At 34.9% G+C, this 72,089-nt stretch overlaps 4 protein-coding genes across 5 annotated transcripts in view; 2 read left to right on the top strand and 2 right to left on the bottom strand.

The window, feature by feature from the left end:
- Positions 1-3,307: 3,307 nt before the first annotated feature.
- Positions 3,308-4,715, bottom strand: LOC126732810 (protein IRX15-LIKE-like). The gene has a single exon (XM_050435839.1). The coding sequence runs from the start codon at positions 4,448-4,450 to the stop codon at positions 3,524-3,526; it is 927 nt and encodes a 308-aa protein (XP_050291796.1). The 5' UTR covers positions 4,451-4,715; the 3' UTR covers positions 3,308-3,523.
- An 18,116-nt stretch (positions 4,716-22,831) lies between these two features.
- Positions 22,832-29,128, top strand: LOC126732809 (probable inactive receptor kinase At5g67200). Its single transcript, XM_050435838.1, has 2 exons — positions 22,832-24,555; positions 28,331-29,128. The coding sequence occupies exons 1-2, from the start codon at positions 23,067-23,069 to the stop codon at positions 28,885-28,887; spliced, it is 2,046 nt and encodes a 681-aa protein (XP_050291795.1). The 5' UTR covers positions 22,832-23,066; the 3' UTR covers positions 28,888-29,128.
- Positions 29,129-30,947: 1,819 nt separating this feature from the next.
- On the bottom strand, positions 30,948-45,437 carry LOC126732807 (kinesin-like protein KIN-4A). Of its 2 annotated transcripts, none has more exons than XM_050435836.1 (26): positions 44,737-45,437; positions 43,296-43,392; positions 43,042-43,191; positions 42,419-42,672; positions 41,714-41,901; positions 41,499-41,623; positions 40,856-40,892; positions 40,180-40,271; positions 39,893-40,003; positions 39,656-39,769; positions 39,340-39,433; positions 38,640-38,752; positions 37,769-37,867; positions 37,541-37,654; positions 37,284-37,400; positions 37,098-37,178; positions 36,122-36,193; positions 35,174-35,267; positions 35,071-35,102; positions 34,585-34,682; positions 34,393-34,491; positions 33,989-34,210; positions 32,749-32,911; positions 32,293-32,448; positions 31,916-32,218; positions 30,948-31,310 (listed from the first exon to the last, which is right to left on the bottom strand). In XM_050435836.1, the coding sequence occupies exons 1-25, from the start codon at positions 44,790-44,792 to the stop codon at positions 32,012-32,014; spliced, it is 2,985 nt and encodes a 994-aa protein (XP_050291793.1). In that variant the 5' UTR covers positions 44,793-45,437; the 3' UTR covers positions 30,948-31,310; positions 31,916-32,011. The 2 variants fall into 2 exon arrangements, with proteins under 2 accessions (XP_050291793.1, XP_050291792.1); XM_050435835.1 differs by having other exon boundaries at positions 43,296-43,442; positions 44,737-45,436.
- Positions 45,438-68,361: 22,924 nt separating this feature from the next.
- The window catches only part of LOC126732806 (SUMO-conjugating enzyme SCE1), a 4,263-nt gene continuing 535 nt past the window's right edge, over positions 68,362-72,089 (top strand). Inside the window, exons 1-4 of the mRNA XM_050435834.1 lie at positions 68,362-68,644; positions 68,758-68,841; positions 71,635-71,787; positions 71,902-72,015. Of these exons, the coding sequence (XP_050291791.1) occupies positions 68,576-68,644; positions 68,758-68,841; positions 71,635-71,787; positions 71,902-72,015 (420 nt within the window). The 5' untranslated portion in view covers positions 68,362-68,575. The remainder of the gene's footprint in view (positions 68,645-68,757; positions 68,842-71,634; positions 71,788-71,901; positions 72,016-72,089) is intronic.

Here is a 72,089-nt window from a genome sequence, read left to right as displayed (position 1 = left end):
TGTAAATTTTCGTTATTTTTACTATCTGCAATCTGCATGCATATTTTACTGAACAAACAACAAGGACAAGGTAAGGGAGTGAGCACTGTCGTATGAACTATATATGATGTAGTTGGCGTGATAAAACCGTCGAAGAGAAAGAGATTGATCGATGTGGGAACTTCGAGTCAATTAATTCATTGTCATTTGCCATCATTTTACGATAAGGTTGGCGAAACTGTACGTGATGCAGACATAACAAAGGATTCCTTAGAAAGGAATTTAATGCATTAAATTATGACATAAAAGACAAATCGCTTCATACAAACATGAAACGACAACAATAACATTAATGAAAATCACAGACTTGTAATAAATTGTAATGGCTTAATTAACTTGTGGGGAATTTTGTTTCACCCTATCATGAGTTTCCCAACACCCCCCAAAAAAGTTATATATATATATATATATATTCTTTGCTTAAGATGATAATAATTGTGAACAGAATAAAATTTCTACAGTTTAACCTCCAAGAAAAAAATAAATAAATAACACAAGAATTTTTGAACCCACTAAGACTAGTGAGTTAAAGAAAATATTTTTCCTGTAAAGTATGTCACTGGTGGATTCATGTAAAAATGATAACAACGTGACATCTTAATAGTTATGAAAAATGTGTGAGAAAAATTGTCTTTGAATTTATTGTAATACTCAACTAGCTAGTATGTCACAATGCCCTATATTTTTTATACAAGGTATATATTTTACGGGAATTAATATTAGATTCAAACATTTAAGACTTCTTATCACTCTTTGTAATTAAAACTTATGTTCTTGTTTACATTTATGAATGACAATGGTTGGAGTCTTTCTATTGCTAGGACATGCACCGTATTTTGATAAGTTAGTGGTTAGACTCGACTTTTTAGAGTAATCGAGTCCAATACTCAAATGTCAATGGGTTGCACATTGGCCACTATCTTGTGTTTTTCCTGTAGACAATAAATTAACTATGAATGAGTGGAGTTAAACAATAACAAGAAAAAAAAATAGTGTTTTTCTCATGTGTAATTTAGGCTATAAAGCATATAAATGGAGGCGAAGAAATATGTTAGCATCTTATTAGTTAGTTGTAGATTATGTGAGCTTTAATTCAGCAACATTAATTGCGAATGATGTGAGCTTTAATTCAGCAACATTAATTGCCAATGATGTGAGTTTTATTCAACAAATCAACGGGATCCACCATGTAACTCAGCTTATTAACTGTAAACCTATCATGGACTCGCAAGCATATATTCCAACCTATTTGCAAGATACTGATTAAGCTCAAAGCAAGATGTCGAAATATCTTCTTCATATTTTCCAAGAAAATACACATGGATTTGGTCTATATATTTAAATTTCGTCTATAATTTTTTTTAATAAATATATTATTAATAGGTCATAAAACACATAAAAATGTGTTATTAACAACAATAATAGTAATAAAAATTAACCTTTACCAAGTTGAAAAGGTTGCCATCCATTTTCATTCTCCCTCCTATAAAACCAAAAAAAGAAGTAATATTTATCGTGCTGGTATCTTGTGTAACAATTACAAACATCAAACAACATCCTTCTCACATAGAGATGGATCTCATGTCTGCGGAGTCCTAGCTCATATGAGAAGAATATTGTATGCAATCGTTACTCACAAGTTAATAAATCCTATTTGTCTAGAAATGTATTTTACAAAAAATCATAAGTGATAAGTTCTTATTGGTTCTAATTTGAACTCATAACTTAAATAACTTTTTATCTGCCAATAACAACCTGTCACATTAAATTTGTTGTGAAAATGTTATGAGTATAGCATTTATTTAAGTACAAATTTAGATCTCAAAATGGATAATCTCATATTTGAAATACCTCTCTACTTTACCTCTAATTAAAATATTCTAGGTGTTTAGTTTCTTATTTAAGGGAGTTTATCGAAGTACACCCTTATCAAATACTGTAGTTATTATCTCCCGTGCCTCCTCCATGATCGTTCATCATAGTAAACCCTTGACTGAGCCTGTAAACCTTTGGATTGCGTCATTCACGAAAATTGGCCAAGGAACGTAAAATTAGTAAGAGGATGAGCAAGGTCACCTACCCATCACATATTTGAAAAAAAAATTATTTTGTCTAACTTTGTTGTATAAAATTGCAGCAATAAATAGATAAGAAATGTTATGATTACAACATTTTTATAACAATTCTTATGTGATACATTGTTACTGATTGTTATTGGTAGGAAAAAATTGAATTTAGTGATGGAGTCAAATTAGAACTAGTAACAATTTACTACTTAGGATTTATTGTGAAAGTGTCGTGAAAATGTTATAAAAAAATAAATTTAATCATTTAAAATTATTTTAACATAATTGTCTTTTTCTTTTTTGAAAAACTGATTTCTTGTATTGGTCATATTGGTCAATCAATTGCAATTTGGTATAACGAATTAAAAAGAAGAAACAGTTTGCTGTATTAGGAGTTACATGATTAATCAATCTACAAAACGAGGTGTTCAAAAGTTTATATATTTGGAAAGAGCGTAGAGGTGTTCAAAAGTTCATGTGGAGGCCATTCCAAATAATCCTACAGTTCACACTGCGCCATGTCAAAGTTTTGCAAATGCTATGTACCTGATAACAATCTTTTACCCAAACAATACACAATTAAAATGTTCATTTTCAGTAGTATAATTTATACGAGGCAGTGTTCTAGGAAAAAAATGACACTTGACCGAAATAGTTGAACTGGTTTGATAAATAAATTCTTTAAAAATAAAATATTTGTGGTCCCATTAAATTAAAAATTCTGGAAAAATTATTGTTCTTTACTTCCAATGATTAGTTTTCCAACAACCCATTATACATGGGAATTGATAAAAAAAATCCACATATATTTTAAACACAATCTATTTAATAAATTATATTATTTATTTAAATATATGATACCCAAATTATTTTATTAGTCATCACGCAATAAATTGAAGGAGATTCTTCAAATTAGTTTGGTGCAAATTTTACCCATATATTACACACCAGCCCCAAGATAAGCACCTATGATTAGTCCTCTTTAGGATAATATTAAGGCTTTTATTCATTGTATCATTATAGATGTTGTACTTGCATGTGTCCAATTCCAACCACCAACTTAATTGTTTTTTTTTTTTTTTCAACTTAATTTCTTCTTACTTCTTAGGCAGTTATGCTTGAAAATTCCATGTAATTTCAATGAAATGACCGCCGGAAGTGGCCTTTCTAATACAATTGAACAAAATGAAAGAACATTATAATTGAAAAGTAAAATTTTCAATTCAATGTAGTTGCATTTTTTTGCAAAGCCAAAAAAAATTATTTTTTACACATTCCCCATCCAAAGAAACAAGGTATGAAAGATTCAACATGATCATAAATAGCCACATTTGTTTTTACCTCTTTATGCCATTGACCCACGTACCCACTGGAACTATATGAAGACGAAGACAACAATATCAATCAAATATAGATAGCTAGGAAGATGAAGCTTTTGGTAGCGTACTGTTTTGAGTACAGAACTGGAAGCTATTCGCATCCATTCTCTCCAAAACATAATGCCCAAGTGTGTCACTTGATTCCACCAAATTCTCTTTGCACAAAAACTCTTCCCCACAAACTCTCTCTACTTCACCATAGAAATCATGCACGAACACATGAGTCTTAGCATTCCCACCCTTCTTGCTCCTCGCCAACACGCCGGAGGTGAATATCGGAGACATCCGGCCCGGCGCGTCGGGCCATTCGCCACGTGGACCATCCACCAATATAACATCCCAGTCCACTTCGTAGACATGGTTTGGAAGGTCATTAAGGCCAAGCTTGCACTCAGAAAACAATAGGTTTTGCACTGGCCTGCACTCGTTTCTTATTTGCTTTTTCGTTGAAGCTACGAGTTCATGTAGGTCGCTCAATTTAGTCGTGTACTGCACATCGTAGGCATCGATTTCTGGGTGTTTCTCTTCCATGTAAGCCGCGTAGTAGCGGTTCTCGTCGATGAACACGGTTCGGCCATTGTGGTTGAGCGCTTTCCATAAAAGGGTCTCTTGGGTGAGACCGAATACGAGGAAATTGCACGGGGACGAGCATTTTCGAAGCACGTCAGAGATTTGCTTGAGCTCTGCGTAGGCCATGTGGAATGAGTTATTGGATGTTGAAGCGTAGTGGAGGAGGGTGTTGATTACAGTTGTTGGCAATGGGGCACCGCCGAAAGTGGCGGCAGCAGCGGTGGTGGAAGTGGAGGCGGTAGGTGTGGAATATTCCCTTGTGTAGATAAGGGTTAAGAGGAAAGCGACTGTGAAGAATGAAACAAAGGCGAGGAGCCATAAGCGGTTGGAGCCTCCTTGTTTTTGAATATAGGGGTGGAGGAGAATAAGCTTTGTGTTAGTATTGTTGTTCTTCATTTTTGAAGAGAGAAAGAGAGAGTGGAGCTCTGTTTTGGATCTCTCTCCTTGACTAGTAGTATTTGATTCTGAATCCTGAGAGGGTTTGAGAGAGAGGGTTTGATTTAAAGAAGTGTTTGATGTATGAAAACAAAAACTTGAATATATGAGATACGAGGGTGACCTTACAATCACTACCCCTCTAGAAATTAATTAGTGACAATTAAGGATTTTTGTTCTCCTACTCTATGTTGTTGTGTGTGTGTGTGTGTCGGTTGAGTTGTCTCATTGCAATGACAAAGCAATTTCATGTTTTTTGTATGGAGGTAGCTATTTTAATCATAATATATTTTATAGGATAGTGCAAGCCAATCCAATTAGACTAGAGCTGGTAGAGAAAAAATGCAAGGGGTGGTTGGACCAGAGCTGGTGAAGAGAAAAGGTAAAGGGAATAGCTGTAGCGACCCAGTAACTAATTACAAGCAAGAAGTCGCTTTTCCTTCTTCCAATCAGCTTTGGTTCCTACGGAAACCCCCTTTGAATATTTGGGGATTTCTTAAGTGAGTAGTTACCTTTGAGAGAGACTAATTACCAGCAATAGATTCCAATATTGAAAACACGTCGTAGAGAAAATCATCAGACTTTTGCAAGGAGTACTTTTATTATGAAAATAATAAGATTTGGTGACTGATTATGAAGCCAACGATTTTAACTAGCAACCTAGTCAAATTGTACTGTCGTGTTAAGTGTTAGCTTTATTTACACGAGCAGTAGCAGAAGCATTTTCCTATGTTATTGTCAAAGCGTACAAATCGGGGAGAGGTTATAACTGTCGGTGGATATAGCTAATGGCAAGAGTGGGGCAGAGGATGACTTTGTATTGGTAAACTAGACCACCTAAATCCTAATCAATACCAATGATTCCTCAAAAAATATAAAAAATTTCTAATCAAAACCAATTATTCCTCAAAAAATATAAAAAATTCCTAATCAAACAATGTGTGTCTTCTTTATATATTTAATTTTGGGTAAGAGGATGATCAAGTACACTAATCAAAATTTCTTCGAGTATTTAACTATTCCTGATATACATCAAGCTATTATAGAGAGGAATTTCAAGAGGTAACTCCAAGATATTGATAAAATATTTCGAATCTAGAATCTCATGGATATTATAAAGTCTTAAAAATCACTAAATTAACCCCTTAAAGTCGGCATGGAACTTTTGATTAAGCACCAAAATGTCATCCAAATCCAAGTTTGAAATTGGACATCAAAGCCCAAAGTTGTTGAAACTATACCATGACATATCATACTGAAATTATCATGAACAGATGTATAGTTACAATTGCATCACTTTATACTGAAGTTGATAACATTTGGTTAGTCTGTCCAAATTAGCAGACCTGGATATTAAAAAATGAAAAAAAGTCCAACATGTATTCAATTTCAAAAGGTTTCTTGAGGGACCATGAAAAGGAGAACTGCAGAAAATGCAGAAAGATAATTGGGCCAGAATACCTTTGTAAGATCGAGGCATAGGACTAAAGCACCTTAAGAACATTTGCTTGATGATGGGCCTTTTATATCCGCCATCTATAAATGGAAAAGAAGGGCCGTAGATTTTAATTGGTCCAAAGAGGCCCTAAAGATTTACACTATTGTGTGTGTGTGATTTACTGATTTTAATGGGGATGAGAGTATATCCGAAGCATGCATATGTTTTCTTTTTCTTTTTCTTTTTTTGAAATGAATGCATATGTTTTCTTATTCATCATCATTTTTTATTATTGAATATTACGAAGTAGTTGGTAAGAACTAGAAGATTTATAACCAACCAACTTGTTTATAAAATGTTTGTACATGTGCTTATATTTATTGTTTCTAGCTAAACGGGTTTTCAACTATGAATATTGTTAAAACTAGATTTGGCAAATGAAACCAAAAAAATAAATAAATAAATGAAGACTTTTTAAAGGACTTTTGATTTAATGCATTTAAAGAAAAATTACTACAAAACTTAGTACATAATCAATCATGGATTATTTCTAGGATTTAAAAAAAAAATGTAGAGTTTCATTAATTTTGATAAATAATTGATTTGAAATGGATTGAGAAGCAAGTGTTTCATGTCTTTTCTTCCTTTTTATTTTTGTATTTTGTTATACTAATTTTATATTTCATATGTTAATTTAGTTTTGAATTTTAGTATTTTTTCATTCTTGAATTCTAAAATTATTTTGTTCATACTTTAGCTTCCAAAGTTAAAATTCCAGCTCCATATATGTCTCCATTGTTGACATTCAACTCATGAAGGTATTGAGTATTATAACTGTCTTAACCATTAATTATACTAGTATATAACTTCATGCATATGCATGGATATATTTAAAAAAAATCACAATTATATATGTGTGTGTATACACGAATTCAAATTAAACTTGGTGTAAGAATTACAACTTACACATTTTTTAAGCCATGAATTTCTAAAATATGTAATGATTTCTCATTATATATATGATTTAGAATCTTATTGGATCTAGATTTTTCGATTTTTGCACCCAATAATTCACTTGCAGCAAAAATTAAAAAAATTAGATGGGACACATAGCACAAAATTGAACTTCAATTAAATTAAATTTAGACTCTTTGATTTTTGCATCTAATAATTCACTTGACCATGAGATACGTGGCCCAAAATTAAACTCCAATTTAGAATTTAATTAGATTTTTTCTCAGTTTTGGCTATTAATATTGTAGTCGGGCAAATATTGGGTCTTATTATAATAGGATAAATGTTGGGACTATTTTAAGCATTGGCCCAAACGGAGGAAATGAATCCAGCATTGGCTAGCCCATTTCGATAATAAACATAGGTCCTCAGATCATTGGTCAAAACCAATGACCTTCTAGGCCCAATGCCGAGGCGTGTCTGAGCTACCAAGGTAAATCCTAGAGAATGTACACTTTTCGAGGTAGCTTTCTAAAATTTCCTGACAATTCCACAACAACTGTCGCATTAATGAAAGTCACCTACCTAACACCACTACATTTAATGCAAAAGGACAAGCCTGAATAGTAAAAAAAAAATTCAGAAGTCTCCGTTCATGATGAAATACTAAGAAATAAGAGCCCGATAAAATCAGAAGTTATTTAGGTAGATGCCTAAACAGTAAGAAAAAAAATCCTAAAAGTCTCTGTTCATGATGAAAATCAAGAAAGAAGAACTCGATAAGACCAGAAGTTATCCAATTGGACAAAGACGAAATACGATGAAGACAGAGATAGCACATATAAAAGAGAAGAAAGAAAAAAGAGGAGGGAAGACACATAGAATATATCAAAAGAAAGAGAGTATAAACATTAGGAGGGAAGATCCTTGTAAAGAAAGATACCAACTTTAATAAAGAAGAATTCATTTCCATATAGTGTGAGATCCCATAATTATGACTTATGTGTTCTTGTCCAAATTTCCCATTGTGGATCAATATTAACCCATAATATAAATTAGGTTTTTTTTTTTTTTTTTTTTTTGGAGATTATATAGACAAAAAACATAGGAAATGGGGAAGTAGAGAGTAGGAAAATAAGACTTACAACACTAGCACTTATAATATAAATTAGTTGATGCATATATCTTGCTTAGTATCCCATAATTATTGAGTGAAGGTTTATGCCACAAATATATATATATATATATATAAATTATTTGATCCAAAAGCCACTAACACCCCTTCATTCAAAAATAAATAAATAAATAAATAAAGGAGGAGGAGGGGAGAGCATGAAAAACCACATTACAAAAAGTTGTAAGAGATCCAAAAGTCACTAACACCCCTTCATTCAAAAATAAATAAATAAATAAAGGAGGGGGAGTAGACAGCATGAAAAACCACATTACAAAAAGTTGTAAGAGATCCAAAAGTCACTAACACCCCTTCATTCAAAAATAAATAAATAAAGGAGGGGGAGGGGGGAGCATGAAAAACCACATTACAAAAAGTTGTAAGAAGATTCTCCTAAATAATGGTGGCCTCACACAAGATTTATCTTACCCATATTCGTAACCTCTAAACCATTGATATCCAATTTTGTAAACTTTAGCCAAATTTTCAAGTTAAAAGCAACGTTCTCTATTTTAGTTCAAATACACTTTATACAATCTTCTTTATTCTCTTATTAGCTTACAACCTTATGCATATATATAACTATGCTTAAAAAATATACATTAAGATGTATAGTATAATTCTTATATATATAATTTAAATATTATTGATAGTCATTCTTAAAATTTTTCTTTAACTCTTTAAAAAGTATTGTAAGAATAATATTAGGTAGAAAATGTAAATTGTTCATTTTAAAAAAAAAATTATGTTCATTAATTATAGACTCTTTGATTTTTGTATGCAAATAACTTATTTGGATGGATATTTATAATGTAATCTCATATTTGACTACAAAATTAAGAAATAAAACTCTCTCTAAAAGTAAATAATTTAGAACACATAGTGCAAAATTGGACTTTAATTGTAAAATCTAATTGAATTTTCTCTAAGTTTTGCCTATTAATATATATATATATATATATATATAGATAACTTCAATTAAAGAATTCATTATATTTTTTTCAATTAAATTTAATGAGAGAGAGAGAGAGAGAGAGAGAGAGAATGGATGCCAATGCTAAATTATTCATGAACACATCTAGTTTTACAAACTTCAGCCAAATTTTAAAGTAAAAATATTTTTTCCTTCTTTTTTTGATACTTTTTAAATCACCCTGAACCTTACTCTTTATTTTCTTGTACACTCAATTTAGAGAATCGAAAGAAGGGAGAGAAAGAAAGTTTGAAATTTTTTATTAAAAAAAAAAAACAAAGTTTACAAAACGCTACATTGCTCTCCAAAATTGTTAAGCACTTTCACGTTTTACAAAAATTCTAACTGCTTAAGTTAATCCGGATATGGCAGCGCAAAATTCCAAGCCCCTACTCTGAAGGAAAAGAAAAGGAGAACAATTTGCACCTCACATTCATTAGGAATTAGTAGAAGGTGATTATCGATGGTCCAATTGGAAACATATTTGTTCAGGTGTCATTGGGGAGTTACATCTGGTGCCCTCTAGATCTTTAACATCTTGCCTGATGGCCCAGGTCATTGGTCATACTCGTGGCTCGAGACCATGTACAAAGTACAAGCTTAAACATCATTTTCGTTCAAAAAATTAACAATAAAGCAATAATATAAGACCGAATTGTCTGTCTGCTTTTGGCTAAAGAACACAAAATTTTGGGATTATAGAAAGCTTTTGTATGAATGCTTTTAACCTTAATGCCTTGTGGCCCAGTCTCACCATTATCATTTGCCAAAGAAAGTCACACTTGACATGATTTTTGTGGACTCAGTGGCCTCTTTCTAGTCAAGATTCAAGAATTGCATCGACTTTGCAAATTGAATTTGTTCAAGCACAAGGACACTTTTTTTTTTGTTATATGGATGGCACATTTTTTAAGTGTGTTTGAATTATAGAGATTGGGCAGGTGAATATGGCTTTTCGAAAAGATGACAAGATGCCATCTAAACCTAATTACCATCCACACCGCACACTATATGTGGAGAAGCCCCCTCGTCAATCATGCACCCACCACTCTAATGGCAGAGACAAAACGGAATCACACAAATCATGCAGCTATATTCAAAAGCGTTTGATGATTTGTAAGACTTTCTGCTGCGTCTCGTCCAATGCATGTTGCTCACGAGTTCGAATAAATTAATAGAATTCATGTCAGACAGGGGTCATGTCTTAAAATTTTCATGTTATACAAAAATCGTGTCTTAGGCTGCGTTTGGTTCGATATAAATCGAATTTCAAGTGTAAAATGAATGCAGGAAAAAATGAATTCCCGTAAGAAAATTAAAATCCAGACGTTTGGGTGTGCAATGGAAAATAGTCAGAAAAATGATTTTCAGTGTTTGGTAAGAGTCTGAAAATGCTATTTTCCTACAAATTTTTCAATTTTCTCAGCCATTTTCTCAACTTCCAAACAAATTTTATATCATAAAATCCACCACCACCCACAGAAAATCCACCACTATCCACACAAAACCCACCACCACACAACACAGAAACCACCAAAACGTCACCACCCACACCACCACAACAACAACAAAAAAAATCAGAGATCAAAGAGAGAAAGTAGATCGGTGACAAGATCGACCCAGAGGAGGAGATAGATCGGCGAGTGGCGGACGACGAGATTGACCCAGAGGAGGACGAGGCGATCTAGAGGGCGGCGGCGACGGACTTCAGGCGACGACGACGATCAGACCCAATTCAAAAATCAAAACTGAGAACTCGACGAGAGAGTGATCGCAAATTGAGGGAAAGGGAGAGGGAGATCGAGAAAGAGAGAGATCGGTCATAGGCGACGAGATCGATCAAGCGGCGGCAGGCTTTATGCAACACGATCTCGGCGGGATGATCTCAGCGATGCGAACTTGACGGCGTGATCTCGCCAGCGCGTCTGGGGTTGGGGCATGATCTAGCTTAGTCTCTCTCTCTCTCTCTCTCTCTCTCTCTCTCTCTCTCTCTCTCTCTCTCTCTCTCTCTCTCTCTCTCTCTCTCTCTCTCTCTCTCTCTGCGCGTCTATGAGTCCGAAAATGATTTGATAGTAAAACAGAAGCGTAATTCATTTTACGAGGTCAAAGGGCTTATTTTACAGTCAAATGAAATGCTTTTCCGAAAAACTCTATTTTCCATGCGCAACCAAACATATGGAAAGGTGTAAAAGGATTTCCTAAAATGGTTTGAAGCCAAAACAAACGTAGCCTTAAGAACATAATTTTAGTTCTACATATCAATATGGATATCTGAAATTTGAATATTTGAGGTTTGGATATCTTTAATGTAGGAATGACTTCTTCTTGGACAAGGTTTCTTTCTAAACTTTTCAAATTTTTCCTATATTTTTCTTTATTGAATGTGAATTTTGAAAATTTAACTGTTAGATTGAATGTTCTTTATGTTTTTAACATGCATGTCAAATTTCGTTCAAATTGAATATTGTTTACAATTCAATCAATAAGCTTATTTTTTATACATAATTTTTTGCCACAAAAACTTGAAATTTAAACATATCATTGATAACATAGCTATTGATCTTTGATCTTCTTGAAACTTTGCAAGCAACGGTTAGATTTTCAAAATTTACAACCAATAAAAAATATATAAGAAGTTTGAAGACCTTCTCTCTAAACTAGTTTGAAGAAACATTTTCCTATCAGACATCCAAACCCTTAAGGCTTGGATATCTCAAATACAAAAATTCAAATAATATTCTTTTTACTCCAAAATTAAATCATCCATATCTTTCAAATTTCAAAATTCAAATGTCATGAAGTATGTTTAGTCTTTTCTACAAAGTGCAATGTCATGCATGGGTTGGGTTGCTAAATTCTCAACCTAGTCCAATCCAATCCATTATATGAGTAGAAATCAACATAAACCTAATACATATGGATTGGGTTGGGTTGGGTCAATGAATTGTGCTATATATATATATATATATTTCATGCTTTGTTATTCATAAACTATTTAAGCATTTTTTTTTTCTAATAAATTACTATAAATCACATAATATACCTAAATTATTTTCTTAATTTCTAATTCTATTAAAAATAATTTTCAAAATACCAAAATATATCAAACTAAAAAAAAAAAGTACTGGTAATAAAATAAATTTATGTATATGGTGTGTCAATTCAAATGAATTGAAAAAATTATTTACCCCAACCCGATTCTCAAAATAACATTCTAATGCAAACCAACCCAAGCAAAACCAACCCCAAGCGGTGTCTGGTTGGGTTGGACTAGATTGGTTTTTGTGGGTTTAATAGGTTGGACGCACAGTTGCAAACACCTACATCATAGTATACGAATAATAATATTAGCCAAAAAAAAAGTATATGAATAATAATAATAATATATATATATATATATATATATTTCAATAGTTTATTTGTTATAGTTATAGATATATTTTTTTTATAAATACAATGGATTTGAATGTAAGGTGTTTGATTTATAATGATTGCTCTTTAACATCAAATTAAAACATCAATTAGGTTTGGGATAAGGGAAATTCAAGCTTAAGCCCTATTTGAAGACGATAATAGATTTTTAGCCGTTGAATTAACTAAAACTCACATTATGCATACATAATAATTCAAGGTGGTATATGTGTTTTTCTTCAAGTCCGTATATATTTTGATTTTATTTTTTGAAAATAGTGAAAAATAATTAGTAAAAAATATTATATATATATATATATATGCACCTTTTGTTTACTGAACTTTGTTTATATATAAAACAAAATTACATTTTTGGCCCATAATGATTGAGATTATTTTCATTTTGATTTTAATGTTTAATTTTGGCTCTTATTTTCAAAAGTATCATAACATCCATCTTTATTAGTGGTATGGACACTGACACGTCACCCATATAAATCCTACCTACCAAAATATGCAGCACGACTATCTAGATGAAAAAAAAAAAAAGGTAACTCATCAAAACAACGCCATCTGCTTCAACCCTAAACTCTATAATATAACAAAATGAAGAATTGAAAATCTGTATTTTCATTAATGAATTGAATTGATTACACAAACTATATATATACTGATCTGTACAGGTGTGAACACAAAAATAACAAACTAATAGAATTAACAAACTAACACACGTGCAAGCTACAAGACTAACTAACACTCTCACGTACTAACACTTAAGTATACACAATAAGCTACAAGTCGTATGTGCATTATTCTTCTCTTACATTGACCTGCCGTTTATGCTCTGTTACAGAATCAACATCTCTATGTTCAGTGTTTTGATCCTCTGTATTCTTGACTTCTCTTCTGCTCTTGCTACTGATCTTGGCAGATTCACTTGAACTCTGATACTCCCCCTCAAGAGCAGCAAGGGTATGTATATTAAGCATTCCCATTTTACAAGTAAGAGTTGAAAATTGATTGTAATTCAAAGCTTTAGTAAGCAGGTCAGCTAACTGACAGTTTGATCTAACGTGATTCAACTTAATCACCTTTTCTAACACCTTATCCCTAATCACATGACAGCCTATTTCTATATGTTTTGTCCTCTCATGGAAGACTGGATTGGAGCCAATATGCAACACAGCTTGACTGTCACAAAACAGCAGAGCCTCCTTTAGATGATTCACTCCAATGTCCTTGAGAAAGTATAAAATCCACACTATCTCACATGTTGCTACTGCCATGGATCTGTACTTAGCCTCAGCTGAGGATCTTGATACTGTGGATTGCTTCTTGGACTTCCAAGACACTAGAGAATCACCAATGAAGATGCTATAGCCAATCACTGATCTTCTAGTGTCAGGACATGCAGCCCAATTTGCATCAGCAAATCCTTTCAGGTGCAGGTCTGTGCTAGAAGAGAACATGAGTCCTTTGCCTGGTTCACCTTTCAAATACTGCAACACTCTTTGTGCTGCACTCAGATGTGGTCTTCTTGGCTTGGACATAAACTAACTGAGTTTATGGACAGCAAAAGTGATGTCAGGTCTTGTGATTGTTAAGTACAAGAGCCTGCCCACAAGCCTTCTATAATGACTAGGATCCTTAAGTTCTTCTCCTTCAAACTTGCTCAGCTTTAAGTTGTGCTCCATTGGAGTCTTAGCACACTTACAGCCAAGCAGTCCAGCATCACTGATTAGTTCAAGGGTGTACTTCCTTTGACAAAGAGCAATTCCTTTGTCTGATCTTGCAACCTCCAAACCAAGGAAATATTTCAAATCACCCAAATCCTTAAGCTTGAACTTATCATCCAGCACGACTTTAAATTTGTCCACTTCAGCCTTGTCATTGCAAGCTATTAAAACATCATCTACATAGACCAAAAGAATCATGAAAATGTCATCATGTCTTCTGGTAAACAAGGAGTAGTCAGCTTTGGATTGGATGAAACCAAGCTGAATCAAGGTGCTTGAGAATTTGGCAAACCATTGCCTAGAAGCTTGCTTGAGGCCATAGATGGACTTATTGAGCTTACAAACAACCTCCCCCTGGCTGTGAAACCCCTGTGGAAGAGCCATATACACTTCTTCATCCAAGTCACCATGAAGAAATGCATTATTTACATCCAATTGGCTAAGAAACCAACCCTTAATGGCAGTAACAGCAAGAACAACCTTGACAGATACCATTTTAGCCACGGGAGAAAAGGTTTCAAAGTAATCAATGCCCTCCTTTTGTGTGAAACCCTTAGCCACTAATCTGGCTTTATATCTCTCAATAGAGCCATCAGCTTTATACTTGATTTTGTAGACCCATTTGCAGCCAATGGAGCTCTTACCAGTAGGCAAGGGTGCCAATGTCCAGGTATTATTAGCTTCAAGAGCTACTATTTCAGCAGCCATGGCAGCTTGCCATTGGGGATCAGACACGGCTTGATGGTAAAATTGAGGCTCAACAAGAGAAGAAATGGCACAGCAATAGGCTTTATATGAGGGAGAAAGATGGTGATATGAGACATGAGAAGAAAGGGGATGAGCAGTACCTAATTGGGAAGAAGATAAAGGCTGGACAGAAGTAGCATAATTGCAATGGAAGTCCTGTAGATAAGAAGGTCTTGTAACAGATCTAGTGGACCTTCTAAGAGGGACAGGAGCTGCAATAGGATCAAGGGATGTTTCTGGAACTTCATCAAGTAGATCATCATCAATAGTATGATGCACTTGAATAATAGAATGAGGAGTGAGGGCAGGAGTGTTGGACAAAAGGGGATCATCATGTAAGTGAGAAACAGGAGAAACACATGGTAAAGGTAATGAAGTGAAAGGAATAGAGTCATTGGAAGAATGAACATAAGGAAAAATAGACTCATGGAAAACAACATCCCTAGAGACAAAAACAGCATGAGTGGCAAGATCATAGAGCTTATAACCTTTGACATTACATGGGTAGCCAAGGAAAATACATTTTCTTGCCCTTGGTGAGAATTTGCTTCTATGATGAGCAATAGTAGAAGCAAAACACAGGCAGCCAAAGACTTTGAGGTGAGCATACTCAGGAGGTTTATGAAATAGAAGCTCAAAGGGTGTTTTGTCATTTAACAAAGGGGAAGGAAGTCTATTGATTAGATAGGCAGCAGTCAAGACACAATCACCCCAAAATTGCAAAGGAACTTAAGATTGAATCTGTAAAGCCCTAGCAATGGAAAGTAAGTGCTGGTGTTTTCTCTCCACAACAGAGTTTTGTTGTGGAGTATAAACACAGCTAGTTTGATGGATAATGCCATGGGAATTAAGAAAATCAGACATGGCAAATTCTTTGGCATTGTCAGTCCTAATGGATTTAATATGTTGACCAAATTGTGTAGCAACCATAGTATAAAAGGATTGAAAAAGGGGCCTAACATCAGATTTGGATTTCATTAGAAAAAGCCAAGTGGCTCGGGTAGCATCATCCACAATGGTCAAAAAATATTTATAGCCATCCAAAGTAGGGATAGAATAAGGTCCCCAAACATCCATATGAACTAAATCAAAAGGACAAGCACAAATGTTATTATTGAAAGGAAAAGGTAATCTTTTAAGCTTGGCCATAGGACAAACTTGACAAGTCTTATTACAAAAGGATTGCAAAGATGGAATATTGGAACCTAAAACTTTAAGCTTCATATCTGAAGGATGTCCTAGTCTTGCATGCCAAGGAAAAGAAGATGCAGAACTTGCAGTGGTGGTTGCAGAGAAAGGAAGAAAGGAAGCATTGAACTTGTGATTGCTTAAGTAATCAGCAAGTGAAGAGTGAGGAATGTGTTGTAGACTATCACATTGCAGCAAGTACAGCCCATCAACAGCCTTGCCCATCCCAATCGTTTTCCAAGGTAAAATGTCCTGGATAAAACAATAAGTTGAAAGGAAAACAAGGCAATAAGGCTGGGATAATGTGAGTGTACTGACAAAGAGCATATTGAAGCTAAATGAGGGAACACAAAGAACATTAGTGAGGGTGAGTGAAGGGGAAAGGACAACAGTGCCTATATGAGTGACTTGAGCTGATTCCCCATTAGGCAAGTAAACCAAAGACTGTATAGTAGCAGTAATTGAAGTTAATAGATCAACTAAACAAACAAAATGGTCTGTAGCTCCAGTATCCAAAACCCATGTCCACTTATCATAAACTCTTCTATTTACTACTTGTGCAGAGAAAACACTATGAGAAAGGTCAATACCTGACATTGGAGCACTAGCAGGTGTAGAAGATGATGCTATATTGGCCATTGAAGCTTCTTTGACTAGAGCAGAGGGTATAATCGATGAAGCAGAAGCTCCAAATAGTGCAAAAAGCTGTTGATACTGTTCCGGAGTAAAGGCAGTCTGATGGTGCATTGGTGAAGCAACAATGGGTGATGCATCTGAAGATACTTGATGAGCCATAAATGGCTTATTCTTGAACTTAAACCCTAGTGGAAAACCATGCTTTTTATAGCATTTCTCCACTGTGTGACCAATTTTGCCACAATGTGTGCAAGTTGGTCTTTCCTTCCCTTTACCAGCATTACCAAGAAATGAACCAAGATGTTCATTGGACAACTTAGCAGCCAAAGCAGTGGAATCAACCTTAGCAAAGGATGTGTTAGGTGCTGATCTTTGTGTCTCTTCTTGAATTAGCAATGAGTAAACTTTGCTAAGAGATGGAATAGGATCCATAAGCAAGACTTGAGATCGAACTTGGGAGAAAGAATCATTCAATCCCATTAAAAATTTCATGACAGACTCTCTTACTTGCAGATCAGTAAGCCTCTTGTTAATATTGCAAATACATTTACCACAGGTGCAAGAAGGAAATGGACTAAGGTTTTGTAATTGATCCCAAAATACCTTCAACTGAGTGAAGAAGTCAATGATAGACATTTCTCCTTGATGAAGCTCTGCTATGTCCTTTTGAAGGTTGAAAACTCTAGGTCCATTTGTTTGGGCAAAACGATTCTTCAAGTCATTCCAGATTTCTAAGGCAGTATCTTCATAAATGATGCTTGCTTGGAGCTTAGGTGAGACTGAATTGGTTAACCATGTCCCAACCATGTTGTCACATCTTATCCAGGCCTGCACATTCGAAGGAGTTGATACCAATGATGATGAGAGAGTCAAATTCCATCAATGAACCCTAGCTTATTCTTGGTGAGTAAGGCTTTTCTTACTGCACGAGCCCAGGCTGAGTAATTTTCACCACCTATCAATGGCTGTGTGACAAGAACTAAGCTTGGATTCTCTGCGTGATGCAAGAACAGAGGGTCATCCATTGGAGATTCTTGTGAAGATGAAGAAGATGGATTCACAGATGTGGAAGCATCTGTTGAACCATTTGCATTCGTAGCAGAAGCCATAAATGGCGAGAATGAAGAATAAGATTTCCTAAGAACTAAATTTCTCAAGAACAGAGAGATTTTCTCGGGAAAATTTGAGAAAGAAAGAAAATGCAAAACCCTACAGGAATTTGAGAATTTGCTCTGATACCATATAACAAAATGAAGAATTGAAAATCTGTATTTTCATTAATGAATTGAATTGATTACACAAACTATATATATACTGATCTGTACAGGTGTGAACACAAAAATAACAAACTAACAGAATTAACAAACTAACACACGTGCAAGCTACAAGACTAACTAACACTCTCATGTACTAACACTTAAGTATACACAGTAAGCTACAAGTCGTATGTGCATTATTCTTCTCTTACATTGACCTGCCGTTTATGCTCTGTTACAGAATCAACATCTCTATGTTCAGTGTTTTGATCCTCTGTATTCTTGACTTCTCTTCTGCTCTTGCTACTGATCTTGGCAGATTCACTTGAACTCTGATATATAACGAAACTAAAATTAGAATTTGTTGTCGATGATTTTGTGATGAAGCAAAAAAACCTAAGCAACCCCACACCAAATCTTCAATGAATCTCCACTCAGCTCCCTATATAGCCACACAGACACATACACACACACAGGCAGGTGATCAACAATGTCAAAGCGAGGTAACATCACACTATTTTCACTTTTCCCTCACTTTTTCAGCAACCAAACTATATTTTGTATCCGCAATCTAAAAATGAAATTAATGTAGGTATGGAGGATCGGTGGGAAGAAGTTCAGGATGTCAGTCTGTCTACTGGTGGCAACAACCATGAGCTGTGCAGAGTCGCAGACATGCAAGACGGCCGGGGGCGAAGAACCTCTACATCATACTGGTGAAATGGATTGAGGAGAGGCTCAATTGCTTGCACTTTGCTTGTGTTGTAGACATGGTCGTGGCCACTGTTAAGAAAGGCAAGCCTGATTTGCGTAAGGAGGTCCTTCTCGCTATGATTGTCTGCGCCTGCCAGTGCAAACCTTGGCGCAGAATGACGATGTCTACACGTACTTTGAAGGTACCAACGAAAGAAACCACGCTGCTTAGGAGCTTGCCTTTTCATTTGTACACCTTTTTGTTGATCCGTTACTCCTTCACCTTCTATATTTGAATATATGAGAGCCGTTTGACAGATCATTTTAGTAACATGTTTTAAACAACATTACATGTATTTTCATACATTTTTTCACCCATACATATTTTTAAAAAATACAAACAATATTACTCAAATTACTCTATCAAACAGCCTGAATTTTTTAAATTTTGAACTTATTCATTTATTGATATATACCATTCAGAAACAAACACATGTTTTGATCTAAAAAACAAAAAAAACACGTAAATGTAATACGGCCTGTTTGTACAACTTTCTCCAGCCAATAATGTAAAGAAATCTATCAGCCAGACAGCCACTCTATAGCCCATATGGAATTATATTAGGGGTAAAACAACTTTTCTTCAAAATTTTCTTTCAACAAACAAACACACAAAGAGAGAGATTAATTTGCCTCTCTCTCTCTCTCTTCTTCTTCTTTTTTCTTTTTTTTAAGAAATATATATGTTAATAGCACATTTGCATTCCTTTCAATGTGATGTGTGTATATATATAAATATATATAATACATTAGATTATAACCTCTAAGACCATATAATTTTTATTACAATTATTCATATGGTAAACTATAAGTGGAAGAAAAAAAGTTGTAAACCTATATGAAAAGTGACAAATAAACAGTTATAATCTGCCATGTAGAATAGTTGTAGATTTTTATATGATATTAAAATTATTAATTTTCATGAAGATAGTAAGGGTAGGGTTTTTTTTTTTTTTTTTTTTCCTTTTTCTTTTACTTTCTTTCAATGACATAAGGGGTAGAGCTCATGATTTTTGAGGGCAGCCGTATTCACATAATTGATTGAATTTATCCTTGACGTACACTTAAAGCCCGAGTCTAATAATGTCTTATTATTTAGATGGACAAATTGGATTAATATACGAGGTCATCAATGCAATATTGCAATGTGCTAGCATGCCTTGCAATGAAGTGCTCTCGAATATTCAATCACAAATAAAGTAATGCTTTTGTATAATGTTTTCATTGAAAAGTAATGTAAAATTCAAAGCTTTCAGAACGTCTTTTATATTTTGAAAGTAAAATATTAATAGAAATGGATTCTTTTCTAATAATTTGTATTAGTGATTCTTTGTAATTAGAAATTAATTGATTTTTTTTTTCATTAGCAATGTGTGTGCTATGCAAGCATTCCATTAGCAAGTTCTGTCATTGAGATGACGACAGTAACTAAAATGAATCATTGTTGAAATACTCAAGGACCAAAACAAAAGTTTAAAATACAAGAATTAAAATGAAAATACTCTAAAATGTTGGGACAAAAAAAGATATTTTTGCCTAATCTATAATTTACATCTAATCACACTATCTTTTATATATTTGTTTGTATGACATTTAACAATAATTATTCCTACTTATATATAGAACATTGTCCATTAACTTATTGTGACTTGTTAGGGTTTTTTTTTTCTAATCTCTCTCTCTCTCTCTCTCTCTCTCTCTCTCTCTCTCTCTGAGGTTTTTGTCCAATAACACACATGTACTATCTCTCTTAAGGTTTTTGTGGAGTAAATAACTTTGGCTTTTAGGAAAAGGTCGAGCATTTTTTTAATTCATTAATTACCAGGTTGGGTTTCACACGATTGAGGAATGTTGGTTTCAAGTACGAGATTGATTTTGAAGCATGGGTTACGCACGATTTTTGTGGCATGGGTTCCATTGATGGTGGGTTTGGGTATGTGAACCACCCCTTTGCTAGGATTTATTTGTAAAAATTATGGGTAAGAAGAAAATGGGAAGAAAAGAGAGATTGTCATTGGTGTGTCATGCGAATTTCTCCCTTTGCACTAAAACTTTTTACTCATTTGAAAAAGTTTCATCTTTTCTTAAAAAAATTGATGTTCATATCAAACACCATATTTTGTGTTTTCATTCTTAAAAAGAGAAATGCTCATCATGAGTTTTCTAAAAACAGTTTTCTAACCCAATATTTTGAAAACTGTTTTCATGTTAAAAACAAAAACATGAATGCTATAATCAAACAGACCTTAGGCTTTCAATGTAAAACTTTCTTTTTTTTCTTTTCCAATGAAAAAAGAGAGAATTTAATTGATTTTCTTTTATTACATTAAAAAAAAGGGGTTTTCAAGGAAACTAGATATATCTTCTGACCAAACATTAGCATGTTCTATATATATTGAGCATGTCTTGGCAATGTGCAACATTGTTTTCATTATTACTTAAATGGGATGTGCTCCATTTATTTTTAGTTTTTAATATCTAAGGGCTTTCCATACTTCATCCAGAATTTTTTTTCTTTTTTGACGAAAGAAGATAGATCTAGAACATTTTCACTTTGATTGGATTTCTGTTTTTGCTCATTTGACATTGAAGCTCGTGTCATTATAAGTGAATGTCCCTTGAAAATGACCTCTTGAACTCCTACGTCTGCTAATAGAATTGCACATGCAGCAACTATAGCTTTTACCTCTTTAGCATCATCAAAACAATTTTTCCCTTCTTACTCAACCCTGCAATTACTATGCCTTTTTCGTCTCTAATGACCAATCCCACCCCTGCCATGTTTAAGCTCTCAAAGATGTAAAACTTATATTAGGGTTATTCATATTTTGGAATCCAATGTTCATCAAATCTTCTTTTAATTATTTGTTCATATAAAGTGATATTGTGGTTTATGTAGACACCATAAGTATTAAAATCTAATAAAAACCTTATGCATGTGGAATATGGTCATACACATCAAATCATCTAACAACCTTTCTTGGTTAAGGTATCCACAATTAATGAATGGCATAATCCATTTTGTCAAAAAATCAACAATCACGACAAAAAGAGTGCTTTTAGACATGATTTGGTCCATGTGGAATTTAGATGGTACTATGTGAGTCCTTAACAAGTTGGACTACGACTTAGCTTTAGGCATAAAGGTCTTCAATTACCAGGGCATGGCAAACACAAAGGTTTACAATTCAGCAACCGTACTTGTTGCTTTATTATCCCATGAGTTTCACAGAATTAGCCGCTGCCGGCTGCCCACCTATATTGGCCTCGATCCTTCAACCAAAAACCATTTTGAAAACAAAGCACATTAATCAATACATGTGACTTTAAAAGGGCATAAAAAGTATTACAATACTAAAACGTTGAGACTTTCTGACTCGTTAATATGAGTATTTAAAGTAGCACCACCCGATTTAATTAGGTCCAAAAACCAAAAATGACCTAACTAAATTTATTAGAAAATTTCTGTTTATTTTAACATAAGAACTTAGGAGTTGTTTGGTAATATTGTTCTAGTAACGTTGTTTGTAATATGTAAAAATACGTGTAATATTGTTTAAAAATTGAAAACATGTGTTTAAACACATGTACCAAACGGATCCTTACTTTTTCTATTTTACATACTTACTTTTCAAAACAATCCACATCAAATTATCTATTTTACACTAAACTTTATTAAAATATCAATTTTTCTTAATTCTTTTTAATTATTTCACTTTCTTCACATATAAAAATAATCATTTTACTCTCGAGATACATAAAAGAAATAAGTAAATAATTAAATATAAAATAAATATTACTTACGTAAATTTACACTATTATTATAATACGTTTATAAATTTATATAATTAAATATAAATGGACTCGGGTTATTTCTAAACAAAACTATATAAATTTTACACAATTTTGCTATTATACACTGAATTGAATGATAGTGTCTAATTTTTTTCATTAAAAAAAAAAAAAAAAAATCTTTAATTAAGCATTCACAGGCATGAAAAGGCAGGCATAAGCAATAGGCAATAGCCAAGGGCTCTAACACCAGATTCCCTCCCCATTCCCCACTCTCACGTGACTGTCTAGTCAGTCTCCAGTTAAAACAAGCCAGCTGCTCCGCACCACACCCCAAAACACTAGCCCCACTCTTCTCCCTCTTTCCCTCGAAAAAACAAAACATCAATACCTTCACTCTCGACTCGTCTCTCTCTCTCTCACTCTCACTCTCACTCTCACACTTCACTCTCCGCCGCTTAAAAATGCTATTCCTAACAACACAACAACAATGAAACTTCAACACCAACAGACCACACAATGCCATTTACACGAACAACCCCACTACTTTCTCTTCTCATCCTCTTCTGCTATCTCTCCACCGTCATCGTCACCGTTCACTGTGCGGCCACCTCGAAATCTCCGCCGTTGGTGACTCCAGCAGCGAACTTGATACTGCCATCCGACGCCGTTTCGCTGCTCAGTTTCAAGACGAAAGCCGACCTAGACAACAAGCTCCTCTACGAGCTCCACGAGCGCTTCGATTACTGTCAATGGCAAGGCGTGAAATGCGCGCAAGGCCGTGTGGTCCATCTCATTCTCCAAGGCTTCGGTCTCCGAGGCGAGTTCGCTCCCGACACTTTGACTCGCCTCAACCAGCTCCGAGTCTTGACTCTCACCAACAACTCGCTCTCCGGTCCGATTCCTGACCTCTCTCTACTCGTCAACCTCAAGTCCTTGTTTTTAGACCAAAACAGTTTCTCCAGCTCTTTTCCTCCGTCGATTCTTCTACTCTTTAGCCTCCAGGTACTTGATCTCTCGCACAACAATCTCACCGGTCCGATTCCCTTTGGTTTGAACGAGTTGGACCGGCTCAGCTCTCTCCGGCTCGACTCGAACGGGTTCAACGGTTCGCTTCCTCCGCTGAACCAGTCCACTCTTCAAGTCTTCAACGTTTCGGCTAACAACCTCACTGGATCGATACCGGCCACGCCGACTCTCCTGCGGTTCGACACGACGTCGTTTCAGTCGAACCCGAATCTCTGCGGCGAGATCATCAACAAGGCTTGCGAATCTCGCACTCATTTCTTCGATTCTCCCAAACCCAACAATGACACGTCACCCTCCGCCGCCGCCACCACCACCACCACGCCGCTCGGACAAAGCGCACAGTCACAAAGCGGAATGCTCATTTCCCCACCGTCGCCGAAGCACAAGAGCACCGGACTAATTCTAGGGTCCTCGATCGGAGTTTCACTCCTAATCGCCTCTCTTCTCTTCGCGTTCGGCTTGGTCAAGAACAAAAAAGGCACTACCTCCGACACTAACGCCAAAAGCCCAGATCAAAACCCGAAAACCTCAACAACGACGTCGTTCGAGGCCACTCCTCGTCCGAATTCAACAGCCCAAGCTCAAGAAGCGGAGGAAAACGACATAGTGTTACAGCTACGCAAAAGCGACGAGCTACGAAGGGTACAGAAGAGTGGGAACTTGGTGTTCTGTGGAGGAGAGGCACAAGTGTACAATTTGGAGATGCTGATGAGAGCCTCGGCGGAGTTGCTTGGGAGAGGTACGGTGGGGACGACGTACAAGGCGGTGCTGGATAACCAGTTGGTTTTGACGGTGAAGAGAATGGACGCGAATAAGACTGCGATTACGAGCAGCCAAGTTTTCGACCACCATATGGCCGCCGTGGGTAGGCTGCGCCACCCGAATTTGGTTCCGATCAGAGCATACTTTCAGGCCAAGGGAGAGAGGCTGGTGATCTATGACTATCAAGCTAATGGGAGTCTCTTCAGTCTCATTCACGGTGAGTTTGATGGTTAATCTTTGTGAATTATGATTTAATAATTTCTGAGTTAACAAATAAAATAATAATAAAAGGTGTAGGAGTAGTTTGATTAATTACGTGTCGTGATTCCATTGGTTTGGTGAATAAGAAAATGGAGTTTGAGTCTAAAATATGTTGTGGGGGACAGGTTTTGAGGTAACGGTTGTGTTTTAATGTCTAGTGACGATCACGGGAGGGGACCGTAAGTATTTAGGATTCTCTAATAAATGCAACAACTAAATGGACCACTGTCATATAACCCTGTCCTTCTTTTTGGATTTATAGTATTATGAATCTCTACACTACTTGAGATGAATCCATTTATGATTCACGTTAAATAAGGAAAATTGCACTCACTTCTATGAGCTTTTCGTTATTCCACTCATATAATTGCGCGTCTCACAAATTAAATTCATGGTAAAATTCACAATTCATGTAAAATGAGAAAGTATACATTTATAGTAGTACTCCGGGAGTATTCAATAATTTTTCCTTATTTGATATAAAATAAATCTATCGCATTAAATATTACAAATCTATAGATGTATTAGTGCCATGTCATTTAAAATTAGATCTAGGAAATGATATCTTAATTGTGGAATGGACTCTCTATTTCACTTGGATTTAATGGCAACCTATAGTTTCCAAGACTTCTATGAGTTGTTCTTGTGTTTGAATTAGCAAGAGTAATTATTAAGAACTTTGGAAGACGCGATTCTCCATGATAGGATACACCATTCATCTAAGAAGAGAGAACTTCACGTGACTATGCTCTGGGAGTACCTAATAATTTTTTTTAGATTAGCTTATTAGTTTACTTTTAGCCTTTTTTTAGTGTAATTCTACTTTGGTCAACTTTCAATTAAAAGTTAATTAAAACGCATGTTTGGTCGGCACCCAGTACATCATTTAGTGTAAAGAAAAGAAAATGGAAGAAGCATTTTATAAAAAAAAAAAAAGGAAAGAGATTAGTGTTAAGTGTTTGATAGGAGAGATAGAAAAGTGAAGAAAAACATAGCATCGTGTGTTAAATTAGTATTATATCTTTGTATTAAATTAGTTTTAATAAACTAGAGGGATAAAATTGGTCAAATTACTGTGTAAGACATGTTCTCTACCATTTTTCTTCCACTTTGGAAAAGATTAAAAAATGATAGGCTTGATTGAAAATAATCCATCTCTCTTTTTTTTTTCTTTTTTTCTTTTTTCCTTTCTTCCATTTCTATATTCAATCAATGAGGAGAAATTTCATTTTGTGCCCATACTTTTATCATCTCATTTTTCCACCCAACCAAATGCACTCTAAATGCACTGGATTATTAACATGAGTATTTGTAGAGCACCTGCCGAGATAAGTGATTGTAGAACTCTTTGTAGAGAAAGCATTTGCTAGTTCTTAATATCTTTGCCCTTTCTTTTGTTGTTGTTTTGGATGAATAAGAAAATTTATTCAAACCCGTATAGGGAAGCCTGCAAAGCTGGACAACTTGTACAACAAGCACCAAAACTGCCCACAGGAGAAGAAAAAGAGAAATAAATAAATTGAAAATAAATAAATAAATAAAATATAAAATAAAATAAAACCCACCCTAGCAATAACAGAAACTTCAAGAAATGTAATCTACTACAAAACCAGAACAAAAATAACCCAATTAAATTTAGGAATTCAATCAAGCAAGCACCGAGTAAGGGATCCTCCTGGGCCTATTTGCACATCATCCGCCTTAAATCAATATCCTGCAACCTAATCATCACCTAATTCATCCCATATTCCCCGATTGCTAATCTGCCTATCAAAAAACACTTTAACAAGATCTGCTTCCACAACCATTTAGTGGCAGAACACTTGAAATAAAGATTGTCTGATTTATTTTTTTTATTTTTTTTTTAATTGATAATGCAACAGATTTTATTAACTTAGAAAAATATAATAACAGGAAAACAGACCCCCTTCTACAGAGGTAGTGAACCAGAGATGGTCTCTTGATTCAGTTCTGCTTATACAGAAAACACAAAAAGTATTACTTATATAACCCATCTTAGCATTTTCGATTGTAATCAATCTGTCTTGACAGTTAACCAGGTTTGAAGGCATGTTTGGGGATAAAACCAGAAAACCATACTCTTTTCCATCAGTTTACCACAGGCTGTTTGTTCTTAATGTCATCTCAAGTATCTGATGAATTGTACGTACCATTTTGCAGCTGGAAGCCATATAGGAATATCTTTATGCCCGTTGATTTAGACCTCAAAAACTTACCTTGGATAGAAACTAGCTGGTCTGACCTAGAGGCTAATCCCACTTGCTACCCATATAAATCTAGATAACTTGGCATCTCTTGAACTCCTGGAGTCTCGATGCCCAAATTTTGGTACAGTTGTCCCTCAAGGTGCCAACTATTACGCTGAAGGTGAATAGAAGCTCCATCACAAAAATACCAGACCAGAAAACACTGCTATTCAATCCATAGGTGTATCACTGCCATTTTTCATGGAAAAGGAAGAAAAAAGAATTAAAAAAGATAACCTCTCTTTGCATTAAAGAAACTGTTATAATAGATGTAGGGAACTTGGGATTATGAGTAAGAGAGAAGAAAGAGAGGGAAAACAAAGTTAGCATGGTTTGGCCTAAGTCTATGGTAATTTGGAGTATGATTCCCCATTGCCTAATGTGGGGCATTTAGCGGGAGAGGAATGCTCGCACTTTTGAAGGAAGTAAGATTGATTCACGATTTTAAAGCATTCCTTCTTCCAGAATTTGTTTGAGTGAGCAAATGCTTCGGGTGTCTTTACTTTGTTCTTTGGTTTATTTGCCTGATAGTTGTACTTGCCATGCACTTTAGTTTTGATTTTTTTTTTTTTTCTGGTTCCTTAGTACACTGCATGTGTGCTATGGTTCCCTGTATGTTTTTCTTTTTCACTGAAGTGATATTACTTATGAAAAAAAAAAGTTAACATGGTTGGCCTGATTGCCTATGTCCACAATGGAAAGCCCTCGTGTAGCTACATCTTACTGTCTTGAATTGTGTTACAATGAGCCCATTGGGGGCATGTATAGAAATACCAACCCTAGGCCAATCATAGATTAAACTGCTTACTTGCATTACAGATAAGCTTACTATAAGTAGGATTAAGATTATTTTACTTAATATTACTAGTAGGCCCTAGTACATTGAGGTAAGCTTACTATAAGTAGGATTAAGAATCTTTTACTTATACTACTAGTAGGTCCTAGCTCATTGAATCTGGACCAGTTACAATGGCCTTGGGCCTTGATATTTCTAATAACAACTGGTAGTTGCTTAACTTCTCCCTCCTGTCCTATCTTGCTGTGTTTTGTCATGTGTGAATTGTCTCTCATCATGATTATAGTTTACTATGGAAAGGTTTCTTTTAGAGCTTGCACAATATAGATCTTGGTTTTGTTTCAAAGAAAACCCGTCACTTTCACTCTTACAGCATGGAAGCTTCTCTAAGATGATGGAAATTGGCTTCTTTACATCCTTCCGGGGTGCCTGAGCCTAGTGATATGTAAAATTTATCATGCAAACTCTCCTTGAGTTGCTTTGTGGGTTTCATAGTGATATAGAATATTACTCTCCTTTTAAATGTAATCTTTTGGTCCTTTTGTTTTGGTGCTGGATGGATTCATTTTCTATTGAAATAAACAGTAGAAAATCATTTAATTGGTTTATTGTTTTTTTAAGCTAGATTGTTGATCAATTGTTTATGACTTGATTAAAATTGTGTGCAGGTTCAAGATCAACTAGGGCAAAGTCTCTCCACTGGACATCATGCTTAAAGATAGCTGAAGATGTGGCCCAGGGCCTTGCCTACATCCACCAAGTATCAAGGTTGATCCACGGCAACCTGAAGTCCTCCAATGTCCTTCTTGGAGCTGACTTTGAGGCTTGTGTCACAGACTATTGCCTTGCAGTCCTTGTAGACTCTTCTAATGAAGATCCTGATTCTGCAGGCTACAAAGCCCCTGAGACCCGCAGATCCAACAGCCGAGCCACTCTCAAGTCTGATGTCTATTCCTTTGGCATCCTTCTACTGGAGCTTTTGACTAGTAAACATCCATCACAACATCCATTCCTTGCGCCCACGGATGTGCCTAATTGGGTCAGAGCAATGAGGGAAGATGATGGTGGTGAAGACAACAGACTTGGAATGCTGACTGAGGTTGCTTGTATTTGTAGTGTGACATCACCGGAACAAAGGCCAGCAATGTGGCAAGTTTTGAAAATGATACAGGAGATAAAGGAGAACGTGATGGTAGAAGAAAATTCATCTCTTGAATCTTCATAGTTGTCTGGATTTACACAATTGGGTGCAAAGAAGAAAATCGAGGTAACTACTAAGCAAAAGTCAACTGTATATTTTGGAAAGGAGGCTAAGCGTGCCTAAGAGGAAGTATAACAGAAGGGATAAGTTTGAACAAATTATATATGGGGGCTAAGGAAATTTACTAAACTCATACACACAACCTCCTGTATTTCTATATATGGTGGATAAATCATGATTTTATAGAAGCTAATATTTTTTTCTAGTCCTGTTATATAATTCTGGTCAAATGTACCTCAATTTGTTTACTTTGGAATGATTTTGCTGCAACGCTTTTTTAGAAGAACTTGCTGCATGAAGATGAATGTTTTCTACCCAGTAAACAGACCCCACATTATTTCTTAGTAGCAACCAGGATTTTGAAAACACAATGCTGTTCAAATGATAGTGTTGTCTTCTTGCTCTGGCATGGCTAGTTGGTACCAAGATGGTGGTGAAAGTAGGACCAAACCAGGCAGGAGCGATCAGTATTTAGGAGTCTTAAATCGCTACTGGTTGCTATGTTGATGTTGATGATGGAGCCAACACTGGCATGGTGGAGGCACGAAGATTATCAGCTAACTCATGCTGAGGACTTTGCTTTTTGTAGTTATACCAGTTCTATCTTGTATAAGGAATGTACTTGAGTGTATATACATCAGGTTCAGATTTACGGGTTTGAGCGAGTGGAGTGTTGAATGAATATATAGAGTGTTTGGTCTTTCTCAATTCCATCCCATAGAGATTTCAGGGTTTTAGTGTAAAATGCGACATTTTTTAGATCTCATCTTGTTGATGCGTTTGAAAATACTATCAATCTTTTCCTTGTACTGGACTTGGCCCTATACTCAACTATCATATGAGTGGTGTCCAAGGAACCCCTCAACCCGCCCATACCCGATCAGCAGCCACCCGATTTGACAACTCCAGTAGTCGGACACGGGTTCCAATGTCCCTAAACTCGACTCCAACAAGTTGGTTTGCGGGTCTCCTCTTTCAAAACTCGTGAAACTTGACCCGCCCAAAATTTTCAATTATTCCAACGAGTTTTCAAACTTTTCGGTCCAAATCAGCAAGATCTCGTCAAGATCTAGTTTAGATCTGATGAGATCTCGTCATTATCCGACGAAATCTAGGCCAGATCTCGACAGATCCGGCTTAGTATCGACCAGATCTCGACAGATCCGACCAAATATTGGTGCCGGTAATGAAACCCGAAACCGACCTGATACAAACCGAAACTGACGAGACCCGAACTGGCAAATCCGACGAGATCTTTTGGGTCAGTATCGAGTTACAAATTTTGCCACCCGAATATTTCAGGTTGGGCACAAACCTGACCCGTAGACAGCCCTATGAATCACACCTAGGTAGGAACCCCAATCACAAAAATTGATGAAAAAAAAATGTTCTCCAACATCATGTGAGTGATACAAAAATACAAATTTAATCTCTTTCCTTATATCTGATTTTAGGCAACATGTTTTCTTGTGGCTAAGGTAAACGTATAGAGTGTCAAAGACATCTCGACAGTGTAAGCCTATACGATCCACAACTACCGAAACATCACCTTACCAAGCTCTTGCACATTCTGTCCGACTTCGAACATCAAATGGACCAAGATTGTGGAAATCTAACAAATGGAGCCAAATCCAACCTATTTTTTCTGAATTACATCGTTGTTACTTGACACACATGGAAGAAGAGAGAAGGCAGTGAAGATGATTATCACGTCTAAGATATTTTCCAAACTAGTTGGAAGTGATTATATATATGTACACAATGTACTTTGGGGCAATCATGTATGCACAAGAACGTCTACTGGTATTGCATGGCAACTCTCCAAAAAGTTTTTTTTTTTTTTTTAAGAGAAGATCATACTATTAGAATGAGAATTAGTTAAAGCCGCGTCCCAGCCTCAAAGTTCAAATTGGGCTTTGTTTGATCTCTCTTCCCTATTCGTTACCCTTTTTTTTTTGGGTGGGAATTCGCTGCCTTTATCTTGGTTGTAAAAAAGTACAATAACAACTTCAAGGCTTGGAATCTACTTTGACTAACTGTTAATCTAATCTTGACTATCTTCTTCACAAAAAGGAAACACTACAGACATACACAATGTACAAAAACAAGAAAAAACGAAATACATCAACATGATACAGTAGCTTGTTAAAAAAAAAAAAAAAAAGATACAGTAGCATCACAAAATACATCTGTGGCCTATGCAACTCTTTCACTCAACATCTGCCTTTTCCTATGATTGCTGTCAACATGCCAGCCTGAGAAGTGCTTCTCATGTAATCTTTACCAATCAAATCCAGAAAATAGTCGAAGATACCCCAAATCCAATCAATGTCTCAACCAAAAGACCATGGAAAACTCCAATCTCCTCCTTTCACTTCATGAGATGCCTGTGTCCATATAGGGTAAAAAAAAGTGAAGTTTATTGATTAGGATAAACTTACACTGCAAGTGGAACTGGTCTGGTTGAAAGACAGCTGATGGTGGCCAGTGAAGTTGGCCGCTCAAGTCAGCACAATGCACATGTTCACTATATATATCTATATATATATGAAGTCATTTTAGTGACAAATCATGTGATTTCTCTTTGGAAAAACATGGCAATATGTGTAGCAGCGCTTGACCTTCTACATTTTAAACTCATGGGACTGTAAGAAATCTAACAACTCAGCAAAGGAATAAGAATAGTGACAAGATACAGGGCTCAATCTCTACCAATGGAAGGTTTCTAATTATTATTTTGTATTTTTCGAAATTGTTAGATTTTGGTTTCCTTTGTTTTAGGAGGTTGTGGGGTTTTATTGGTCAAAATAGAGTCCTAGTAGTAGGATAATTATTTGGAAAATATGATAAATTTCTCTTTAGAGTTTTTCCTTGTTCTGGTGAACTACTGAACTCAATCGATTCAACGTTTTATGGCTTCTACATCACTTTCTGTCATCAATGGTAAAAATTTTGACAAGTTTGGAGGGGGAAAAATGAAGAGAAAGATCACCTATTGATATTTCCACCGGGCCACATCCTGGATTGTATATAGCAGTCAATGTATGTACACCAAAAAAAAAAGATGATGAATTCGGAGGTTATCACATCATCCAACCAGAGCTTGTGGTCGTGGCCTTGACCTCATGATTGTCTCATCACTGTGCTTGATCCATTCTGAGAGTCTCCATGGCTTCTGCCACTTCCATTTGAACTGTACTAGCCACTGATGGTGACTTCTCTTCCACCTCCAGAGTCTGCCAGCTTGTCCTACAGCTGCTAGTTTCTTCATTGACAATTGTCCCATAGGTACCATCTGCAGCCACAACTCTCTACTTAATCAAACAGGAGGGTGACAATCCAAACAGCAGCATGAGGCAAGGGACTTACCTTTCGTGTCTGGTCTACAAATGTTGCTGACTCCTTAACTGATCCATTAACAATTCCAGGTGTGAACTTCAGTTGCTTTGGTGCTGGAAGAGACATTGGAGACAAGGGGCCACTCATATCATCCGCAAAGTGTTTCAATGAAGTGCGTGAATTTCCCTGTTGAGTTCCATTCAGAAGTGTCACAATATTTGATTGGAGAGGAGCTTTCTAATATAGAGACTCAAGATCTATTCCTTTATAATTCAAACCAATTTATGATTTTTACTCAAGGAAAAAAGGACAGGTAACAGGTCATATTTTAGAAAATATGGCCAGCTAAAGTTATACTGTATTTCAATATTCTAGATTTGCATTCATGTATATTACAAATTAGGGGTTCCAAATTTATCGCGCAATCTTAAGAACAAGAACAACAAAGGCTATAGATTATAATACAGGTTAAGCAGATAGTCTCACCGAAGCTGATGAACACAAGGCAATTGCAACAGCTTGTTCCCTCATTTTTTGCTCCTTTATGAGTTCTTTTCTCTGTGCTTCACTTTGTTGTAGCAGAGATACAAGATCTTTCAGCTGCTCTTTCATTTCCTTAATCTCCACATTCTTTTCCCACAACTGGCACCTGGTGAAATATGAGTTTTATGGTCAGCACTTAAAACATGAAATCACAATTCTTGCCCTATCATAAAGGAAACCATTATTGTGTCTACCTGATGTAGCAAACAGGCAAACCCAACCACAGAAACCAAAATTACAGTCAAGGAAAAAAACAAAGAGAACTCAATTGAAACCAAAATTTTAAAAATTACTTATCATTCAGAACCCAACAAAAATTGTGTGTAACAATTCTTCAAGTATGTGAGTGACAGAAAATAGAGTAGCTATGGGAGCTCCAAAAGGAGAGAGATATGGCTTTGCACCAGCAAAAGACTCTGGAACATTCAAAAGAAAGGAGAGATTAAAATCTCCTTCTTTGACTGAAGACACAGAAAATGGCTTTTTCAAAGTTCAACTGGAGAAGCAGGACCAGTGCATCAAACCCCAGAAAGCTGGAATCAATCATCCTATAATATATATATTAATTTTATAGAAGAATAATAAAAAGACTAAATTTTTATAATCAAAACATAGTCAGGATCAGAGTATCTACCCATATACTGCTATTCAACAAAAGGGAAAACAAGTCGTCTACCACCAGATTTGAAAAACAAATGCCATCCCAGTTTTCATTGATATCCTTGGATGTCCATAGTTATCAATGGAACTCAACAGCATAACATTGAAGGCAGGAGGAAACATTTTATTAAGTCTTGAAGAGGAATCTCTCATTCTTTTTCTCCAAAGATCATAGAATGGGGAGGGCTAAGTTAAAAGGGAATACAAATTTCAAGAATGCAAAACCCAATAAATATATTAAAGTCATTTTCATCCATTTAAAACTCACTCAACATTATTTTCATGCTTGTTTCTCCGTATTTGCAAACTTCATCTAACGAAATATGGCAAAACTAATACCAGTGGTTGGATCAAGCAGGAATGGATTTGTTGTGGTCATCGAAAAGTTTATAAAGGGCTTTTGGTATATAGTATAGCCTATTAGCTCCAATATGCTTTGTACCAAAATGTGTTTTATGTTAACTTTATTGCTAGATATAGAGGCCACAATACTATTAAACTTTTTGCTAGGTTGTATAAGCACCTTGCTTCCGCAGCAGAATTAAACATATAGTGAAGCAAGTTCTTAGCATCTCCCATTGAGCGTAAGTGGTTCCAACGTCCACGACCAATTGAGGCACGATCCCTTTCTTCTGCCTCTGTAAGTTGTGAAGCCATTGCCACAATTGCATTTGAAGTCATGTTCAGCATATTCTCCAGAGAAGCTATCCTTGCCATTCTTGCATTTGGTGACATGGATAACAGTCTAATTGGTTCAAAAACAAAACAATGTTAGAAGAATTGCTCCATTATAGTGACCAAAGATACTAGTAATTCCATATAATCTAATATAATATTATACATACATTGAAACATATACATAGTAACCAATCATGACAAGTGTTGGAGGGAGGAGGAAATTAAGGAAATAATGCCATAGTTATAAACCTGGAATATCCACTCTTCTCTCTTGGGGGACTTGGCCCATTAGAAGAAAACTGATCCACTTGTTTCATTATGGCCAACTCTTCTGCCAGTGCAGCTTGTCTAAAAATGATCCCAATGAAATAGCCAATTTAAGACATTCAAGAAAGCTCAATATACAGCAAATATGAAAGAAACAAAGTGTTGGATACATACACTTGGGTTTGCTTTTCATATTCAAAACGAACTTCATGCACATTCACCATGACTTCCAACTCATGATCAAGCCACCTTTGCAAAGATTTTTCATTTCCCTAGAGATGAAATTCAGATTAAAATGGTCTAACGTGAACTTTTATAGTAGATGAATATTAATTGAAGTCAGGAATGGGTTATATTTCTGGCCATGGGTCAAGTTTAAATTGTCCAAACTGTTGGTAATCATGTTAAAAAGAATCTCCAATTCAAACCCTGTTAGAATCAACTGAAACCAACCTTCCAAGTTATACATATATGTCAATTTTATATATGTTTGACTACTAATAGATCATTCTGAAAACATTAATAGCGCTGGTTTCACATTGATCATAACTGGTTTTGCTAGGAGCCCAACACAACCATAAGCAGTCAATGAACATGTTGCTGGGATTGGAATAGATGTTGCCAATTCATTAATTGCCTTATTTGGTACAGATCATTTACCTGTCCAGTCTGTGTATGTCCGTTGGATGTCACTGAAAGATGCAACAAAAGATTAGGGAGTGAAAGTATATAACAATAGAATAATTCCAAGAAAACTATATACCTGAGTGGTCACGTGCAGCAGGCTTACGAGCTTCCAACAACCCTTTCAACCGTTTGGTTGCCATAGCAGCCTCTTCTGTCTTTCTTTGAAGAACCTGTGGAAAAAATTATAATGATTACAGTCCCCATAAATACTAATAGCCATACCATAAGGATCAGCATAAGAAGAGAATAAAATGATATCCTACATATACAATAAACGCAAACAAGTAAGCTTGAATTTAAGGGTTTCTTTAATGAATAGAATGATTAGTTTGAGTCTGCTTCAATGGAGGAATCTTTCTTCATTTTCACAGATGCCTCACTCTTCAATGGATGAACCTTTTGACCCTCCAAATTCATCTGTATGGTGGTGGTAATTTCTGTAATATTTTTTAAAAGATTTTATTACATTACAATTCTACTGTGCTTAAGTCTGCTCTTATTTAAATTGCCTCCTTTTTCCTCTTCTTGCTGGAATTTTTTCTTTTTAAGTTTCTGGATCTTCTGCTTTAACAAAGTTAATGTTTAAATACTAGCCCTAACCCATCAAAATTCTTTTACTGTATTTTATCTAATTTAGCAAATTGTTATATTCTTTCAACTGAATATTTATCTTGGGAGTCCATAAAAGGAGATAGGGATCTAATAGAGTATAGTTTCTTTGTTATTATTCTTTACCTAACTTTTGTTTACTAAATTTATGCTGATAGCAACCTAAATGTATACACGTTATTCTTTGGGAGAGCTTATTTTCATTGGCTTAGGGGGCTTAAAAAATAAGCTGGACAAAAGTACAACGAAACCTAGAAAAGGTAAAACTTGTACATAAGCCAAATAAGCTGGAAAAAAGTTATGGCAAATGAGCATAACGCTACCAAGCACGGAGAGAGCGAGAGTCAGGTCCAGAGTTAGGTTGCATTAAGGTGTTCCAACAGCTTCACAAAAATAGCCATAATAAAATCCTTACCATTTTCTGGCGCTGATTCAGAGCTTCGAGTTTATGTCGTTCATACTCATTTCTCCTTCCCTCTTTCCTTAGCTGCTTGAGAACAAATTTATAATAAAAAAAATTGCAGTAAATAACACAATTACACAAACAAAACACATAGGTTTCAATATATTAAGGATGACGAAAGTAAAGAATCATCATAAAATCAGAACAAAAAGAATAAGGTAGTAAGAACTAAGAAGAGTCAAAATCATGGTTAAAAGTAACAATTATGTGGCAAGCTTCAATCCATTGAAAATCCAAACAGAGGGAATTTTTTTTTTTTTAAATAAAGAATTAAAGTTCAAAACAAGTTCCAAGAAGCATGATAACACTCTAAAACATGAAAAATGTTTAATGAGATGCAAAATAATGAATAGAGACCAATGTTCTCCACACACCTTGTACCTCAACAACATAAAATCATAAGAAAGCAATAAAGTGCTTGACATTGGTACAAATTTTCTGCTTCAGCATTGAGGTTTCTAAAATCCAAAGTCTGAAGATTTAGAAATATTAGCTTTTTAGAAGTACGTTTAAATGAGGAGACAGAATTATTGGTACGTTTCTGATTCCCTGTGTAGCTTATAAAATAAACATTTAGGTTTCTTTTAATATATTGAAACTTAATTGGATTCTGTTTCAGTTCCCTTGAACTTAAAACCCCAGTCATTTCAAAAGGAATATAAGCATAACAACTCTGAACACGGTAACTCCATACATGCACTGAAAGCACATTCTAAAACTCCACACCATTTGCAACAAAAATATTAATAAAGATGGGCTTCAACTGAAAGTCAAGCATTGGGCATAAACTGAATGCGTATCCAGTGGCTTGTGGCAAACTACAATGCAATCAATGAAACACAATATTTCCAAGGTACCGGTACTTGTAGATTTGATGGTAAGAATGTAACTCAATAAATTTTCTCAGTAAAAATAGAAAATGAAGAACCTGAAGCAATTCCTTCTCACGAGAAGCCCTCCATTGTCGAAATTGTTCTGACTCTTGTTTTATCTTATGCTGCAACTGAACCTAGAATATGAATGTGGAACAAGAAGGATGGATCCAAAAATGTGAGACACCATAATGTTGGATTTGTGAATATAAACTAGAATAAGCACTAAAATGAGAACCAACTTTCTGAGCCTTTATATACTGTATTTCAGCTTGCAGGCGCTTTGCTGCTTCATCACTTTTTTGTTTTTTCTTCAAGAGTTGGACCTGGCTTTCTTGTTTCTTCTTAAGATCTAAAATCTGAAATTCATTACAGAAAGTTAAGACATTAATCAAGAATCCTAGTTTACGGAAACAGAACAATATTAACTTATGAAAGTCTTGAAAAATAATCAAGAATTTACTAAAAAGAATGACATTTATATTTGTCATTTTGTAACCTGTGCTTCAAGCCCTTTTAGTTTTTGAGCGTGATTATCTTGCATTTTGTGTGTGTGCCCATCAGAATTGGCAGCAAGATTCTCAACTTCTGCCAACAAACGATCCCTTTCTTGCTGTATTTATGCAATTGAACATCAGCCATCAAAGTAAAAGCATATTGATTCTCAAAAAAAAAAAAAAAGTAAAAGCATATTAGGCAGTGATAATTTAAGAATTATCTTTTCAACCTGCACAATTCTTTTTTCTTCCTCAAGTTCTGTGATTTTCTTCCCAAAGTGCTGCTTGAGTGCTTCAGTATCAATGCCACCAAAAAGTTTCATCTCACACTGCACAAAAGTAAGCATAAATTAAAGATTAATAAAGGTGTTTGAAAATACTAACAAGCCACCAATTTGATGCCGTGCTTATATCCTAGAATATAGTGCAGTCAATACATATGGAATCTACATATATGCCCATGGCTGCCAAATTAAACTGCTATGTGATGAAATCATTAGACCAACTAACTCCTGCCAAAAAAAAGGGGTTAAAGTGGCTTCTTCAAATAAGGTAAAAAAAAAATGAAACCTTAACTAAAATTGCATTCCCAAGCCCATTTTTCTTTTTCCTTTTTGGATATCTCAATAAAAAGGGGAACATTTGTGCCCCAAATAAACAACTGAGAATTATTTGAGTGGTGAAGAAGTAATCATTAAATTGGTTACAATTACAATCTTAAATCTTTTTTTCTGGAAGGTGCAAGACAGCCAGAGAGATGCAATGCAGACTGCATCTAATACCACAAGATGTTGCCTCCATATGACATTAGTTTAGTATTTCCTCTTTGTCACCACTTACACTTCATTTAAGAGTTTATAACGGAATGGAATGTATTTAAGTAATGGAAAGGAAAGTAAAAGAAATGAATGAAATGGAATTAAGTAATCGTGGTTGGATGTTTTAAATAAAGGAACAGAAAGGAATTGATGAAATGTATATATACTCAAACTTCATTAGGTCCAAGAACAGATATATTATTTAAATTGTTAAGAATTCCCTTTCAAACCTCTAATTTATATACGTATATTAATATGCATGAAACAAGGCAAATAATGAAACCTCTTTCTGCTCCAAACGTTTGTTCAATTCATTTAACTCTTTGTCCATTGTATCTTGCAGAAGTGCATGCTCCCACTCTTTAGTTACTTCATCAAATTCCCTGGGACTTTCACCTGTATAAATGAGAGTAAAGTGCCAAACTTTGAAGAATTGGACTAGCAAACCAAAACATGATTTATGTAACAGAAGAAATCTCAGATAGATTGGCCCCACCAACAGATGGTGCCATTCCACAACCTCACCCACTCAAAGACTCTATGTATTATTGTATTAAACTGTGTAGAATAAAGTGCAAGGGTTTTCCTTTTATATAGGCAGACAATGTGTGCTTTACAAGTAATATAAGTGCAGTAAAAGAAACCTAGAACAGTGGGCTCTTATATTCTAACATATATAATAGGCATAGTTTAAAATAAAATGACCACAATTCACTGTAATCCATCTTATATCTGCAGGTGCAGTGCATTGAAGAAAATTCAAGCTCATCAACGTCATTTTTCTAAAATGTCCCAAACTATGCAGCAAAATGAGTGAAAGACCTTTTCTAGTTTTACAATTTCATAAGAGGGAAGCTAGTTACTAATAAATTAAATGGTCATCCATTGTATATCTAAGTATGCAGTGCATTGAAGACTATTTAAGCCTGTAACCAAACATTCTTCTAAATGGTTCAAACTATACAACAAAATGAGTGGATCACCTGATATGGTTTCAACAATCTGATAATCAGATGAGTCTATGCTCTGAAAGCCCCTCTTAAGTCCATCACTTTTTGTAAAACCGAAGTGGCCTTCCTGATAAATAAACACCCCAAGTGATATAAGTATTAATGCAACAATTTTACTCAACTACGTAACTGAAGGAATAGAATAAATATAAATACACCCATATTGTATTGACACTAAGAAAAACCACAGACATTCCACTCCATATAAGTATGGAAAGGAAAACTAACCTTGGATAAAATAAGAAAAAGCAAAGAAGAGGACAACGAATTAGAGTTTCTAATAACATACTTGACCATCTATTACATCATGCTGTATGACACCACATCTACTGCGGTATTCATGAAGTTCTCGACAAAGATCCCCATTGGTAGCCTCAAGCCAAGCAATCCGGTCCTTGAGAACCTATATAACCACACAAAAAAAGAAGACATTTTGCCACCAAGACTATTCAATATATCTTCGTGAATATATAGTGCACTAACTGCTAAAATCAAACAACATTTGTATTCTTTATAAAACAAGTACCTGCACTTCATCTGATGGTGCTCCTCCCCCACGAGCACCAAGCTCTGCCTGTAAGTTCATTAGCTGCTGCCGCATCTTTTGCATCTCATTGGATATTAAATCTCTATTAACCTGCAGGGGAAAAAGAGGATTTAATTAATACAACAAACTTACAACAGGCCCTAATACACCAAAAAGGCAGAATGCATGGAACTTGAAACCAGAAAAAGCTTCGTTATCTGCATCTAGCAGGAAGTGAGGGTATCAAGTACAAAATGAGTCATAACAAAATAATGCAACAAACTTACAACAGGCTTATTTTGAATATTGCGGGCACGATTCGCATATTTGAGTGTGTTAAGACTTTCCTCAGCATTGATGTCAGCAGGACTGACGCAAGCTGGAAGAAGAATCACAATTAAAACAAATTAGAGAAGAATGAAAATATTTCCAATTTCAATAAAAGGAGCAATTCAGTTCAAAAGATCTAAAGTCCAACACCTCCCCACTTCCACACACATGATACAACTTCCAAAAAGACTCAAAAACATTAAGTGAAGAACACCTAAAAAGAAAGAAGGAAAAGACAAATGGGGGAGGGGAGCTCCACCCTGTTTCTGTGTCTTCTAGAGAGAATGAGAACATATCACATTTGAGAAAGGATGTTCTTAACAAGCAAGATTGAGCTACCAAAACAAAAGGTTGAAAATGAATAACACCTTGTTCAAAAGGAATTAACCAAAGAAAGTAAATACTTTTTCTGTCAGAATATTGCTTCCATTGATTAAAATGAAAACTAGGAGTAAGCAAAAAATCCAAAGTAAGGAGAAGAAAACTCAGTTCTATTTAATTGTTTTGCAAGGCAAATCTTGAATATATCTTATCTCTTTGTGTGTGTGTGTGTGTGTGTGTAACTATTTCTAGTATAATTGTAATCCCTGGACCAAAGTTCTTGAACAATTAAACAATCACTTGGAGGTTTACCTATCATGACAGTCTTGCTGTTTCCACCAAGTGAATCCTGCCAACATGCATAAAAGAACCTCAATCAGAAAACTATCATAGAAGAAGAAAAAAAGTAAAAACCAAGCAAAAACTGAAACATTGTTCTTAATATTATATAAATCCCAATAGAATAAAATAGTCATAATGCTATTTATTTGTAAGAACAACAAATACACTTATTTGTGAATCCTAGATATTAGGGCTAAAAGCAATATCTTTAAAATCACTATCAACTGATGTCCTTAACAAGCTATCTCAAAACTCAGCAAATCCCAGCCTTGCTAAGGTGATAAGTATTAAAACCTAACTTAACTATATCAGGAAAGTATTGGTGAATCACTACTAAAAACAGATTAAGAATTTATCAAGCCTAGTGGTCAACAGAAACCAGGAATCTGTCTCTACCTAATTCTAACTTATGTTTTACAGTGTTGCATTTAACATATGCAGAAAATTGTTATATTTTCCTTGGTTGAAAAAACATTTCAATGAGAAAGATAGAGGTTGATATAGACCACCAGAAATTCAGATCATTTTTCCATCTCAACACCATCATTTGGAACTTATGAGTTAACTGATAGTTCTATACAAATTTATATACCAGACATAACATTAATCCAACCTGCAACAGTCGAGTTAGTTTGCTGTCTCGGTAAGGGACATGCACACCCTCTTTCCGCTTTTTCTCATCCCCTAATGCACTAATGACATTACCAAGTGCAAGAAGTCCCTTATTTATGTGTATACCTGTTCACAGAAATAAAACAGAGAAATTTTATTTCATTATGATTATAAATAAAAGACAATAGGAATATATCAATAAGCAGTTTTACTAACCTTCTTTCAAACGAAGACCATCAGAACCTGTTCTTTTAGCGCGTTCAGATCCAGCAAGATCTACCAGATGGAGCTTTGCACAAAAATATTCTTCACCCATATCCTCCTCCGGGGAGTCACAGCCAGGAACATCTGAATGGATTTTGCGCATCTGCTCCAATGTGATTGTGAAGATAGCATGTGACCGACTAGTACAAATACGCAAATGGAAACCACGCGCCATTAGATTATGAGATTTACTCATAAGGCATAACCATGAAATTAGCATTTCCTAGCACTCAAATGTATCACTTCAATCAAAGCTTTCTAAAAAAAAATTTATGGCGAAGATCACATTTTAGAAACAAAAATTTGATGAGCAAAAGTTTCACACACACTACTAAAAATAACCAGCCTCAAGATCATTATCGGATGTCTTTCACTTAATATTCATACTTTTTCAAACAAAGAATTGCACCTGAAATTCGGAAGCTAAAAATACTCTGAATGTGTAATATGAACTAATTGCATCATTGTCAATGATACTAAGAAGTTCACTTAGTAACAATGTCACATTCACAAAACTATAATGAAATACCTTCAACCCAGCTCTACAATGAGTGATTAGTGGAAAATTGAATGTTTCAGTGTTTACGCATAACCATGCAAAAATGGTCTCATACGCTGGCATATAATTATAAGTAGGCAGAAAAGACAAAATTTTACCTGGACTGGTTGTTCATATTTGTACTCCCAGTTGCCCTGCTTAAAGATCCTTGCTCCAGGCAAGTGGCCATTTCCTGTAATGTACTAACAGCAATTTCAGTTGATCCTGCTAGTGTTATAACTCCATTTGAGGTTTCACGAATTTGAATTGGCTGCCTCCCAGTAACAGAAACTTTTCCAGTATGCCCATTAGCAGTCTCTAATTTGCTAATAGATACAGAATCCAGCAAGTCCATTACTTCTTCCTTCAGGATCTTCATATTCAAACATTGTAATTAGTATCATAGTAAGAATATAATAAACTGCAGGAATCAATGAAAAGAAATGGATAGCCTGCCCACCATATCACACTTGCAAATGCATGCACTGTTTCAAAGTGGATTCCTTAAAAGAACCCATGTAAACAGCCATGTCAATAGACATATTGTAACATATTATCTCATTGATCACATTTAAAAATCAAGAATGCTCAAGAATTTGTCCCTGTTGTACTTCTTTTGGGCCATTGAATATGCATTGAAGACGGAAATCAGTAGCTTCAGAAAGAATTAACGTGTTCTAAAGCATATGACTGAGGAAATATCTTGGTATTAAGCAGACAATGAATCATATAATGAAAATACCTCGATGAAAGAAACATGCAACTGGAATTCTGTTTGATGCTTCAATATTTCAATCTTGTTGAATAGTGAATTCATAACTTGTGGAATCAGTCCTGTCGGACAACCATCCTTGAAGCTAGTCCCCATGGTATATGTTTTCCCAGATCCTGTCTGCAGCATACATATACATCAATACCCAATAGAAAATGAGACTGCATGAGAGATATTGTTCTGCTCAAAATTTTTTTTTTTTTTTGGGATAGGATAGACATTACCTGACCATAGGCCAGTACAGTAGCATTATATCCTTGGAATAAACCATCAACAAGTGGAGCAATGCATTCTTCAAACATGGCAGATGAAGGAGATCCACTGTTTCCATAGATATGATCAAATGTAAAGGAATGAGAGCCAATCTGTAACTGCTCCACAGTAAAAACTAAGATCACATTCCCAGCAACTTAGACAGTAAAGAAAATTTTGTTGGAACTATCAACATAAAAATATTCCATGTAATTGCAAGAAGACATAGGCATAGGTTCATCTAGAATCATGAGGCATTTAAACCACAAAAATGTGACTTAGCAATTTACATTTTCAAATTGACTCATTATATCAGCACACATTTTCACAAACTGAAATTGCTCTTTATGATAAAAAAAATTTCGAAGATGCCCATATCTCACATGACACAATATCAACTCACAAACAACAACAATAAAGCCTTAGTCCCAATTTTTTTGGCGTTGGCTATGGATCTCAATAGATTAGTCAAGATTGACCACATGTATTCTTTTCCTCCATTCTATTCAATCCAAAATGACAGTCTATGTTACTTCTTTAATTGACATTTTTTTAACTACCTCTAATAATGTTATGTTTGGTCTTCCTCCACCATTTTTCATTCCCTCAAGGGCCTCAACTTGAATCAACTCACTCTTTCTTACAAATGCATTAATCGCTCTTCTCTGAACATGACCAAACCATCTAAAACAACTCTCTCGTTTTTTCATCAATAGGGGGTCACCCCTATTATTAAGTGGATTTCCTCATTTCAAAGTCTTTTTTTCTTTCTTTCTTTCTTATTTGCTTTATGAAAAAAAAAAAAAAAAGGCAGGAGGGTGACCAGTCCATGGAAGACCTTACTTGGGTGTGACAATAGTAGCAACTACCCATTGATGAAAAAATGCCTCACACAAAATCAATATACATGCCTCATACCTCACTTTAAAAAACTGCTGGTTTTGTTTAGTTAAGCAGCTCGGACCGGATTTAGCATTCATGGCAATGAGCCCGATACAAATAGGCAGAAAGTATTAAAGACCATATCCAACTACTACGCGGACATTTCACATTTGAGCACACTCAGATTTGTCAAAGAAACAAACGTAGACATACAGTAGATTAATGAAGGAACTGGTCAAAGAGCACAGTAGTATTCTTTCAATATTCTACGTCTAAGCTATCACCCAAAAAAAAAAAAAAAAAAGACCAGTACAGAGTACAGACCACTAAACACTCACTATTAACCAAAAATGCAAGTAGAAAACACCTAGAATTCATTCACTTCTGCGCGAAAAAAAAAAAAAAAAAAAAAAAAGAACAAAATTATAAATAGTTTTTTACCTTTTAGGTTAAAAAAACAAAACCCATTATAGAAACAAAACAGCTCCAACTTCGAAGCTCAATAATAACCCAAAATGCAGTGAAGTGTACCTGAGGTTTCCCGGGTGTGACAGTAACACATTCTTTACAACCTTGAAGGCGCTCATCGGAAATGAGGGGCCGTATGTGAACAGCAACCTTAACACTACAATTCTCAGATGCTTCCATGCGTCGTTGGTTTCACTTCAAAGAAATGAGGAACAGAAAGAGAACAAAACAGAAGAGAGGTGGGTAGAGTAGCTAGCAAATGTTAATTCAGTTAGGAATTTGGTCTGATCATTTGGGAGACTGATTGAGACGAAGAGGACAATGATATAGCAACAAGGTGAATGTTGTGGAATATCTAGCTAGGTAGTGGTGGTAATGGAGGTTGTTAAGAGGTTGTTTGAACTTTGAATAAGAAGCAACAACAACAACAACGAACGATTAGTAACAGCAGGCAGGCAGAGAAAGAGCTAACTGTAACTGCAACTGAGACCACAACAACAACAACAACTACTGCTTTTACCAAATATATATTTGTTTTTTTGATGAGGTTTCCTTGTTCTACAATCTTTCAGTCACTCTCTCTGTCTGTTTTGCTTTCTTTGTTTCTCTCTCTCTCTCTCTCTCTCTCTCTCTGACTGCCTGGCTGACTCAAAAGGCCACGGCGGTGTGTGTTATTGTTGTTGGCAAGTTGGAACACTTCGCTTTCTTAGATTTTTACCATTTTGCCCTCTCAGCTGTTGTTCAAGCTTAGCTGGCAATGGCATCCTATATAGTCCTTGACTCTCTGTTTAATAAACTATGGGAACAATGGGGGGTTTTTTTGGCCAATTGCTATGCTCCAATCTCCCACGTCCAACACCTGCTTCCTTTATTCTGGAAAAAACCAAAAAACGCCCGCTTTTTTTTTCGGGAAAATGCCTCTGTACCGCGCTAGAGTCTAGACACCTGTTTTTCTTTTTCTCTGCTTTACCAAATTATAAAAATATTTTTATGCAATATTATTACTCTAAAGAGCCTCAAAGAAAAAGAGTATCAAGAATTTTCCCAAGGTGTCCCATGAGATCTTTTATCAATCAGACCCACATGTCATTGAAACATAGATTTCATGAAAACCGTTTCATACAATAATTTTCTCAACTTCTAATGACATGTATAAGAGATTAACAAAAACTTCATTATTTTTATTATAATTGTTTAATTGATATGTTGTGATTGATGTTAATAAAAATTATGTCAATGATACGATTCTAAGTACATCTTATTGTAAAAATTTGTTGTGTTCACCAATACTAATAACCTATACTAAAGTTTGGTCTTCTCACATTATAATATTGAAGTAATAATAATTAATAGCATAACTTATTTAAAACTTTGTCAAAAAAAGATTATTCAAATCTTTCAAGAATGTGATTAGAAGAGCACAGGTATATTTCTTAAAAGAATATAGTTCAATGTGGAATAGCTTAAATTTATTGGCTATTTTCATGTGCAAGATTCGAATGGCATGAAATATGGCATACGTGTTAAGAATATAAAAAAAAAAAAAGTAATCTAACAATGTTTATTTTTTAAAATTAATTCCATTAAAAGTTATTTAATGGTGTAATTAATGTTGCTTAAAGTTATACAAAATGTAACTTTTTTTTTTCCTATGATGATTGCTCTTTAGTATTATGTCAAATATCAATCCGTTTCTTTTTAATATTCTGCGAGATTTGAATCCAAGTTCGTTGTTCGATGACAAATAACTTTATTAATTGAGTTAAATAGAACCTATGATTATAGAAGACTCTATTTAGACATAACCATAACAAATACCAAATAAGGAACCAAAACTTGAGAGCTGTAAATGAGGATGAGACAATAGGGAATCATCAGTGCTCACTCAAGTGAGTTTAGTCATATCTTAACATTAGTCCTATCAGGTCGGGATCCCAACACGAAATGGTAAAAGCCTAATAGTTTAATTTGGCTTAAAAAATAAGTAGGCTAAATACTTTTGAATAAGATGAGAGTTTATATATATAAACTAGTCTGTATGCTGAAACAAACCCATCCAACTAATATATAATATATAATACTAGTACTAAATGTGGATCGGAATTAACCCATGAAACTTGATCAGCTAGTCCACCTCAAGAAGAATTGTATAACATGGGAGGCTCAATCATTTGGTGTACTCACACTTTGAGGAGAATTATGCAACATGATACGCTTGATGATCTAAATCATCCTACAATGTATATATGTATTGACTATTGACTATTGAGTGTTAATGTCAATCATTGAGGCCGTGTATTGTTGTTGGTGTCTAATGCTTCCTTGTTCTAATTTCATGTATGGCTGACGCATTGATCACTTACTTGATGTTAACTAATCACAAGATGCATTGTAAAAAAACGGTATACTTTCTAAAAGTTTCTAGAAAACAGAGACGTATTCCTACAATCGGCAAAAACAAAATATAGAATGTATATAGTTAGAAACCTCGTAAATGGAACTAAATTTTGTCCCAAGCACCAAACTATTTTCTATTTTCAAAAAAAAAAAAAAAAAAAAAAATGTTTGAGAGAATACAGCAGCAGAAGAATTAGACTTAGTCCTAGGCTCCTAGCCGACTAGATCACATAAAGGCTAGATGGCATTTTTGGACCCAACAGATGGAGAGTGGATAGAGTTTAAAAAAAGGCATAGGGTCGGGACCGAAAGCGATGGCCACGATTAATTTTGCATAAGCAATAAGCAGCTTTTGGGCCCTCAGTCACATGTTATCCTTTTGGTTACTTCAGTACTTCACAACCTCTAAGGAAGTGAGGTACTGAGGTCCCAAAAAAGTCCCGCTCCTAGACGATTAGGTAATTTTCCATTTTCTTCTAACTTTTTAAGGAATTTTTATTTTTATTTTCTATAGATAGCATTTTAAATTTATGGCTTCAATTTCATAATAATTGCCCTTTCTCATCAAGCCAAAATACCTAATTAGACATCAATTAGTTTTTTTGTATAGACGAAAATTGAAGTTCAAATCTCTTATTTAACAATTGATTTTTGATATAGGCAATAATTGAAGTTTAGATCTCTTATTCAATAATTGGTTTTTGATGTAGGTTATGCTAATTGTTCTTTATCACCAGTCCTAGATACCAATTAATTTTTTATGTAGGTGGGAATTGAATTTCAAATCTCTTATTCAATAGAAAGAAATTTTACTAATTGAGCTAACTGAAACCTACTTTCAAACTTCTTTTATTTGTGCTTTCTAATTTATTTTATAATCTCTATTAAATAACAAGTTTCTAAGGCATGTATGACAACTTTATTGATTTTTAGTGGCACTATTATGATATTGATGTAATATAAGTCAAGCCTTTCACATATTTTTGTTGTGGTATGGTATGGTTACCTTTTTTTTGTTCTCCTTCCATTATTCCTTTCTTCTCAACGAACCCTACTCCAAACCACAAACATAAATACACATGGCACACCCACACAAAAAAAGACAGAATCGAGGTATTGTTTGAAATTTAAGATATTCGGGAAGAAAACTAGCTAGCTAGATGTACAAATAAAGTGTTAGGACTTGGGATTCTATAGCTGACTTAAAAGTTCCTCTTCTGAGAGAGAGAGAGAGAGAGAGAGAGAGATATATATATATATATATGTGGTGTGGGGATGGCGATAAGGACAGAGAAACAAAATCAGCATTCTCATAAGTCATAAGACCAAGGGGGTGTATCAGTGACTACACGAGCTTGAAGATGAAAATTCATGATGGGACAACGTGGTTGCTTATGGATAAAATTTGAGTTATTGAATCACAGTTCATTGTCTATAAAATTGTCAACAGCCCACAGAGTAGGCCGATGAAATTTGGCCCCTACAGTTACTGAATTCGAACGCGCAATTAGGAACTGTTATTAATCTATACTCAGAAAAGCCTATCAGAAAAAAACAAAAAAAGTACTGCCAATAAAGGCATAACTCATCAGGTTTATCTCGTTCTCATTACATAAAAGATATTTGTGAAATGTCCATAACTTTAATTATAAAAGAATAATTAGGGTTTAAGTGATAATTCACTGGTAATGTTATCTTTTCTGATATTCTATATATGTGATTTTAACCTTCTTTTTACTCTTTATCTTGTTAAAACAAAAAACCAAGGCCTATAAATCATGTAATAAGATATATAAGAATTTATAAATTGAATAAGTTATACTTTTTTTTTTTTTATTAGAAAGTTTCAACTTATTATATCCACTTCGGATAATAGCTCTTTATCATCAAACTAAGACACAAAAAATTATAATTTTTTATCATCAAACCAAGACACCAATTGGTTTTTGGTATAAATGGAAATTGAATGTAGATCTCTTATTCAACTATCAAATACTTTACCAGTTGAGTTAACTGGAACCCACAGAATAAGTTGTACTAATAAGTCATTTATATATATGGGTTCGGTTAATATATGCCCTTAGGTTCTGTTTGGTTGGAGGGGTAGAAAAATAGAAAATAGGGAGAGAATAAAAAAACTTTTAGTTTTCCCTTGTGGTATTTGGTTTGAGAGTAGAAAAGTGGAGAAATAGAAAATATAATTTGTATAAATTTACTTTCATATCCCAAATAGATAAAATAAATAAATAAATACAGATGAACAAAAAAATAAAAGCACCAAAAGTGTACAGAGAAGTAAAAAAAAAAAAAAAAAAAACTAAAGGAGATTAAAAAAAAAAGGAAAAGGACAAAAAAAAAAAACTTAAGAAGGAAATTTATAAAATTTAAAAAAAGAAAAGAAAAGAAACACCTGACACGTAAAAAAGAAAAAGACAACGTGTAAAAAAAATGACAAAACGGAAAAGAAAGCAAAAAAATAAAAAATAAATAAAAATAAAAAGACTGAAAGGTACCTAGCAGAGGAGAGTTTTTCGCCAAAACATTTTCTCTCTTGTTTTCTTTTCCTTTTGAAAATAAAACTTTTTAATAGGTTGAGAGAGAAAATATTTGAATCCTACTATTTTTTTTTTTTTTTTCCCCATCTGACCAAATACACTCTAAAAAGGTTTTACATTATATTTTCTCTCCAAAATTTTTCATCTACCTTATTTCACTTCCAAACAAATGCACCCTTAAGTCACACATTAATCATCTATTTTTTGAAATATTTTATGAGTAATTGAAAAAATTGTCTTGTAATTTTTTTTTTTCATAAAAAATTTTCTAAAATTGATTGAGACACACGTTAAAACCCTTTATATATTTGCATATAGGGCACAACTTTCAACTCAACAGTCAACTTATTTAATATTAGTCAAATTCATAATTCTTATATTACGATCAAGTGAACCACTACCAAGAAAGTGTCAAGAACCTTGTTTCGATTGATCAAGCCACAATCAAGAGTCTAATGAAACCAATGCTTCGATCAATCAAATATTGATTGAATCAGAGTCGAAGTCTACATTTTCTTCTTCTTTTAATATATAACTCATTACCGACTCTATCAAGAATGATTACAATTCATGGACAATTTTCAACTTAAAAAACCTAACATTTTGAAGTAGAAATTTTCAATGTCTTGCAGACTTTGTAGACTTCATTTGCCACTTATATTGAAAGAATTACATAATAATTTTTTCTACCTAAAGCCCAATGATGACTATCAAAATACAGATATTTTTCCCACAAAAGAAAGCATATTTGTTTGCCCCTTTCTGGTATAGAGTATAGACGTAAAGTACACCCATAAGATAATGTCAGAAACTACGCTTCTGTCTTTATATTATATTATTTGTCAATTTGCTTGAATTTGTTAACGGTAAAACGCAAGTCAAGCAAACTGTTATGCATGCTGACCGACATAGCTGTCGATCTGCTTAGCCCGAAAGAAATGGAGAAAAAAAAGAATAATAGGGACAAAATACAAAGTGCTCCTTTTCTTCACCAACTCTCTGACCATTGGATTCTGCCCAATCCTACCGTTTAGCTTTGTAAATGTACCAAGAAACTAGTATTAGGAGGCCCCACTAAAATGATTTCAACTTAGACCAATTTGATTTTGGATCAATTAGTTTTAAGAATGTGATGTTTGCATAATCTTGTTGTAAATGTATGTCTTGGTAAATGGGTCTGCACCGACAAATCGTTCCAACCTTATTAGTTGATAAGATCATGATTATGAGCTATGAGATTAGGTATAATTAGGAAGACAACAAAAAAGAGAGTGGGTGAGAGAGAGAAAACCAATATGAATTGAATTACGATTACTAGCAATGAGAGTTCAAACTTTGCAAAGAGCTAAAAACAATTCAACTAACTTTAATTTTACTTTACCTTCAAAAAAACTTTAATTTTACCCCGACAGTTTTTTTGGTCTTTTTGGAGAGGTGAAAAGGCATTCACCTGTGTAAATAAAGGCTGCTGCATGCTTCTTGTGGTAAAATGTAGAATTTGTGTTATTCAAAAAAAAATGTAGAATTTGTGCAAGTCTGGCTTTTTAAGTGTTTCCTTCTAATGATGCCTAGAGCGGGGCAATAGAAATTCTACTTGAATTCTTCCTTGACTAAAAAGTGCAAAAGATAGTGGAAAAAAACTCAAAAAGTCATTTACTTGTGTGGACAGAAAATGCTTGCTTGTAGTGTGTTGTAGAGAACTTGTGTCTCATGCACTGGACTAGATACAATACGGTTATATATGTCATAAATATTGGACACTTGGCTGTATTGTATTGAGTCCGGTGCATAAGACGTTAGACTTAAGTCATGTCCTTTTAAAAAATGCCTTCAACAGCTGTGCAGTCAAAATTTCATTTGAGTTCTTTCCTTGACTAGAATGCAAGATAGATAGATACAAATGGTTATTAGGTTAGCACCTAGTTAGCATTAGGGACTAATGATCTTACCTTTCACTTTTTTCTTACTTTGAAAAGAAATGGTCAAATCACACTCCACAATTTTTGGTCTATTGTACCTGTAGCAAATGTCATTAGACTTTAAGTGCATTGCCCTTAGGCACGAACATAAAAGCAAGAAATATAATTGCATTGCCAATGAACTCTAATTCAATTATTCAAATAATGGTATCTCTTTTCATAGTAAGAAAAAAAGTGAAGGATATGATCATTAATTCGAATTAAAACCCATAGAATATGTGTGTAACGTAACTTCTTCTTCTTCTTCTCTTTTTTTTTTTTTTTTTTTTTTTTTTTTTTAAGGGAAAGGGTACTGTCTTTTAGCACCACCATCAAAACATAAATTCTAAGATTGTAATTGTTGGCCATGGGTCTCATCGCCAAATTTACTTTGATAGTTTCTTTTTTGTAACCCTACATCCACTGAAAAGAAAACAAAAAATTAACTGCTAAGTCAGGTTAAAGCATCAAACATGCATTTCACACACATTGCTTTGGTCCTGTAGAATACAAAGACGTTGCTTCCAAGACATTGTTACTTGGTAAATTATTTATCTTGGCCATTTAATTCTAAACAAAATTCTCTATATATAACATTTCAAATAACATAGTGTGTTTCTCAAATAATTGTGAGGATGTTATAAAGACACAAAATATTAATTAGTGATTTAGTTTATGTAAAAGGACATAGATTATAATGAACTTGTATAGTATTTTTTTTTTTTTAAGATAATTACAATATGATGCTAACTCTACAGTTTGAACATTTTCTCCCCTAAATCTTTAAGTACTTTGTGCATGGAGAGGTGTCAAACCAGCTACAAGAACCTTATCTCTTGCTTAACCTTAAAGTTAATTAGTGAAAAGACAAAAAATGGAAAAAGAAAGTTTTAATAAGTCTATTCTCATAGTCATAGGGATTACAATAATTTGATTAATCACACAATTATTTGGGAATTGTAAATGGTACTATCAGCAGATAATAAATTCAAGACAAAAAACCATTGGTGAGTGTGACTCAATGGTAAGAAACCATCCAAAGCCCTACTTGCTCAAAGGTTAGAGTTCCATCCAGCTCTTGCAACCTTATGTTATGGGTTGCTTCGGTGTTTGGTCCAAGCTAACTCAGCAGTATAAAATATGGGTGCAAATAGTGGTATGTCTTATTATGCGCTGGTGGTACCCTTGAGCTTACCTGACCTATACCTTAGGACATGGAGCGATAATTATTCACGTGTGATAGGCCAAGAATGTATTGACCCCTTTGGTAAATTAATCAATTAATTAGCCAAGTTAATTAATTAGATTCAATTACATTCAATAAGCATGATAGCACAAACAAATCACCAACTAAATTAAATGCAACAGAAAATAAATTTGACACGGGTGATTTGTTTACAAATGGGGAAAACTACCATGGCAAAACCTCACCGAGTGAATTTAAGGCCACCACTTCCGAGAATCCACTATTATCAAAACAAGCATTTATAAATAAAAGGAATCTCAGTGCCTAATACCAACCTACATTTAAACTCTTACCCCAATACCCAATTGGACTTGTAATGTAATGACAATCTCTCATTTCAACGGCTCCCAGTATGTGACTAACCAATCGATGCACGGATCCAAGTACGTGACTAACACACCAACTTTGAGAAAGATGTTGGCTACAAAGTTCTTCAGTTCATCCAGACGATGAAGATCAAGAAACTCCTTGGTTACAAAACCCTCGACGCAAAGATGCAGTAACTTCTACAAAGAAGATCATGAACTAGGGAATTTGTCTCTAGTTACAATTTGCATGCACAATGACTTTGCATCAAGTTGCATAACCTTGCATCACCTTTAATGGCTTTTAAAATAATCCTTATTTATGTTTAGGATTGTGAGAAAAGAAACCCTACACAAATAACTTGGATATGCATGAAAAATAGATATGGAAATCTAAATTTTGTAATTCTCAAAAGATACTATTTTTGTCGAGCAACGATCGAGATTCCTTATTAAACCTTGATAGATATTATCTGTTGAGATATTTGTCGAGTTTTAATGAATAGCACTTCTTTACTTGTTTCTTGGACAGACTTGCATGGTTTCAATACTAGACTTTAACTTTTGTTCCTTGAAGTACTAAACTCATCCTAGATCTATCCAATTACAAGTAAAGTATGTTTTGTCAAATGATTAACCAATTTACAATAACATATATTATAACAAGTTCCACATATGTCCTAACAATCTCCCCCTTTGGCAATCCGTGACAAAACCACAACAAACAAATGAAGTATGAGAGAAGTCATAAAATACTAAACTCATAATCACTTGTTGAATACAATAAAATCTAATCCTAGCACAAACTCTTGAAAAATTCTGCAAGAAGAGAGTTCATGGCATCATAAATTTTGACAATTTATCTTTCTGAAACACTTTAAACAAAACTTATCGAGGCATCTTAGTGTGAAATAGAAATAAAAGATTGCATACATTAATAGAAACATGTATATAAAGAGAGAAAAGAAACAACACATAGAGAGATAGGTGAAATGATAACAACATCATCATATATATAAAAGATAAATAAATACAATATTTGTTATCATTAAATGGTCACAAGACCGATGTACAAAAAGATAATGTAACTACAAAGAAAGAAAAGAAAAGTACATATATTCTCACTACATCCCTCAAAAACAAAAGACACTCCCCTTATAAAAAATGTCCTATGATAACACTCCCTTTAAATACATGACTACTCTCAACCCAAAACTTCTCCCCTTTTTTTGTCACGAATAACAAAGGGTAAGTCACTAAGAAGCGGTCATCTCCTCATCACTGGAAGAGCTAGCATCCTCATCATCAACATCATCATCGGAACCATCATCAGCATCCTCGTCCTTAGAAGCCTCTAGAGAAGGAGAGGGAGATGGAGACGCGGCAAAGCCACCCATGCGAGCTTGTCATCGTGCGATACGACTAACAGAGGTGTTTACCTAATTCAACTAAGTAGTAAGTGTATCAAGGCGAGCATCCATGAGCTCAAGCTGCGCCATGACGGCCTTAAGCATCACACCACCACTTGAAGATGAGGGAGCAAAGGTGGATGGAATGGAAGGGGCTGGAGGAGTCGCCATCTCGGTCCATGGCAGCTTCAATCGAAGTTGGGCCTCGCTCCATCGAATAGATGCTTTGCTAATGACACCCATGACAGAGAAGTGAGAAGACTCGGGATAAAGAATAGAAGAATGACAAATGATGCTCGTGATAGCTGAAGGAAAGATGAGTTTATCACGGGTCGTTGTATCTCTATAGACATCTATGAGAGAGAGAATGAAGTGAGAATGAAAGTCTATAGTAAGGTCCTCAATGAGGGAAAGTAAAAAGTGAGCATGAGGCTCAGTAATGGAGTTATAGTGAAACAAAGGATGGAGAACAAAATTCATCACCATGTTTGGGAACTTCGAACCTTTTGCAAAGCCCGAGCATGAGGTGTTTTGACGCTTACCCCATGAAGAATGTGTCTCACAAAAAAGAAACAGAAGTTCGTCTTTGGACACAGTCTTCAGTCGTGGACGAGCGGGGTAATCAGGATGTGAAACCCACGGAACGTGTAGTATCTCAGAAATAATATCTGGAGTAACTACGATACGTGTACCTCAAACTTGCGTAACAAACTGAGGTATAGAAGTATTGAAACTGTGCATATTGGAGTAGAACTCCTGTATGATCACAGTGGGACAACTCACAAGTATCTCACAAAGAGATTCCCATCCCCGACTGTGAATAATAGTGGGTAGAGTAGTATTGGAAAAGTCTGATAGAATCACGCAGTGTTCCGAATGAATGCCATGTTTGAAGAAGTTCTTCGAGAAGTCCTGACAGGCCTTCTCATCACAGAACCAAACGTGAAGAGGAGTAGGATCAGAGGAAGATGCCCCGGAACGAAAAGGGTTTCGAGACGGAGCAGATTTGCGCTTGGGTGCCATGTGCAGACTGTCCGAGAGAGAGAGAGAAGGAGACAAACAGAAAAAGCACCATCACAACAGAGTACCAAAAGATAGAAAAGAAAGGGTACGGATGCATGAACATGTGATATGCAAAAAAAAATTGTATCATGGGTTCAACCCAATCCGAACCTATCAGGACACAATTTTCAACATATAAACATACATCTAAATGCATGAAACATTGTAAAAATGCACATGGAATGCAATGCATGATCATATAACATCAAATAAGCAAAACCCAACCCAAAAATTCACAAGAATCTCAAAAGTTTTCAAAAAAACCCAAAAATTTCAAGAAAACCCAAAATTTAGGTCCAAATGCGTGAAATGCATGAAGAGTAAAGGGTTTAGAACACTTACCAAGTGATTTGATCTTGGACAAGGCCAAAATTCTCGTGGGTAAGGAGTTTTGAGAGAGAAAAGAGTATTTGGAAGGAGAGAGATAGCTTTTCTATCGAGAGAGATATGAAAAAGTGAAAACTGATTTTGTGCTAAAGCTATTTAAAGAAATCGCAGCTCGATGGATCAAGGATCTGTCGAGCGCTAAATCTCGACAAATAGAATCTGTCGAGGTGCTGTCGAGAATCTGTCGATGGCAAAAACACCTTGACGGATTGAACAGCTATTAGTCAGACAGAAACTTTCTTGATGGATCGAGAATCTGTTGAGAAGCTATCGAGACAAATTCCAGATAGCTCGATGGATCGAAGATGTGATAAGATCTATCGAGAAAGAAGTCCAAGGGTCTCGATAGATAACTATTTGTCGAGAAGCTGTTGAGCTAGATAAAAAGTAGTTTTACAAAGAGAGGAAAAATACACAAAATGAATGCAATCGAGCAAGCTACTCAACCAAAGATCCAAAAAAAATTTTAAGTTTTCAAACATATCTCTCAACAAGAAAAATGCAAAGCATTCATGATCCAAAACACACACACTAAACAAGTCTAATCAATTTTATATTTCAAAAATAAGTCAAAACAATTTAGTAAACACACATTTGCACATGTATCCCTTGTGATGGCCAAATCACATTGTACTTGCACATGTATCAAAAGTAGCAAAAAATATGCTTGTTGTGTGTGAAAACATCACAAGAGTGTATAAGTGTCTCAAGATATGACGATTTGAGATATGAGAAAATCAATTTTAACTCACACATAATCATAACTGCTTGATAGGAACTATCACCTTCGAGATGCATCCTATAACTCCCACATCTTCTAGAAACACGCTTGCAACCATATTTAAAAGCATTTTGATTCTTTTTGCTTTTATATTTCTTTACATATTTTTCTTTTTGAGCATATCATGCCTGGGCATATAAGAGAGAGAAGAAATACCCAATTATGTTAAGCTTTAAACATCAATTTTGTTATACTGAAGCATACAGATGTTATTCATGATTGGTAGGCTTTAGTGGTGAGATAGTTATTTATACATTTCTCTTAGGATTTTTTTAGTCCTTCCTGTCAAAAAGAGTGATATGAGTGTTAAGTACAAGAGATTACTTAATCGTACTCATCACAAACACGAGCCACGAAGTTTACTTGCTTAGTTGTGCATAGAGATGCTCATTTAAGTACAAAAGATACAAAGTTTAGAAAACTTTGTTTCAATGGCCATCTAAGGTACACAAGTATCAATGTACACATAACACACACTGTTTTTGTATTTTTATAATTTTTCAGTTTTTTTATTTTTATTTTTATTTTTATTATTATTTTTTTTTTTTATGAAAAACAAAACAAAGCAAAACTGAAAACAAATAAACAAAAACATGTTATCATAACATAGCATAAAACTATATGCAAATGCATGAGGAATGAGGAGAATGAGAAAAGATCACTCCATGGAGATCACACCAATGTTTTGGCGTAGGAATTCAAACCGTTTGCTATCGAGAGGCTTAATGAATAAATCAGCATTCTAATCATCAATGTGAAAGAACTTAAGAGTGAGAGTACCATCTTCGACAAGCTCCCGAATGAAGTGGTGTCAAATCTCTATATGTTTTGTTCGAGAATGTTGAATAGGATTTTTAGAGATGTTAATGGCACTGGTATTGTCGTAATAGATGGTAAGATGTTCTTGACAAATATCATAATTAAGGAGGAGTTTTTGTATTCACAGAAGTTGGGTGCAATAGCTACCAGCAGCAATGTTTTTAGCCTCAGCAGTGGATAAAGAGATGAAATTCTGCTTTTTGCTCATCCAGGAGATAAGATTATTACCCATATAAACCCCCCCCCCGAAGTACTTTTTCTATCATCAGCATTACTAGTCCAGTTTGCATCAAAATACCCAGCTAAGACATCATTGGTGTCCTTACTATACCACACACCAAAATTGGCAGTGGATTTGACATACTTTATAATTCTTTTCAAAACAATCATATAAGACTCTTTGGGATTAGCCTGATATTTAGCACACACTCCCACACTGTAACTAATGTCAGGTCTACTAGTAGTAAAGTAAAGAAGATTACCTATCATGCTTCTATATAGAGAAGAATCAATACCTTTTCCGAACAAATCAACGGTGAGTTTAACATTTGGGCTCATGGGATTTCTAACAGGATTAGTAGATTCCAGTCCAAACGTTTTCACAAGATTTTTAGCATATTTAGATTGAGATAAGAATATACTTGACTCTTGCTGACGGATCTGCAATCCAAGGAAGTGATTTAACTTTCCAATCATGCTCATCTCGAACTCGGCTTGCATAAGCTTGGAAAAATTATGAGCAAGTTCATCCCTAGTAGACTCGAAGATGATATCATCAACAACGACTTGAGCAACTATCAACTCACCATTTTCCTTTTTGATAAAGAGAGTTTGATCATCTTGTCCTCTTGTGAAACCATGTGAGACCAAATATTGTGGAAGTCGGTCATACCAAGCTCTGGGTGCTTGCTTTAGTCCATAGAGTGCCTTCTTGAGGTACAACACATGATCTGGAAAGTGTAGATCAATGAATCCTTTAGGTTGAGCCATATAGACATCTTTTTTAAGGAACCCCTTCAAGAATGCAGTCTTCACATCTATTTGGTAAAGCTTGAACTTCAAGTGACAAGCTAGGGCCAAGAGAACCCTAATGAATTCCATACGAGCTACAGGAGCAAATGTCTCATCGAAATCTACTCCTTCCACTTGAGAGTATCCTTAAGCCACAAGACGAGCCTCATTGTGGATCACATTTCCCTTCTCATTAGTTTTATTGCGGAATATCCACTTTGTGTCAATGATGTGCTCTCTTTCCAGTCTAGGTATTAGGGTCCAGATATTATTCCTTTGAAACTGAAGCAGTTCATCATGCATGGATTCAACCCAGCTTTCATCCTAGAGAGCATCCTCAACCTTGGTGGGTTCAACCTGCGACAAATAGTAAGAATAAGACACAAAGTTAGCAACACATTTATCAACTGTATTCTTTCTTAGTGTAGGCTCATTCATATTTCCCACAATAACTTCAGGAGGGTGATTCAACTTAATCCTTGAAGAAGGTCCTTTCTCTTCATGAGATTCAGAATCAGGTGAGGTAGGAATGTCTGCTGAGACTTCTACAACACTTAGAGTACTTGGAGAAACAAGCTCTTGATCACTGTTTTAAAAACCGGACTGGACCGGCCGGTCCGAACGGTTCAACCGGGAACCGGGAGCCAATCCGGTCCGGTTAAAAACCCCAAAACCGGTCAACAACCGGAAAACCGGGGTTGAACCGGAAATTTAAAAAAAAAAACGGTTCTATGTCCAGTTCGGTTTTTAAAACCATGCTCTTGATCAACTATTTCTTGAACAACCTTAGGCTCTGAAGGAAGAATTTCCTTAGGTATTTCGTCACTAATTTTCTCATAACCAGAATTTGAAACTTCTTCAATAACAACATTGACTGTTTTCATCACCTTCTTGGTTCTTTTGTTGTACACTTGATAAGCTTTGCTAGTGGATGAGTATCCCAAAAATATTATTTCATCGCTTCGGGAGTCAAATTTTCTCACATTCTCTCTATCCTTAAGGATGAAGCAAATACTTCCAAAGATTCTGAAGTATTTCACATTTGGTTTTCTTCCCTTCCACAATTCATAGGGAGTCTTCTTTGTACCGGATCTAAAAATACATCCTGTTAACCGTATGATATGCGGTATTGACTGTTTCTCCCCATAAATTTTTAGCCATATCCTTGTTGTGCAACATGGCTCTAGCCATCTCCTGAATGACTCTGTTCTTTCTTTCTACTACACCATTTTGTTGAGGAGTAATAGGAGCAAAGAATTCTTGAGATATACCAGATCTAGTGCAAAAGGATTCCATGTAGGAGTTCTTGAATTCTTTACCATGATCACTTCGAATTTGATCAATCTTCAAATTCTTCTCATTTTGCAATCTTATACACAAGGCTTCAATGTGCTTAGGAGCATCTGACTTAGATCCTAGAAGAATGACCCAAGTATACCTGGTGAAATCGTCTACCACAACCATGATGTATCTCTTTCCCCTAAGAGACTCAGTTCTAGTTGGACCCATGAGATCCAAATGTAGTAGTTCTAAAGGTCTAGATGTAGTTGATGTCTGAGTGCTTGGATGTTTTGCTATTGTCTGTTTCCCAAACTGACATGGTCCACACACAACATTGTTAACTTTGCTGAGTTTTGGTATCCCCAAGACTGATTTATGCTTAGATACAATTGACAGATGTTTGTAGCTAGCATGTCCCATCCTTTGGTGCCATAGATCTTTATTTGGCAAACGAATGCTATTGCACATAATATCAGCATTAGGTACCAATCCATAGCAGTTATCTAAAGTGCGGACACCGTTTATGAGTTTCTTCCTAGACTCATTCAACACAAGGCATTTCCCTTTCGAGAATAGCACCATAAATTCTTGATCACATGTCTGACTTATTCTCAACAAGTTCACTCTCAGACCTTTTACATATAATACATTTGAAATGTCTGGCAATCTAGGTAGAGAGATGGTTCCCTTCCCTTTAATCTGTGATTTGCTCCCATCACCAAAAGTGACATTTCCACATTTCTTAAACTCGAAAACCTTAAAGAGAGAACGGTCTCCAGTCATGTGTCTTGAGCATCCACTGTCAAGGTACCACAAACATGTGTCAATTACCTTAAATGCAGATTTCATCACAAAGCACACCTCATGCTTACATGACAAATCAATAGGAATGGTTTTCTCTCTCATTTGCCATTTAAGAAGGAAGCCTTTAAGTTTCACCCTTTTTAGACGAACTCTTTTGCACATTTTCATTATGAGACAGTCTAATTTCTTCTTTGTTATACTAAGACTTTTTTCAATAATCCTCAAGATAGCTTTCAAATAACTTTTAGACTTGCATTCTTTGAAACACTCAATCAAATAGAGATTAGAAAAGTAAGATTTATTTGAAATAAAAGATCTTTTCATGTCGTTTGCAGCCATGACAACAGGGGTCAATGATTCATACAACAAAGATTAACCCTAATCAGAGTGTGCCTATTTTGATACCACTTAATAGGCAAAATAGGCCAAGAATGTATTGACCCCTTTGGTAAATTAAGCAATTAATTAGCCAAGTTAATTAATTAAATTCAATTATATGCAATAAGCGTGGTAGCACAAACAAATCACCAACTAAATTAAATGCACTAGAAAATAAATTTGACATAGGTAATTTGTTTATGAATGGGCAAAACCCTACCGGGTGAATTTAAGGTCACCACTCCCGAGAATCTACTATTATCAAAACAAGTGGTTACAAGTAAAAGGAATTCCAGTACCTAATACCAATCTACAGTTGAACCCTTACCCTAATACCCAATTAGACTTGTAATGTAGTGACAATCTCTCCTTTCAATGCATGGTTTCCAGTACGTGACTAACCAATTGATGCACGGATCCAAGTACGTGACTAACACACCAACTTTGAGAAAGATGTTGGCTACAAAGTTATTCAGTTCATCCAGACGATGAAGATCAAGAATCCCCTTGGTTACGAAACCCTCGGCGCAAAGATGCAGTAGCTTCTACAAAGAAGATGATAAAGTAGGGCAATTGTCTCCGGTTACAATTTGCATGCATAATGACTTTGCATCAAGTTGCATAACCTTGCATCACCTTTGACAGCCTTTAAAATAATTCTTATAAATGTCTAGAGTTGTAAGAAAAGAAACTTTACACAAATAACTTGGATATGCATGAAAAACAAATCTGGAAATCTGAATTTTGTAATTCTCAAAAGATACTGTTTCTCTCGAGCAGCTATCAAGATTCCTTATTAAACCTCGATAGATATTACTTGTCGAGATATTTATCGAGTTTTAATGAACAACACTTTTTTACTTGTTTCTTGGATAGAGTTGCATAGCTTCAATGCTAGACTTGAACTCTTATTCCTTGAAATACTAAATTCATCCTAGATCTACCAAATTACAAGTAAAATACGTTTTTTTTCAAAGGATTAACCAATTTACAATAACATATGTTCTAACAAGTTCCACATATGTCCTAATAACGAGTAGGGCTGTAAATGAACCAAGTCGATCATGAACAACTTGGACTTGGCTCAACAAAAAGCTTATTCATGTTTGTTTGTTTGTTTATAAATAAACCAAGCTTGAGCCTTAGTTTTAGGCTCGTTTAATAAACAAGCCGAGCCTAAGTAAAAAAATTTGTTTACGAACAAGCTCGTGAGTTATTAGGTTTGATACACAACAATTCAAGTATAGACTCATTTATAAGTTTATATGTGTTAGCTAAATATACTCATTACACATATCTTAATAATAACTTAGCCAACATGAGACCACTACCTATATTACCTTAATTTTTTCCTTCCCTTTAAACTGATTAAGAACCACTTTAAACTATAGTTACATTTAAAAATAAATAAATAATTAAGTAAGCCACATATGATCATTCCCTATTAATCATCTAAAGTAAAGTTATGAAACATGTTAGTATTTTCTCATTCATAATAGTTACAAACAGGTATTATTCTTTTTTTGAACAATTGTATTTTGAACAATTACTAAAGCTATAGACAAAGAATTATGAATGAATGAATTCAATTATGTAAATTATTAATTTGAATAATAGCTAATCATAAGTAAGACTAAATGCATGATAAAATGAGTATACTATTTTTTCTTAATTTTAGAGATTTAAGCATTTAACAATGTGAATTTTTTAGATCTCAAGCTCAAAAATTTGACCTGAGCTTGAATTTGAGCTTGGATTTGGCTTGACTAATTAATCAAACCAAGCCAAGTCAAGCTCAAGCTCAAGGTCAAACACTATTTTTAAGCTTGTTACAAGCTCTAGCCAAGTTGGAGTTTTTTATTTTTCTTAACGAACCAAGCTTGAACATGCATTATTCAACAAAAATCGGCTCATTTACTGCTCAAGCTCTTTTCATTTCTCTAAAAAAAAAAAAAAAAAAAACAAACAAACAAACAAAAAGCAAAAAGACAAGGGTGAGGAAAAACATGATCCAGGTGAAGTGACTTTTTAGCAGACTTCCAAGTACGGATTCCTGATTCTCTTTTTACTGTGTATGGTAAGATCCTAGACACCGTAAAACCATAAGTTTACCAAGCAATCAGGACTGACATTTGGCACACTAAATCATGTTAAACAAGCCCTTGAGCTTCTCTATCTCTCGGTCCCATTAATCCAATGTAAGAGCGGTAGTGGATGAGTAACCCACCTTTCTTTTTGTCATCGTGCTTTTCTGCTCATGTGGGCCTTTTCATCACATGCTCGATCGATCCTTTTGATTCGATCGATCACCCATTTTGGCTTCCTTTTTAGTAATCTAATTGCAGCCACAAATAACTGATTTTTAGCTGATAGTGGCACTAAATCTGTCTATCTCAGATTCTCAGACTTTCTAATCGAATAGGATTAGTGCAAACTGCTAAAGCTACCTGTAGCATTTCTCTTGGACTTTAGTTTGTGTTAATCAGCGCCTTACTTCGAGTACATAGGGCATCGCATAGTGGGAATCAGAACAGAGAAAAAGCATGATTTTTATGGTACTAATGTTATTATAGCTGTGGTCCTCTCATCGTCCCAAACTAGCCTAGTCATTGTTCTTTGCTTTTTGTGCTGAATCATGCATTGTCTTGGTCGTTAACTGCAATGACTCTCAAGCTTTATATGGCTCTTAGCTTTATCTTTCTTTCTTTCCAGCTCGTAATCAAAGCATTTGTCAACAATTGCATGTGCACTGCCGACTGCTGTAAGTTCCCATCATATTGTGCTTTGAAACACTTAACATGATCTTCTTTTTTGGCAGTGTGTGACAGCAACTCCAATGAAAATAACTTTGCAATAAACCCATCAGCTTTTTCAACTTTGAATTATGAAACAGTTTTCCATTGGCTGTCAATATTCATCACTACGTGAAAGACACATGGCAACAAGCGTAGAATCAAGGAGGAGAATCCTAGATTGGAAAGCTAATGTATTTATGTCTTAGTCACATATATAATGTGTGAGACTTTTTAAGTTTTTACGTTTATTGTATATACAATGATCGATGAGTGGCGAGTCCAGAGTGGGTTCCTCAATGGCCCCATAACTGCCTAACTCCGGATCCCCATAGAGAGAATATAGTAATAATCAACTCGAAGAACTCATCAACTAGTGTGAAAGTTGTGCTTCTTTACACCGATTGGAAGATTATTTTTTTACAATGATGCAGCAAATAAACAAAGTTGATATATAAAAGGCAAAGCGAAGGAGTATCAAGTATAATGAATGCAACATTAACAAAATGATCGTGATAGCGGAAACTTTTATACCAGTTTGTTGCATAAACACTCTCTAAAAGCACTCTCACATAAAACTGATTGTAAATAATTAATATAGAATTGAGACAGATCTCACAAACAAGTAAAATAAAAATCTATAAAGAAAATAAACACAACTACACTCAAAAGAATAACACTAACAATATTTTACATGGTTTGACAATCGACTACATTCACAAAGAAAAATGTTTATATACTGATCAATTATCTCAAACTAATTCAAAGTCGCTCTTTATGTAGTGAAGTAGGGTACATTTGGATTTAAGTCATCGAACACTTTGTGGTATCATCTACTTTTAAGACCTCAATACATATTTCCTAATAGACATGAATTCTTCACTTACTTCTTTGATAAAGAATAAACTTGCTTCTATGCCAGAAAATTCAAACCAAATTGGAATAGTACTTTGAGTCAAACTCTAAGAAAGCGTAATAGAAATTTGAGCATGATGGAAAATTTAGGTAATTGTCTAAGGCCCCAAGATGGAAGAGGGTCCCATAATTTTATTTTTATAGTATAATATTGTACTTATATAAAATCTAAAATGATATATATTTTATTTTCCCCCTTTCTCTATCTTAGAAATAATTATAAAAAAAAAGTCATTTCATCATTTACTAATTATAAAAAATTAAAAAAAGTATTTTTATCTTTCAATGAATTTTTTCTCTCTCAAAAAGTAGCTCTTACAACCAATCACCAGAAAACCATTAACACATACACTTTCAGTCTATCTCTAATTAAAGGCATATTTTATCAATAAGTCATCACCAAATCATTCCTTTTCTCACTTATCCTTTACTTATTAACACAAGTTACATTTTAAGATCAATAAGTTTATTTCATTTTTTTATATATGATTCTTGTGGGAGTCAGTTAATTAGGAAGTGCTGTTAAGGCAGCATTAACTGGGTCTATGGCCCGATCCAAGGACATTAGACCATCCGAGGAGGTCCAGATAAGATTATAAGGAGAACGGAGTGAAGAGAGGAGTAGAGGCAATATGAGATAAATCCAACAAGCGTCCGAGGATAAAAGCCATCTCGGCAACATGTGTCTAAGGTCAGTTCGATTGCCATATCATCATGGACTTACTTCAGAATTACATCATCACTAAGAGTTAGACGTCGGACAAGGGATAAGAAAGGAGAAGGGCAACAAATATCTTCAAAAAACTACTACCTCCGCATTAAATGACTCCCAATCAACTCTCTGGCCACATTAATGTGGAAGTGACGCCTGACAGTGATCAAGCAGCCTTACAGCTACTAGTTGATGATTCTGGGAAGTGTTGGATGGGATAGGAAAGAATTCCTCGAATCTAACTTACACGTGTGTGACAGGGGCGACACCAAGACTGAAATATATAACATGGAAAGATGTACCAAAGAGGAAAAAGAAATAAGAAATAAGAGGATTATTTAAGAACAGGATTGTGACTCTTGTATAACTTTATTGTTCAACAAGACAATATAATATAAACTCCTTGAGCTATTCCGAGGACAGATTTTCTAATCTTACTTATGTCCAATAGTCTTAAACAATCAAATTCAATCGTCTTTCTTCTGGAATAGATCTAATTCTTCCATCCACTCTCTACAAATTTATTATTTGGGCCGCTTGGGTTTGAGCCCAATCCTGTTTTGGGACCAATCCAATTTCAGTCCTTACAATTCTTTATCAAATAATGTGGAAAAATCTATAATTAATATGCTCTTAAGTGAACTCATCTTCATTCGTAAATGTTAAGGTTATTGGGTGATTTTATTGTTAAATTTTTACTAAAAATAACCAAATCTAACCCAAAAAAATTACATTTAAATTATCGCTTTAGACCTAAAATTGTATCCGATTAATGCAAAATTTGAATCAAACTATAACAAGTAAGTAGTACTGAAAAAGAGGGCACGCTTCTCTTTTTTATATTTGAACCCCAACTCTTTACCATCACACTTCACAAGAACTTATACTTGTGAAGTGACCATCATATCAAGAGTACAGGTTTATCTTGTTTTCTTTATTTATTTATTTTTTTTGTCTTTCTTCCTTCCATAACATTTCCTACCTCATTGAAGTTAATTTAAAACCATCAAAGGTTGGAGATTAAAAAAGAAAGTACCTATAACATTAAGCTATATCCACATGGATATATCATATATGTCAAAGTCATTCCACTCCAACTAGAATTATAATGATAAAACAAATTATGCAAGCGGTTGTTGCAACTTGCAAGTCATTTTTGCATGTCTTACAAATGGGATACCAATGGGTGTTGGAGATCCTATGGCTCGGATTGACATAAATTAATGATAAAACCCTAATAGTGAGTGCAATTCAAAGTCGGGGAAAAAAAAAACAAAATGTAATTGGGCATTTAACTTTGGAAAAGAGCAACTATAATTGTCACAATAACATTAGTCAAACAAGGTGAACCTAAGCATTTGATATGTTGTTGACGTGGTCTTTTCCTTTACACGCAAGAGTTTTGAGTTTCATTTTCAAGGTCCTCAACCATACCCAGATGAAATGTTAAGTGTACTTGGCCATATAGAGAGCACACAATAATTGCGGTGATTAATCTTGAAAGCTAGCTCATGTGCATCTTGATTGTGATATTACTAGTCTATAGTGGATTAATGTAAATGATTCGGATAAAGATAAGTATAACTAAACTAAGAGCTCCTTTCAGAACCTAATATCTGGCTAGGTGGGTCTGGGCACCAATAATGATTTTGCCTATTTGAAATTACTAGTAGAAATGACATGTCTCTTTTCAGGATTACATGGGCGAGTTTACTTCGTTGGATGCAATTTTTTGAAAATTGGCTGAAGTATATTTGTATTTAGAAAAAAATGAGACTTTTTTTTTTTTTTTTTTTTTTTTTTTTTTTTTACAAGATAGAATTCTACTATAACCTAATCTATGTGTATATGTGTGTGAAGCTCCCTCCTGAAAACTTGAACCCTGGCTCTTGCCCCCTATACTCCACAAGCACTTATACTTGTGGAATGACTATCGCACCAAGGGAGTACGGTGGTCGGAAAAAAAAAATGAGACTTTAAAAGATTATAAATAAGTTAAAAAGTTAAAAGAAAAATGTAGTATTTAAAAAAAAAAAAAAAGAGAGAGAATAAATTGTAGTGGGAAGCAGTGCACAATAATATAAGCTTGTTAGTAGGCTGGACGAGGACCAGTTGGGCTCATTACCAAGCCTTGCAAAGCACAAGGTAACGAAAGGGCTAAAACACGGTTCATTCATTGGGCTGATTGCGTTGTGCTCAACTCTCTTTCTTTCAGCACATGATGTGAGCGCGAGTTTCCGGTTCATTTCTCAAATCGTGCATAAAAGCACCAAATGTTAGTCTAACACTCTTTATAATAAGTGCTACGTTTACAATTTAACAACTGAAATCTTATGAGCTAAGTTGTTACTAGTTCTAATTTGAACCTACCACTAAAATTTACTCTCTTTTTTGCCGACAATCTACCGCATAGAATTTTTTTTGTGAAAATATTTATCTACTATTTATAGGCATACTTTTGTGATAGGAGATAAGCTTTTACTCAGCGGAGTATCATCCATAGGCCATATCCACTTTGTGAATTTTGGTATGGCTTTGGGCTGCCTAACAAAGCCATAATTATTTATATAACGCAATGGGCTGCCTAACAAAGCCCATCAATCGAAGAAAAGTAGAGAAAGTGAACCCAAGCGTATAAAGCAAGTCAACGTCTCGCTAATCCCAATACGATCACGACAAAAAAAAAAACGCGTGCGTAATGTGAAGACCGATGAAAGTGACAAAGAGGCGTGATTCTCACGCGAGAATTTAGAAAAACCAAAAAAGAAAAAAGAAATTTGCATCAATTTGACTTTCTACTGCCCAAATTTTATAATGAAAAAAAAAAAAAAAAAAAAAAAACAATAAAGGGAACAAATATGCCAGCTTGAAGAAATCTGGGCCGTACGTTGGCGAGCGAAAAGTAGAGCTGGACCAATTTCTTGGTTAGGGGCAGAATCGGAAGCATAGTTTAGGTAGGAAGCGAGTTTGCTTTGCTCTCTTCCTCTTTAAAAAAACCACAAACTCCACAAACAGTCCAACAACAAAGTGAGAAACAAAGAAAACAGGAAAAACACTTTCATACACAGAGAGAGAGAGAGAAAGAAAACCATGTCTGGAGGTATCGCTCGTGGTCGTCTTGCTGAGGAGCGAAAGGCTTGGCGTAAAAACCATCCACATGTCCGTACTACTCTCTCTTTTTTTTTCTTTTTTTCTTTTTTAAATATTATTGCATTTGAGTGAATTTATTTTTATTTATTTTAATAATTTTGTTTTGGGTTTTTGTAATCTAGGGTTTTGTTGCGAAGCCAGAGACTCTGACCGATGGTACGGTCAATTTGATGGTTTGGCATTGCACTATCCCTGGCAAAGCTGGTGTAATCTCTCTCACCTTCTATATCTGAACCCTAACTTTTCCATTTCCATCTTTTTTCTCAATAAATTTCATGTTCTCTTTGTTGTGTGCTTTTTATTTTGTGAAATGCTATATTTATGTTTGGTTTGTTGGTATATAATTAGTATGGGCACGGACTGTTAAGTTTGAATTGAAGATAATTTAAGGTCAAAAAAATTCATTACCTAGACTGAGAGATTACATGGTACATACTCTAACAGTGTTTTGGATCTTCATTTTGAATTGAGTGATTTTAGGGTTAGGGTACTACAAATTTTGCCAAGTCAACTTTTAAACACAAAACATAAAGGGTAATTGAGGAATTTAATTATTCTGTGGTTGATGTGGCGCTGCGTTTCATGGTTAAATTGGTAGTACCTTTAGCATTTTCCTTTTGAATTTGGTGGGCTTACTGTAATTTTGAATTTTAGTTTTGCTGCTCATTTTTAAAGGATAGAACCGAATCGATTCCCATTCCCACACACTGTTTACGGGTCCAGTGAATCGCGTTTCGTAATCCAACTACCATGGGAATATATTTACCACAATTCTTCTTAATTACAAAAACCCCAAGTAGTAAGTTCATCAAACAATGAACATAGTACTGCCTCGGCCAGAAGTGAGCATCTTTTTTTTTTGAAGTCACACAATGTTCACTGATGAAGAAAATGAACGCTGTTTTATTAAAATTAGAGATGAGCATGACTTCATACCAAGGGTTTTTTTTTTTTTTTTTTTCAAATGGTGAGGGTTATATTGGATGATAAATAAGTGTTTTGACTAACTTTGTGAAGATGGACACTCAATTTGGGAAGGAGGAAGGAGTTCAAGCATAAATCCATTTGTTTCTTCCCACATCCTAATAAGCATGCACGCTTAAATATTGTATAAAAATTAGCTGGTGAATCTTTGATTTTATTTTATTTTGAGAGCAATTTAATTGGTGAACCTAAATTATCCTCAACTCAACCTTAATGGTCCGTGTGTTCAAAGAATATGATTTTTTTTTTTACCTTCTGATTTTATTATCTTCAGATCTTTATCAATTGTGTTCAATCGCTTTTTTTTGTACATAGTTTTGATGTATGTATAATTGTATATCCTGAGTGATTTATAACCATTTGATAAAGCATTAGCTCCTCTTTTGTACTTTTACTGCATCGTTGCTATGTCTCATCCTGCTGACATTTAGGTCATTTGCATCTTGTTGTGTAATCCATACAGAGGGAATTCATTCTTTGATAAATATGTCAGCTTTTCTCTGCAGAAGATTGCTGCTATATTATCTGAGAACTGATGGACGTCTGGAACGTCTGGAATTAATTTTGATCTTTGAAAGATAAGGTTGGAAATTTTTTCTTGGAACATTGGTTTCCAGCATGACAGACTAAATGTTGCAGCTTTTCATTTGGATATTGAAGCCCCAAAAATTGTCTGCCATTAAGCTTTTCTTTGGGGGTGGTGCAAAAAGGAAATTAAGTATGTTGCACTGCTGCTGTGTGATGTTTCATGGGTTTTTCATCTCATCTTGTGTCTGTTACCCTTAATATGTTCTTTTGGTTCTCTCTTTTTTTCATTTCTAATGTTCAGTTTGGTGCATCCATGTCCAATCAGTGATCTTTATGGTTGGTGTTGTAGGAGAGATTTGAAAAGTTGCGGACATATTCTTATTTTGGTGGAATTAACTAAAAAAAATTGGTGGAATGGAATTTTGGTATTGTTTAAGTTTGTGGGGGTTTGCATTGGTGGAGGAAAGGGTTTAGAGCTTAAAGAATATTGTGTATTATAAAAAGGGCTTATGCCTTATGCTTGATTGTGGGAACATTGATAGAATTGGAAATGGGGCTGCAGGAAATTCTAGATGGCAGGTAGTTTAGGGTGGGCTGTTTGGGTATAGAGAGACCTTAAGGCTGTAATACTGGAATTTTGTGATAGAAAAGTAGAGAATTTAAGGGCTTGTTGTGGTATAGTTGAGAGAACATTGAGCTTTAGAGAAAATAGCATGAAGAGAGTTATGAAGAAGTGATGATGATGATGATGATGATGATGATGATATAGTAGGCAACAATGCCTTTATATTCAAAAACACTTAATAATTCCATTATTTAAAAGTCCAGTTTCCTTAGAGTACAATAAAGCATGTTAGTAGACTCTTGGACTCCTAATTTGTTTACTGCCAAATAAACACATGAATGACTTACTTAAAATTTAAGAAAACACTCCTTAAGGATTTTAAATGCTATGAGAAAACTCTAGGCCCATCTTTATTGTGAACATATCCCTAAACAGGCTTAAGTATTTTGTGTTGGATTCACATGATACTACAATCCTGCCACTGAATACCATGTGAATGACTCCTAAAACATTTGCTCCTTAAAATCGTTCTAACCCTATACTGCTTGTGACAAAATTTTGAAAATGGGGCTTGTCTTTATATGAGATGCATGTAGGTCCAACACAATAAACTCAAGAATTGCCAGATTTGAAGCAATTATGCATGACAATTGACAACTGAACCCCTTTCTAAATGCTGCTTTTAAGTTAATGTACATTTGTGTAGACAAAGGAAACATGTCGAAATCAATTATATTGTGGCTTATTAGTAAATTCATAATTCTACTTGCTTAATTTACTTGTGTGGAATCTCTTAAAATTTTAAAGTGAGGCAGATGACTAGTAAAATTCTTGTGCTGGAAATGAAAGTGCTAATTTCCACAATTTCTTTTCTATTTTAAAGGGCATGACCTTTTTTTTTTTCCAAATCATGTAATTGCAGACTGATTGGGAGGGTGGCTACTTCCCACTAACGCTCCACTTCAGTGAAGACTACCCTAGCAAGCCCCCAAAATGTAAATTCCCTCCAAATTTCTTCCACCCTAATGTCTACCCATCTGGAACTGTCTGTCTATCCATTCTTAACGAGGATAGTGTAAGTACCTTTGGCTGCTCTTAAAAGTTTGTAGCTAGTGTTATTCATAGGGTTGGAGACTAGCCATAATGATGAAGCCCTGGTATAACATAACAAACCTTCTGGTATATGTAGGGGTGGAGACCAGCCATAACCGTGAAACAAATTCTTGTGGGAATTCAGGACTTGCTTGATCAGCCAAATCCTTCTGATCCTGCCCAGACAGAAGGATATCACCTCTTCATCCAGGTATATATGGCCCGAAGTACTTTCTGAATTTCTCTTTTGAAAATACCATTTTATTTTCAATGAGCCTCTGTGCT

This window comes from Quercus robur, chromosome 6 (assembly GCF_932294415.1).
Source record: "Quercus robur chromosome 6, dhQueRobu3.1, whole genome shotgun sequence".
Classification (NCBI taxonomy): Eukaryota; Viridiplantae; Streptophyta; class Magnoliopsida; order Fagales; family Fagaceae; genus Quercus; species Quercus robur.
The sequence above is the reverse complement of the archived record's forward strand: the minus strand, read 5'-3'. Positions and strand labels throughout refer to the sequence as shown.

What these genes read in the sequence shown, in the direction of transcription:
- LOC126732810 (XM_050435839.1), bottom strand. Translation starts at nt 4,450, where the DNA reads ATGAAGAACAACAATACTAACACAAAGCTTATTCTCCTCCACCCCTAT.
- LOC126732809 (XM_050435838.1), top strand. Translation starts at nt 23,067, where the DNA reads ATGCCATTTACACGAACAACCCCACTACTTTCTCTTCTCATCCTCTTC. An exon ending in TCTCTTCAGTCTCATTCACG is followed by an intron (nt 24,556 to 28,330) that starts GTGAGTTTGATG and finishes AATTGTGTGCAG; the next exon opens with GTTCAAGATCAACTAGGGCA.
- LOC126732807 (XM_050435835.1), bottom strand. Translation starts at nt 44,853, where the DNA reads ATGGAAGCATCTGAGAATTGTAGTGTTAAGGTTGCTGTTCACATACGG. An exon ending in AACGTTTGGAGCAGAAAGAG is followed by an intron (nt 37,868 to 38,639) that starts GTTTCATTATTT and finishes ACTTTTGTGCAG; the next exon opens with TGTGAGATGAAACTTTTTGG. An exon ending in GACATACACAGACTGGACAG is followed by an intron (nt 34,683 to 35,070) that starts GTAAATGATCTG and finishes TTTCATCTCTAG; the next exon opens with GGAAATGAAAAATCTTTGCA.